This window comes from Salvelinus sp. IW2-2015, linkage group LG5, assembly GCF_002910315.2.
Source record: "Salvelinus sp. IW2-2015 linkage group LG5, ASM291031v2, whole genome shotgun sequence".
Taxonomy (NCBI): domain Eukaryota; kingdom Metazoa; phylum Chordata; class Actinopteri; order Salmoniformes; family Salmonidae; genus Salvelinus; species Salvelinus sp. IW2-2015.
Window position 1 is genome coordinate 2871916 of NC_036844.1, and position 72089 is coordinate 2944004.

Consider the following 72089-nt stretch of genomic DNA (forward strand, 5'->3'; position numbering starts at 1 on the left):
GAGCGCGTGCTACAGGTGGGTGCTGCTATGGTGACCAGCGAGCTGAGATAAGGGGGGACTTTACCTAGCAGGGTCTTGTAGATGACCTGGAGCCGGTGGGTTTGACAACGAGGACCAGCCAACGAGAGCGTACAGGTCGCAGTGGTGGGTAGTATATGGGGCTTTGGTGACAAAACGGATGGCACTGTGATAGACTGCATCCAWTTTATTGAGTAGGGTATTGGAGGCTATTTTGTAAATGACATCGCCGAAGTCGAGGATRGGTAGGATGGTCAGTTTTACGAGGGTATGTTTGGCAGRATGAGTGAAGGATGCTTTGTTGCGAAATAGGAAGCCAATTCTAGATTTAACTTTGGATTGGAGATGTTTGATGTGAGTCTGGAAGGAGAGTTTACAGTCTAACCAGACACCTAGGTATTTGTAGTTGTCCACATATTCTAAGTCAGAATCGTCCAGAGTAGTGATGCTGGACGGGCAGGCAGGTGCAGGCAGCGATCYGTTGAAGAACATGCATTTAGTTTTACTTGTATTTAAGAGCAGTTGATAGGTCTTTGGTGGTGTGGACACCGAGGAACTTGAAGCTCTTGGTCCACTTGACTACATTGAGTTGGTGCTGGAGGGAAAAGCAGCCGTTTTACGGGCTCCTGACCAATTGTGCTATTTTGTGTGTTTTTGTGCACTGATCTCAACTTTTCTTGTACATAATGTTTCCGCCACCATTTCCTATGACTGAAGAGAGCTTCTGGACATCAGAACAGCGATCACTAACCTCGATTTGAATGAGGATTTCTACTTTAATGAGTTGGAGGCGAATGGCATACTGATCATCCCGGACCAGGCCCAAATCCCCAACACTTGAAGAAGGAAGAGGCAGCTTATATAGAGACCAGCGTGCAGGATATCTGATGAGACTACGTCGGCGAGTGGATAAACTGCCTCTACCCTTTGTTCTATTGGAAAACGTGCAATCACTGGAGAATAAACTGGACAAGCTCCGTTAGAGACTATCCTATCAAATGTGACATGAAGAACTGTAATATCCTGTTTCTCCGTGTCGTGGCTGAACATGGACATGGAAAATATAAATCTAGCTGGTTTTTCTATACATCGGCAGGACAGAAAGGCAGCATCGGGTAAACTCAGGGGGGGGGGTGGTGGTGTGCGTCTCTTTGTAACAACAGCTGGCACGCAATCTCTAATATAAAGGAAGCCTTAAGGTTCTGCTCGCCTGAATTAGAATACCTAATGATAAACTGTAGATCATACTATTTACCAAGAAAGTTTTCTATATTTTTCTTAGATGTCTACTTACCACCACAAACCGATGCTGGCACTAAGATCGCACTCAACGAGCTGTATAGGGCGATAGGCAAACAAGAAAATGCTCACCCAAAGGACACGCTCCTGGTAGCCGGTTATTTTAATGCCGGAAAACTGAAATCCGTATGACCTCATTTCTACCAGCATGTCACTAGAGGGATACAAACTCTAGATTACCTTTACTCCACACACAGATATGCATACAAAATTCTCTCTCACCCTACATTTGGCAAATCTGACCATAACTCTATACTCCTAATTCCTGTTTACAAGCAAAAACTCAAACAGGAATTASSAGTGATGCGCTCAATACGGGAGTGGTCCAACGAAGCGACTGCTAAACTACAGGTCTGTTTCGCTAGCACAGACTGGAATAAGTTGCGGGATTCATCCGATGGCATTGAGAAGTGGCACCACATCAGTCACCGGCTTCATTAAAAAGTGCATTGATGACGTTGTCCCCACTGTGACCATACGTACATATCCCAAACAGAAGCCATGGATTACAGGCAACTTCGGCACTGAGCTAAAGGCTAGAGCTGCCGCTTTCAAGGAGCGGGACACTAATCCGGACGCTTAAGAAATCCCGCTACATCCTCTGACGAACCATCAAACAGGCAAAGTGTCAATACAGGACTAAGATTGAATCCTTCTACAGCGGATCTAACGCTCATCAGATGGAGCAGGGCTTGCAAACTATCACAGATTACAAAGGGAAACCCAGCCTCGAGCTGCCCAGTGGTGTGAGACTACCAGGAGAGCTAAATTCCTTCTATGCTCGCTTCAAGGCTAGAAACACTGAACTATGTACCACTCACATCTGTAGCCATGAAATGCTTTGAAAGGCTGGTCATGGCTCACGTCAACACCATCATCCCAGACACCCTGGACCCACTCCAATTCGCATACCGCCCCAACATCTCCATTGCACTCCACACTGCCCTTTCCGACCTGGACAGAGAGAACGCTGTTCCTTGACTACAACTCAGAGTTCAACAACATGGTCCCCTCCAAGCTCATCACTAAACTTAGGACCCTGGGACTGAACACCTTCCTCTGCAACTGGATCCTGGACTTCCTGACGGGCCACCCCCAGGTGGTGAGGGTAGGCAACAACACATCCACCGCGCTGAACCTCAACACCGGGGCCCCTCAGGGGTGCGTTCTTAGTCCGCTCCTGTACTCCCTGTTCTCTCACGACTGAAGTTTGCCAACAACATGACAGTGGAAGGCCTGATCATTGTTTTTTAAACTTTTAATCCTACTTTGATGTCAKAAAGAAGTATTTCTTTCGGACCTTTTCTTTTTAACCACAGACCATATTAACGTGCTGTTTTCATGTATGTAGACACTGGTTTGTGTCAGATTCGAATCCATGCAGACACTGGTAGGCATGTATGCTCTGGGTGATGGAACGGTCCGCCAGACCACCCCAGGCAACAATACATTTGTTTCTGAATGTTCTGTAACATTATGTCTCCCGAACGGCTGCCAAACTAAGCCTGATTCAGATGACCATCATACCCATGCTAGATTACGGAGACGTAATTAATAGCGGCGGGTAAGGGTGCTCTCGAGCGGCAAATGTTCTTTACCATTCGGCCATCAGATTTGCCACCAATGCTCCTTATAGGACACATCACTGCACTCTATACTCCTCTGTAAACTGGTCATCTCTGTATACCAGTCGCAAGACCCACTGGTTGATGCTTATTTATAAAACCCTCTTAGGCCTCACTCCCCCCTATCTGAGATATCTACTATAGCCCTCATCCTCCACATACAACACCCGTTCTGCCAGTCACATTCTGTTAAAGGTCCCCAAAGCACACACATCCCTGGGTCGCTCCTCTTTTCAGATCGCTGCAGCTAGTGACTGGGACGAGCTGCAACAAACACTCAAACTGGACAGTTTTATCTCAATCTCTTCATTCAAAGATTCAATCATGGACACTCTTACTGACAGTTGTGGCTGCTTTGTGTGATGTATTGTTGTCTCTACCTTCTTGCCCTTTGTGCTGTTGTCTGTGCCCAATAATGTTTGTACCCTGTTTTGTGCTGCTACCATGTTGTGCTGCTGCCATGTTGTGTTACTACCATGTTGTTGTCATGTTGTGTTGCTACCACGCTGTGTCGTCATGTGTTGCTGCCTTGCTACGTCGTTGTCTTAGGTCTCTCTTTATGTAGTGTTGTGTTGTCTCAAATCAAATCAAATCAAATTTTATTAGTCACATCTCTTGTTGTGATGTGTGTTTTCTATATATATATATATTTTAATCCCAGCCTCCTGACTTGCCTAGTTAAATAAAGGTTAAATCAAATCAAATAAATAAAAACAGGCCACATTGGGTTTTTCCACCTCAGTTACATCTCCTCTTGGAACTGGATTCCCTTCCAGTCATGTTGTCCAATATAACAGTACCACTTCATTTTGCTCTACAGACTATCATTAACATTTCAACTAACTATCTACTAATCCTAGCCCTAACCTTAATCCCTATCCTAACCCTAAACTTCACCCTCACCCTAAACCCAGCCCTAACTCTAACATTCACCCGTAATCTAAACCTTAGATCGGGCTTCACCGAAATCCGTCATCCTCACTCGGCTCATGAATGAACAGAGAGGATTTTCAACATAGAGATAGTTTCCTCCGGCTAAGGCTTCAATGTAATCCTTCACCTCAGCAACTGGGATTGTATTGCAGTACACCACACCCAGCAGACCATCATGCAGTGCATGCACCCCAAAAAGGAGACACACAGTCATCAGATTCACTTCAGTTCTTTACCAAATTGGTGGGATCACACACAGATACAAGTGATGACTGTACTTATGTTAACTGTACATGTGAGGTGGTGCAACTATATCAAATTCATCATCTGTTCACTCATTATCTCTCTGATTTGATCCTGCGGTATATACTTACACGCACTATGCAGGCCTGCTAATTGTTAGTAGAATTTCTAAGAAAATACCGGGAGGCAGAGCTATCTCCTATAGAGCTTAATTTGTGTAAGAGACATAGACTCAGTCTCAACCTTTAAGTCTTTACTGAAGACTCAACTCTTCAGTAGGCCCTATGATTGAGTGTAATCTGTCCCAGGGGTGCAAACTACCCTTGTTTTTGCCTTGCCATTCCCCTCTCTCCATTGGGATTCTCTGCCTCTGACCCTATAATAGGGGTTGAGTCACTGGCTTGCTAGTGTTCTCCCATGCCGTCCCTAGGAGGGGTGCATCATGTCTTGCCAGGCTTTTTCTGCTATACTTGACTTGAGTGAGTTGAGGCACTGACGTTATTTTCCAGTCTGGTCGTGCACCCCCTCAGGCTCGTGTGGTGGGGGAGATCTTCGTGGGCTATACTCCGTCCCCAGTATCTACGCTGCAATAGTATGTGTGCCGGGGGGCTGATGTCAGTCTGTCCTATCTGGTGTATTTCTCCTGTCTTATCTGGTGTCCTGTGTGATCTTAAGTATGCTCCCTCTAATTCTCCCATCTCTCAATCTCTCTCTCCCCTGCCAGAGGACCTGAGCCCTAGGATCATGCCTCAGGACTACCTGGCCTGACGACTCCTGGCTGTCACCATCCCACCTGGTCGTGCCGCTGCTCCAGTTTCTGCTGTTCGGCCTGCGACTATGGAACCCTGACCTGTTCACCAGATGTGCTACCTTGTCCCGGACCTGCTGTTTTCGACTCCCTTGCTCTACCGCACCTGCTGTCTCTAACTCTGAATGCTCGGCTTTGAAAAGTCAACTGACATTTACTCCTGGAGGTGCTGACCTGTTGCACCCTCTACAACCACTGTGATTATTATTATTATTATTTGACCCTGCTGGTCATCTAGGAACGCACATCTATGAACAACCCTGCTGGTGCACTGTTGCCCATGAAAGGAGGTTAGGCTAGCTAGTGAGCAAGCATCTATGCCAGGTAGCCTAGGACAACAAAAAACTAAAAAAGTGTACTGTATGAGTCATTAAAGAGAGGATGGCATTGGCGTTTCTCGACAAGTAGGGTGAGTCAACATGTTTTGCCTACTTGCACCCACACACAGAAATCAGTACCATGGCCAGCCACATCATAGTTAGCTTACGCTGATTGGACAAAATTGTTTTTGGTCTCTTAGTTGTCACTTTATCCAATCACCTATGCTTAGTCTAATAATGTTCCCGTTTTCTTTGCAACTCTCCGTTCCATAGCAGTAGTTGTTCAGTAATCTGAACATGTTGGAAACCTTAACTTACTTGACTATGCGGTAGGTTCATGTAACTGTTACATGCAATATGCTTTGTGGACGTCACCGGACAGACGAAGCTACCGCTTCTTACTCTCCTTTAGAGCTCACTTGTGTTCATCCAGTTTCACATGGTGCACAACCAGGTCAGAACCTTCACTCAATCACCATCACAGGTGGTGTCCCTCCTCAGTCCAGATACTATAGATGGGAAGTGAAGGATCTCCTCGGCAGTCCTACTCTGTTAATGTTCTCCCCAGAATAACAGGCTTGGTCCCTGTGGTGTCTCCAGCAGCAGCAACTACTCTACTATCATAGTAGTTATTAACTGCCCGAACTGTCACTACTGCCAGAGGCACTGCAGGATACAGCACGCAGAACAACAAATCCTGGTAGGATTGATGTGATGAGAGAGGGAGGGAAGAAACATTAACAAGGAAGGGAGGAGGGAGAGGGAAGGAGAAGGCTGTTTGCTGTGAAGCTGGAGCTACGTTCACCCCACACCCCCTGAGACATACCGGTACATGCATGCACACACACAGCACACAAACACACCAGATGCATGCACTCACGCAAGCAAGCAATAATTTATCTTTTCAAAATTATATATTTTGGGGGGGAAAATATTGAAATTTGTATTGGTCAAGTTGATCATTCTTGTTTTTACAGATATAAATTTACTTGAGTTTTATTTCAGAACGTGCCATAAGCTCACTTCACAGCTAGCTGATGGAGCCATCCAATCGCTACCTTTGGTGTGGTAAAATCAATGGACATGTTGTCAAGGAGGGGGGTCACGTGTGTTTGTGAAGCAGAGGATCACTGGTTCGGGGCAGTCGGACACTGGAGGAAGGTAAGCTGTTAGCAGCACACTGACCCCCGTTAGTGGTACTGTGACCCGGATTGGCAGTTGGGCTTATCTCAACGGCTGGGGTAGCTTAGAAGGGGTGAGTGTAACCGAGTTAAAAGGGACAGTTGACCCAACTTACACAATTACATTGGTTTCCTTACCCTGTAAGCAGTCTATGGACAAGGTATGACAGCAATCCATGCTTTGGTTTACTAACATTTTAGATGATTTGAACATGTGCAAAAAATGCTAATATCAGTCCCGTGACTTGAATGGGATTTGCGCCACAAATGGAGGACGGTCACTTGTGTTGCGAAGCAGAGGATCACTGGTTCGAGCCCAGTATGTGGCAGTTGGACAGTGTAGGAAGCAAAGGTGTTAGCAGCACACTGTCCCCGTTACATATACTGTACATCAAGAAATTCAAGAAAACAAAATAAATCAAGAAATGTAGCTAATCAAGAAAGTTCAGAAGTCTGATGGATGGGTCAAGTTCAAATCACTTTGGATGGTGAGTGGAGTAGAGAAAACATTGACTTTTACAGACAATATAACTTCCGATTTCTATACTTTTTTGACTGTTATTCTACTGTACATGGACATGTGAGAACTTCCAGAATGACTGTTGGTGTACTGTGCGGCAGTGAAAAAACTGGAATTAGAATTTCAGTTTACTTCCTGGATTTCCTGAATTAAAATGCAATCGACCCCAATGCTGATGGCTAGGCATGGTTCCGAAATCTCATCAATATACTAACTACATCACTCTACTGCACCCTAGTTGTGTATGTTCCCAATCTAGACAAGAGAGATGACAGTGGTGAAGGAGATGTTGTGGAATATATTGCCTCGGCTGACCAGCMTCGGGGCAAATCCATATATATTCAGTCAATCCAGACAAACTGATATTCCAATTTAAAAGTCTCTGCAGGTATGCCTTACTACTTGATGTAAGCATGTATAATAAATACGATATGCTGGTAATAAATGAACTCATTTATTACCAGCATATCGTATTTATTATACATGCTTACATCAAGTAGTAAGGCATACTTGCAGAGACTTTTAAATTGGAAAGATTTCAGGGTAAGATTTCATACTTATGTTAAACAATCACGAAGACATAAAATTACCACTTTTTTATACAGGTCTCCTTTATTTCAGTAAAAAATGTTTTGTTTACAGTCTTGTACTAGAGCAGAATGTTGCACTATAGGTGGGGCAGGGTCTCCCGATACAAGATAGAATTGGCCAATTTGCCTTTATAAAAAGAACAAAATAAACTAAAAACCCCAAAGCAAAATAAATACTGCAGAATGGTTGGGGTCATTTCCATTCCATTGTATAGCAGGGTCTGAGTCAATTCCATTTCTAGTCAGTCAATAAACTGAAATTCTAATTCCAATTCTCCTCAATGCTTTTCTATGGGGAAAAATTTGAATTTCAGTCTACTTCCTGATTCAACATAATTGAAATGGAATCTACCCCAACCCTGGCTGGAGTACAGTGACATGAGCTGAGCGGCCAGTCTGCTCCACAGCCACAGGCGAATAGGAGTCTGGCATCTAGAACACTGCACATTGACAATGACATACTTAAGACACAAAAGTGACTGCCGGCTGTATGCATGTACTGTCCCTGTCCTAAGAGGGGTTTTCATACAGAGATCGCTTGAAAGGTTAGCAGACTGCCTTATTTGTTGCTCACAGAGATGTGGAGAGGTGGTAGCAGGTTGCTAGGCAGGTGCTGACTGACAGGACAATGTTCATTAGGCACCAAATGGAACAAAACGGACTCAAACAAGGAGGGCGTTTTTTGGACGTGTCAATAAGGATTGCTCATTTTCAGTTGCAAAACATTTTAAACGTTTTCTGTTGCGTGCCCTAATGAACACAACCCTGGTGGTTTAGTTAAAATCAGCCCTGTTTCTACTAAATCAGGGCTCAACAATGTGCCTTAAAAATCCCTAAAGTAAAGTTATGCTGACTTTTCAATTTCAACAATCTCCCAGAAATGTGGTCCGCTYAGCCGGTAGCTTGTAGAGGTGGAGTTTGTTTGTGGAAGCATAATGTTCCACATAGGAATGAAAAGGACTAAGTAAGATAAATGATTTCGCTCTCTTCGCCAGGCTGTAATGCCCTTGTCACACTTCTGGTCAAATTAGCATGGGTAGCACCATTGAGGGCTTTTACCATTTTAAATGTAGTCAACTGGGTGCGACTTCCAACTTCATTGGCTGATCCTTCCTAGTGACCCTGTTGGAGTCATGTGCAACTGGGTCATCAGCCAATCGTGAAGAAGAGAAGTGACCTCTTCAAAATGGAGATGCTTCCAAAGCTGTCACAGACGCTATAATGGCACAGATACAAAGACGAGTCCTCTGTCTACAGTGAGCTCCAAAAGTCTTGGGACAGTGACACATTTTTTGTTGTTTTGGCTCTACGCCAGCACTTTGGATTTGAATGAGGTTAAAGTGCAGACCCTCACCTTTAAATTTGAGGGTATTGTCAACTATATCGGGTGAACCATTTAGAAATTACAGCACTTATTGTACCCCAATTTTAGGAGACCAAAAGTATTGGGAGAAGTATTTGGTCCCATATTCATAGCAAACAATGACTACATCAAGCTTGTGACTCTAAAAGCTTGTTGGATGCATTTGCTGTTTTTATTTTGTGCCCAATATAAATTTATGGTAAATAATCTATTGTCATTTTGGAGCCACTTTTACTGTAAATAAGAATATAATATGTTTCTAAACAATTCAACGTTATGTGGGTGCTACCATGATTACAGATAGTCCTGAATGAATCGTGAATAATGACTTGTGAGAAAGTTAGACGCACAAATATCCATTAATTTCTATTGAGCACAAAATAATCTCAAACACACAAAAAAGAGAAAATGCATCCAACAACTTTTTAGAGTCACAAGCTTGATGTAGTCATTGTGTGCTATGAATGAGAGACCAAATACTTCACTTTTTTTCTACTCTAATACACACAAGTGAATTTGTCCCAAAACTTTTGGTCTCCTAAAATTGAGGGACTACGTACAAAAAGTGTTGTAAATTCTAAACGGTTCTTCCGACATGGATGAAAATACCCTCAAGTTAAAGCTGACAGACTGCACGTAAAGCACAGTCATTGTGTCACTTCAAATCCAAATTGCTGAAGTACAGAGCCAGAACAACCAAAACTATTTCACTGTCCAATACTTTTGGAGCTCACTGCATCTCCATGGGCACAACGCTCAGATAGCTAGCTATGTCTATTGTACACAACACATTTCTAACTCTTGTTAGATATTTCATTTCACAAAATGCGCGAACGTGACCGTTATCGTGAATTAGATGGACGCATCATGGTGTTCTTTATTGTTGTGAAATTGAACAGCTGATTTCCCCCCGAAACGTTCTCTTTCTATGGCTCTGCAAACCGGCAGTTCAGGAGGTTCTCCGATCGCGACATTGAAATGTAAAAGCAGCCAATAGCAACTGACCCTGATTGGTTCACCTCCTTGTCTCACATTAGATGGCGCAACTCCATCTGCATTGAAGGACTGGTGTTGAGTTTGAGTGGCGCCACCTGTCGGAAGACAATGGGATTGTCCTGTATCGGGTAGAGTGTGGTGAGGTGCAGTACTCCTATGGTCATGAGTCATGACACATCTCCATGTCTTGTAGTGAAACAAATTTGCAAGGTGCAGACAGGAGCAGAGAGCACTATGTGGGACTAGTACATAAAGTGGCTGACGGGAGATAAAACAGTGACATAGTTTAATTGAACAAGAGTCCAGCAGTAACCCGATTACGAATCCTGTACACACCCTGCCTCACACCCTGCAGTACTTTGGAGTGGAGTGTGTACAAACAATAAGTTATTTAGGAACATATCCCTTCAACATATCCATTCATTTCAAATTAGTATTTTGGGGGGAATGCGACGTAAAATCACTGCAGCAGACTTGACATTGTTGATAGTTCAACGTAAGTAGGGATGGTGTATCAAAGCAATCTGCACACATACATACACAGACAAACATGCATACCTCGCTCACGCACGCGCACACACACACACTCATACACACACTATCCTTTCGCAATGAAGCTGATAGATTAAACACAGTAAATATCAAACAAGCTGCTAAGGCTGCTCATGCACACACACACACACACTGAAATACACTCCCTTAGCATACAGAGAAACAAAGAATCAAACTGGACACAAGGAACAAAAATACATCTTTGACAAAAGGCAGTTTTAAAGATGTGTATCTCATTTCAACTCTGTCAACTTCAGAATATGCCAATAACAACTACAACACACAGATAAGCAAGTGGTGATCGTCCCTACAACCGGAGTCACAGATAGTCCAGCACACTACAGGTCCCAGAGGGAGCTCTGCCGATCTTGTGGTTGGATGAACCAAGATGGGCGTCTAGGGGCATTGGCACTTTTTCTAAGTACCCTTTCCTACGTACTCAAAATGCTCGCCAACAATCTTTAAGAAATGGGATAACTAAAAGCAATATGTTGGCAAGGGTTATCAGTAGGCTTCGTCGCGCTTCCATCTGTCCAGTAGTAGAACATGGTAAATAGGAGGGGAGGCCATTTTAAAGTATTAAGATCCCACACCCCTGCTGGGGGATTCATTGTGATGTCACTGAAGCCAGTGCACTTTCTGTGATGCAACAGAAAAAGGAGAAGTGAGTCTATATGGCGCCATCTCAAATTTCACCCTATTTAAATGACACCCCATATAGGGAACTACTATTTACCAGAGCCACACATATACTGCATAGGGCCGGGACGAGACTGGCAAAAATGAAAACACGAAGCAGACCCCATCTCTTTGGTCCTTTGAAACCAATCTGTATGTACAATATTGTGTGCTATAGCTTGGAAAATAAAAACATTTCACTCTGGATAACATGATGTTTGTTTCCATCAGGGCTGTTTTCCCTAAAGAAGTTAAATCCGCTTTGTGTTTTGTTTCCTTTCCCCGATATTAACGATTATTGAAATACTGGTAGCATCCGGGCCCTAATAGTACATTTGTGTATACTATATAGGGAATATAGATGTCAATCGAGATGAAACCATATGCAACGTCCAAACACAGCGACGTTTCTGGATTTCCTGTGAGGTCACAAAGGCAGCTGAACCTCCATCATGGGATGTCAGAGTGAAGTTCCTGCACTTCCTGCGAGGTCACAGAGGGAGACGAGCACTTCCTGTGAGGTCATAGTGGTTTCAGGGAGATCCCTCAGTCGAAAGAGGGATCCGGTTTCAAATTGTAAACAGGGCACACAGCGAGGACAGCTATGACCCGGAAGCATAGAGAAAGGGGTGTGGACAGACATCCCCTAATGGCTCCTCCTCCCCGGCCCCCTACTAAGTGCAGCCAACACTAAATAAAACGTGTCTTTGTGCCCCACCGGTGTGGGAGACTGGGGCGTGGAAAAATAGGAAAAATACCATCCCCTAACACTGGAATTACACATACATCAGCAGACGACAACCTTTCTATCAACACGCCTCCCTCTCGCTAACCTGGAGTCTGTCCTGCTCTACTCACAAACCACTGGTAGTCCATCATTATGTACAAAGAATAAAATAGGAAAAAAGGTTCAATGCAGAGATCAACTCCTCCTCCTCTTGGTTCTCAATGCACTCCACAGACAGCGCCCCCCCTGTTGTTCTGCCAGGCCCTACCACACTGTGCAGCGGTGACCAGAGTTCATCGGGGAGCCAGCGGTGCACTGGAAGTGCTCTGCAAAGGCTGGCGAGTTGGAGAGGGTGCCGATGACGCGGTACTTTGGGGGGCTGTGGGGGTCTGTCATGAGTCCCTCGTGGGCACTCTCCGGGGTTCGCACGGAACACCACACCTGAGAGAAGAGAGGATCCCCAGATAAGTCAGACAGTAGCTAGTGTTCCTCTCTGTGTTTCCAACTGTTGTGTATAATTCATTCATTTGGACTCAGTTTGGTTGACACTTCTCTCAAACAGTAGTTGTAATAGTCCACTCTTACTACCACCCCAAAATACATTCACCCCCATGTCTTATTTCATGAAGCAGGGCCAGAAATTCATCCTGAGCAGGATCTGACTAGGAAAAACTTTTACAATGGCAAACATTGGCAGTAGAATGGCCTTACTGAAGAGCTCAGTGACTTTCAACGTCTGTCATAGGACGCCACCTTTCCAACAAGTCAGTTTGTGAAATTTCCACCCTGCTAGAGCTGCCCCGGTCAACTGTAAGTGCTGTTATTGTGAAGTGGAAACGTCTAGGAGGAACAACGGCTCCGCCGCGAAGAGGTAGGCCACACAAGCTCACAGGACGGGACCGCCGAGTGCTGAAGTGGGTACAAATAGTCTGTCTTTACCACAGAGTTCCAAACTGTATCTGGAACAATGTCAGCACAAGAACTGTTCGTCTGGAGCTTCATGAAATGGGTTTCAGTGGACGAGCAGCCACACACAAGTCTGAGATCACCATGCGCAATGCCAAGCGTCGGCTGGAGTGGTGTAAAGCTCGCTGCCATTGGACTCTGGAGCAGTGGAGACGTGTCCTCTGGAGTGATGAATCACGCTTCACCATCTGGCAATCTGACGGACGAATCTGGGTTTGGCGGGTGCCAAGAGAACTCTACATGCCCGAACGCATAGTGCCAACTGTAAAGTTTGGTGGAGGAATAATAATGGTCTGGGACTGTTTTTCATGGTTCGGGCTAGGCCCCTTCCAGTGAAGGGAAATCTTAATACTATAGCAGACAATGACATTCTAGACGATTATGTGCTTCCAACTTTGTTGCAACAGTTTGGGGAAGATCCTGTTTCAGCATGACAATGCTCCCATGCAAAGCGAGGTCCATACAGAAATGGTTTGTCGAGAACCACTTGACTAGCCTGCACAGAGGAAGAACTTGACTAGCCTGCACAGAGCCCTGACCTCAACCCCTTCGAACACCTTTGCGATGAATTGGAGCACCTACCGCAAGCAAAGCCTAATCGCCCAACATCAGTGGCCGGCCTCACTAATGGTCGTGGCTGAATGGAAGCAAGTCCCCGCAGGAATGTTCCAACATCTAGTGAAAAGCCTTCCCAGAAGAGTGGAGGCTGTTATAGCAGCAAAGGAGGGTCCAACGCCATATTAATGCCCATGATTTTGGAATGAGATGTTCGACGAACAGGTGTCCACATATTTTTGGTCATGTAGTGTATTTGACTTGAACTACATCAGGATGTGTGCAATGTATTCTGTTGACACTCCCATGACCCACCTGGGCGAATCCCACAAAGAACAGTTGGTCATTGGTCAGGTTGACCGCCGGCAGCCTCTTCTCCTCACCGTTCTCCTGCACCCATGCCTGGTACGCCTGAACACAACAGAAAACACCATTGCTATAGAAACATTAACTACCACACAGTATAGTATAATAAGTCCTGTGTGGTAACATCTTAGTAACATGTTACATAGCAGTAACTATGTAATTGCCTTAGAATTACATAGCAATGGATTTGGGCAATAACCACTCAAGCCCATCACAACAGTTCAGATTTACTACAGTGATTAGGGAGGTTACTAGACAGACATGTGAGCAGCTAAATCTAATGTGTTATCAAGTAGGGAGACCCACTCACATTATAGGCTGCCTTTAGGCCTCCGTTGTCAGCAATGTTCTCTTCCAGCGTCTGCTTGCCATTGATATGCGTCCCATTGATGGTAAACCCGTTGTACTGCTCTACCATGCATTCCGTGAGATTCTTAAATGCGTCCACAGAGGAATTTTGCCACCATGGCCGAAGGTTCCCGTCTTTGTCGTATTCCCTGCCTGATTAAGGAATACAAATATGTATTTTTTTTTTAAAGCACACCTAGCGATCATGTACAGTATATGTATACATGCCGCGCGGTGTGTGTTGGTCTGTGGGTGTGTTTATGAGTTCTGTGGAGTGTAAGTTAAAGGTGGACACTAACCCTGGACACCAAAGGCATGAGTGAGTTCGTGTCCCATCACCACTCCGATCCCCCCGAAGTTCAGTGCTCTGCAGAGAGTTCACATGGGGTCAGAAATGCAAGCACACACGCACACACTCATACGCACACACTCACTTGGGGTGATGCTGGGCGTAAAAGGGTGCCTGAAGGATTCCAGCTGGGAAGACAATTCCATTCTTGTTGGGCATGTAGTAGGCGTTGACTGTGGGAGGGGTCATACTCCATCTAGGGGGAGGTGGCGGAGACTAGTGTAAGAGAGCAAACCAGTTGAGGCTCATGAGAGACAGCTCATAGTCATTTCTGGAATGGAATGGATGGAGTTGTATAGTATGTGGGGTTTTGTTTTATATAGGGAATTGAGTGCTATTTGGATTTTCTCCATGAGATTATCAAACACATTTTTTTTTTTTTTAAGTAATCAGATTACAAATACTTTTGATAAACTGGATGATTACTTTTTTAATTACTTTTGCATTTAGAAAGGATGTTAGCGAGAGAGAGAAAATACATTAGGACACCTTTCAGTTCTCTCTAGGAAGGTTTAGTTTTTTGTGGTAGTAAAGTACATGTCGGATAAAAAATGACAGGCCTGATGGAGAAAGAAAATACACTAGACAAGGTGGGATCTTTATGTGTTGGTAAAATGGCCTCCCCTCCTAGCAAATATTGATATAATAACCATCATATCGAAGTAAACTTGGAGTCCTCCCACTACAACTCATCAGTAAAGCATGGAGTTTATTAGGTTACAGATTAAAGTAGCAATATGTACCTTTTTTGGCGATTTGACCAAAATTCACATAGAAATGGGAGTTATAGATCTATCATTCAACTTGAAAGCAAGTCTAAAATGCGATAGATCTGTTCTTGGGGGGCTATTTCTATGCTTCCCATTCTTAAATTTTGTTTTTGTGTCTTTTACTTTATGTTTTGTACACCAGCTTCAAAACAGCTGAAACATATAATTGGTTAAAGAAAATATATTTCACAGTGGTTTAGATGGTACAATGATTCTCTACACTATACTAGCTTATCTTGTCACAAACTGAAACTAGGCAAACTATTAGAGTTTTAGCAACCAGGAAATGGCGGAGCGATTCCTGCATAGTGCATCATTAAATGATGATGAACTTCACAGGGTGGTGAAAGTTCAAGATGAGCTTGATGCTCTTTTCCAATAAATATTGATGATCTTATTCTGGTGACATGATAATCTGTAACAACATAACAATAATCTCATCATGTAAACTATATGTGCGGTCTAGCCAGAGCTATTGGCTACAGTGCACGTGCCAATCCCAGAGTGTGCACACTCGCTATATAACGCAAAAATGTTTGTTAGAAAACCGTTCAGTAGAGTTAAAAATGCGATGGAAACCCATTTAACTTGTATTTTTTTTAAATTTGGGTTATGGGAATTTAAACTGCAAAAGTTATTTCATGTGCCCTACGTCATCTCGCACAGCCTTTTACCTGCAACAAGTCAATTTGATGGAAACATCTCCGGTGGGAAAATGTGCATATTGTTTTTATGTGGTTTTTAGAAAATTCACATGAAAATCTGTCTAATTGGATGGAAACCTAGCTACTGACATTCAATTCAGTATTGATAAAAGGCGCAAGTTTAAATTCGTTCCACCTTAGCAGGTCTGACCACAAGTCAGAGACCATTATGATGACACGGCAAATGCGTTTGATGGATCCTATTTGCCTTCTTCTAATGAAGTTTAAGGGGAAAGTAATCCAAAAGTAACAATACMGATTACAATTTGACGGGTAACTAGTAACTAACGGATTACATTGAGAAAGTAACCTACCCAATCCTGGTTGAGGTCAAGAATCAAGTTAATTTACAGTACAAATATGCACTGAGATATAGTGATGGTGGTGATCATGACTCACTGGTCGCTGTTGGGTGGCTTGCGGAGATGATCGGCCATCACCCTGGCGGAGAAGTTGTAGAAGTTGAGCGTGTTCTGGAAAAAGTTGTCTTCTGAGACGTCATACTGTGGACAGAGATGGATATACAGYCAAAGGAAGACAGAGAGAGAAAGAGAAATAATGACTCACTGATCTACAGGGCCCTTGTAATTTGACCGTCAACTCATCAATCATGACAACTGAACAAAAAAAGGCACCCACTCACCCAGTCATAAACATCATCCAGTTCTTTGGGGTCCAGGATAAAGTCAGGGAATCCAATCATGTTGTAGATGGTGTCCGCCTAAATATCAGGGGGACAAAGTGGATAAGAGAGAGGGCAAGATGGAGGAATAGGGCCGGAAAACCTCCTATTTCCATTATCTGGAGATCTAAACAAAGAGGGCTGTCTATTCAAACTACTGTATTATAACCTTTAACCCTATAATACTCCCTTCCCTGTCCTCTTACACACACGCAGGAACGCACACACACACGATACCCTGTGGCAACCATACATAGCCTATCCAATAGGTGACATCATCTCTGACCTTGTCTTTGGCTGCCATCCGCGTCTGTTTGTCCATCCACTCGATGTGATCCAGAGCATCTTTGAACGCAGCACGGATCTCATTGATCATCCCCTCGACCTGATAGCGGGGTGAGATTTGATTTGATTTGAGACATGCATTAAATGTAAGGAGGAAGAAAGATGGAATAGATCCTTCTTCTACAAATTAGACTCTGATGTGTAATGAAATACCCACGGCAATCCGAAACCAGCCCATCCCTCAAACATAAGGACATTTTTGATAGAAATACGTAACCACTAAAAAGATGAACAAATTGTGCGTGATAGTCTATAACCCCCTTGCCAGTTGCCTCACTGTGCCTCTCCGCTTCCATGTCTCCCTCTTCTACTTGCCCCTCTTTTCTCTACCCAATAACAACCTCTCCATTTAATAGTCCAATTTGTCTCTTCTTTATCACTCTATATATCTCCCTCCCCTCTACAGGACAGGGAACTATTACTAAATTAGTATTTCATTAATTGTAAACATTTATAAGAAATTAGCATAAGCGATCAGCATTATTAATGTTACAATTCATAAGCATTTATAACATTATACAAAGCATTTATAGGCATTCATAAACATTGATAAGAATTTCAAATAGCTTATTATAATAAAGTGCTAGCAAATAGGGTTATTTTATGATGGCTGAGTTTACAGTGAGACCCCATGACGTTTCACTACACATGGTAACCCCTAGGGGGCAGTCATACACTGTTCATGCGGTTAAAAAAAAAACACCACAGGCTTGAATAGACGTAAATGCAGTTGTGGCCTATCAAAACTCACAATCTTTTTGCTGTGTTTATCAAACGTCGCTTTAACAAAGAGCGCTCCCAGGGCGAAGCCGAGCGTGTCATCTGTGTTCCCAATGCAGGTCTGCCATCGAGGTGTGCGGGGCTGAGCGAACACACYCACACACASAGACAGACAGACAAGTCTCACACCAGCTGTTTACTCAATCATTTTGGATGTGAAATGTGTGTGTACTGCAAGTTTGTTGAGGTAGCACACATTGCTTGCTAGGAGCCCAAACAGTCTCACATACAAATTGCAAGTGCTGGTTTCCCAGACACAGATCAAGCCTTGTCCAGTACAAAAAAGCATGCTCGACAGAGGATCTCCATTGTAAATGGCTCTTTAGTCCAGGACWAGGCTTAARATGTGTCCGGGAAACCGGAACCTAACCAGGTATTTCACAAAGCAGGGTTAATCAATGACATAAGTAAGAATATGGTTGCCTCCCAAATGACACCCTATTCCCTAGTGCACTACTTTTAACCAGGRTRTAAGGGCCCTAGTCTAGGGTAGTGCACTACATATGGATTAGGGTGCCATTTAGGATTCAAACCTAAAAAACACACTTTCTTGGTTCCATACAGGCTCTCTAGCAGCTTGTCCTGMGCATTCTCAAAGCGCTGGTCCAGACTGGATGCTCCCTTCTGCACCAGGTTCCAGATCATGTAGTTGTTGAGCAGGCTGAGAGACAGGGAGAGACAGGGAGAGATGAGGAGGAAGAGGAAACACGAGGACAAGTGGGTGACAAGAATAAGCAAACAAATAACAATGGACAGTTAACATCCTGTTGGTTAGGGCAATCCAATGACTGTTTTCCCACAGTGCAAAACTGGTTGCAGGATGTTATTATGACGTTTTTCCATGACATTATGGTCAGGTTMTATATTGGTTGTACTGTGCCTTCAGAAAGTATCACACCCTTAAAAATGTGGTATAAAAAAAATGTGATTAAAATAGATTTGTCATTTTTGGTCAACAATCTACACAAAATACTCTGTTGAAGTGGAAGAAAATATCTAACATTTAATAAAAATGTATTAAAAATAAAACAATATCTTGTTAGATTCACCCCCCTTGAGAAAGTACATGTTAGAAACACCTTTGGCAGCGATTACAGCTGTGAGACTTTTTGGGTTAGTCCCTAAGAGCTTTCCACACCTGGACTGTACAATATTTGCCCATTATTCTTATTAACATTTTTCAAGCTCAGTCAAGTTGGTTGTTGATAATTGCTAGAAAGCCATTTTCAAGTCTTGGCAGAGATTTTCAAATAGATTTAAGTCAAAACTGTAACTCGGCCAACATCCAATGTCTCCTTGGTAAGCAACTCCAATTTATATGAACACTGGAGCTCTGTCAGAGTGACCATCAGGTTATTGGTCACCTCCTTGACCAAGGCCTTTCTCCCCAGGTGCTCAGTTTGGCCGGGCGGCCAGCTCTAGGAAGAGTCTTGGTGGTTCCAAACTTCTTCCATTTAAGAATGATGGAGGCCACTGTGTTCTTGGGGACCTTCAATGCTGCAGAAATGTTTTGGTACCCTTCCCCAGATCTGTGCCTCGACACAATTCTGTCTCAGAGCTCTACAGACAATCCCTTCGATCTCATGGCTTGGTTTTTGCTTTGACATGCACTGTCAACTGTGGGACCTTATATAAACAGGTGTGTGCCTTTCCAAATCATGTCCAATCAATTGAATTTACCACAGACTCCAATCAAGTTGTAGAAACATCTCAAGAACGATCAATGGAAGGACACACCTGAGCTCAATTTCGAGTCTTATAGGAATGGGTCTGAATAGTTATGTATTGTCATTTAAGGTGCATTGTGTGTAGATTTGATGAGAATATTTTTTAAATCACTTTTAAAATAAGCCTGTAATGTAACAGAATGTGGAAAAAGTCAACAGGTCTGAATACTTTCCCGAATGCCCTGTACAGGCTACTAAATAAACTTGCCAGTGGCACTGACTCACCCAATTATGAAACCTAGGACACTCACCAGTGATGGCCGATGCGCTAGTGACAATAGCCCATCTGKAGATYAGCTACTTTTAAAAACAGTGCTGTTTGTTCTGAATCGCTGAAAACTCAATTATTATTATTTTAGCTTCTACAGACAGATTAGTCATATCTCTTTTCAGCAGTAGGCATTTGCTTTCCCCCCCAAAACATTTTTTGCATTTTGAAATTTGCCAAAGACAAACTGACAGCCGCGACCAACCATATAAATACAACCAATAGATGGCAGTTCCCATTTCAAGTGACCGGCAGCCATTGATAGTGTACTCATGAGTTCAWCGGTCAAATTGCCAGGGTTAGAGGTTCCAAAATCCTTCTAGGGATTATATGTCTATGGCCACAAGGCAACAAGCTGTTTGGCCTGCATGCTGCCCAAATTGTGGCCTTCTACAGCTATTGATCCTCTGCGGCTAAAGTATGCTCGCTGGTGTAGTATTTTGAATTATTTTATTTCTGTCTGTTAGACAAGAGTTAAATAATTCTTTTAATATATATTTTTTATGTTTTTGGAGAAAAAAATTACTTATCAGGGGMTGCTGCAGCACCTCCAGCATCCCTATTTCCTGCAGCTATGGAAGGGCCTGTAGTACTTCATAACCACGTGACCTGTTACGGAACCTTTGGCTGTAGGGGGATAAGGACGATCAGGTTGGCTCCGGTCCAGGTCCTTACCTGCGATCAGTCTTGTTGATCAGGTCAGACACCTGCTGCAGGAACTCCTTGGCATAGAGCACCACGGGCTCCGTGTCATTCAGGTCCAGAGGGAACAGGACCAAGGACAGGTAGTCCAGCCAGTCCACCGCCGGAGCCAGCAGCTGATGGCGAGAGAGGTTAAAGGTCAGAGGTCACCTTTGTGAAAAGGAATGTTCACCACAAAAACGACCTTTTCAGAATCCAAACGTGGCCTCACGTCGAGTGTGTCCCACATAACTTCATGATTTCACACACAAKATTGTGTCAATTGATCCAATTCATGAGGCATATTGTTGGATCCGCACAACAGATGGCAGACACAGGACTTAGGAATTAGAATACTAGAATGGKCATTAACTTTAAGGTCAGCCATTTTGGTAAGGCAGTTGGTCAACCATGGTTTGCCAGTTCTGTGATAAGATTGTTTAAAACAATTCATTTGAAAATMAGCTGCACTGTATGTTTGTTAGCTAGCAAGCCAGCCAGCTTCAGAGAAATGATTCCATTCATTTATCAAATTAACTACCAATAGACCAATATTCCAGTCGAACAATGCAGTCAATCCATACATTTATGGCCTGTTTACATATTATRGTAGAGGCTATTTATACAGCAAATTGGTATACAAGATGCATAAACTGTATTTKTAATTATATGACCAGTGGCGACCCGTCATTCAGGGAAGGTGGGGCTGAGCCACAATCTTTGCTAAAAATATTAATACAATTTAAATAAAAAACATTGGGGGGGGGTGGCTTGCCTGTTTTGCATGTTTTTTTGGGCATTAATACGTGTCACATATCAGTTTGCAAACAATGTAAAACAATTAAATAATAAAAGAGTTAATAAAGTCTACAAACACGGTCTCTTTTTTGTTTCCTTGAGTAAGCCAGCTCCAAAACGCAGTGCAGGTGTTTCAGCCTAGCTCAGTGCTTTCTGTGGTGGTGGGGCAAGCCAGCAGAAAATCCAGAGCGTTGCGCRGTGATTGGCTCAGTGTTCTGTCACTCATGGGGACAGTACGTCGCCACAAAGTCTAAAAGGTAGAGCTCTAAAATTCAAGCCCCTTGGGTGCTGCCAWAGCATTACATTAGAAGTGCCCATCCAAGAAGGCTCAAGGTCATTGGCCACAGATAAAATTGTCAAATCACATTATATCTACAGTAGCTTTGATTGGACTGAGACTTTCAAAATCTTAGCTAGCAGTCGTCATCATGAATCAAGTCGACAATCTACTGGCAAATCCTTTTTAATCCTTGTATTATGAAGAGAATTAATGAGGAGAAATTACACATAAAACGTATTAGTGCTCATCGGCTATTGGACATAAACATTACACAATAAGATGGAAATCACAAATTCAACAACGAGTGGTTTCAAAGGAATTAGTGACAGTGGCTAACTGCAAGCATTGCAAAGCAATCAGACTGCTATTCAGTGGAGTGGCCCCAAGTCTAAGGGTCTCTTTTCCTAGTTTAAAATTATAAATATTCAACATTGGCCATGCTGTCAATGAAGCATGATCTGTGCCATCTGTGCTCATAACTTATCTCGCAACCGCGAAAACTGACTTTAGTCAGTTCAAAACTACTGAGAACACGGGGGAAAACGAGGTACGACTGGGAAAATACGTTTGAACTTTCATCCAACTCGAAATTGTAAATCCAGAACTCGGGTTCCCAGTTGTCTTGAAAGCACTATCAATCCAGAGAATGGCAGACTGATGACAGTTTCATGACTAAATTTGCCCACGAAGGACCGCCGCGCCACCTTCCTGTTCAAGTGAGCACAGCACAACAAGGTGAGTTCAAAAATGTTTTGTATGCTGCTGCATAAATGATGTAATATGCCAGGGAGATATGTATACTGTAACTAAGAAAGTAATACTAAGTGTATGTTGTATAGTAAGCTGTTAGTAGCCTAATGTGCCACACCCTAAAATGGTCTATTTTCACCTACTGTTCTGACTTGGTGGTGCACATGTAGCCTATAACCCGTTTTAAGAAATGTAATCGAATTTTGTAAGAGCTTTCATTGTCTACTTATATGGTCCCTTTATTCATCCTACCGTTCTGACTTGGTGTAGAGGGAGAATCCTGTAAGAACGGACCATGTTCTGAATTCTGTCGCTGTACATTTCAAAAGTGCTGAACAAATAGTTATATTGACTACGTCCATCCTAGCTTGCTCAATAATGTCTTAATCGAAATCATGGATTGCCTCTTATCCGTATGTTGTCCCCTTATGCCGTAGTTTGTACATCTCAGTTGTCAGTAGAAACCACATTTGTTTAATTTAGCAAGTCAGCCATATCAGCCATGTTTTTTTTAAAGGCAGTAAATGAGTCTGAATTAAATGTTTGACTGCCACACAAGGCTCCGCTGATTGCCAGGTGAAGCAGTGGTAAGGTGTTGGGACTCTGATGCGGGGACAGCTTTATGTAGGCACTAACAGTTTGTGGGCACTGTTTGTCACCGTTATAGTGCAATTCATGTATTGTTTAGTGTTGTGTAGTGGCTTTGCTGGCATGCATCCCACTTCTTTTTTTTTTTTTGGCCCACCAAGAATTACATTCTAAAAATCGGCACTGTATATGACAATGTTTTAGGTTGATATTAATTCTATTAAACAACTTATATATCACATGCCTTACTTTTATTTTCCTGCATAAGTAAAAACAGGAAATGTATCCCCTACTCCTCTACTGCCATTCAATTCCAATTAGACTGGTTTGGATTTCTCCCGGACACAATAGCTACCATTTTCTAACTTTGTGGGTTTCATGAGTAATTTAATATGTAATTTAATATGATTAGACAGCTCAACATTGCTTAAAAAAGTGTAGATTTTTGGGTTTGTTTTGGCAACATTCCGAATCCCTACCCTTGTCCCTTAACGTGCACGCTTTAATCCATGAGGGGAAGTGTAAAAGGAATGGACTGGTGTGAGGAATATGGTGGAAATTGCCTCCAGCCATGGTTGGATGACGGTAAATGGCCAGCCAAATGACCACGGTCACCGTAATAACTGTTCGAATAGCAAAAAAAAAAAAAAATGTAAACCAGAATAATCTTCTACTCCACTCCTGACTATGTGCTGCCATAGAAATATAATAAATAGAACAGGCATCCCCAAGTCAATGATGGCATAATGGATGGACTGGCGGCCATTGCAAGTGTACCCACAGAGCAAAGCAGGTAGTAAATMATGTGCTAAAATATGTGTTGTGATTTGTTGATTCAACTCAACTGACATTACAAAAAAGACATTCCATTGCATGAGCCACATCAGTTGACATCATTTGAATGAACATTCTACATTCCCATGGAAATTATTGCATCACGATACCAGGCAGGAATTGCTGAGTGTACCAGTCAAATTGCCAGGGTTAAAGGTTTTATGCCTCAAGTTGAGCAATATCGATTTTGTCGATTTGGGACACAATCACTTGAGCATTTGTTTTTCTAATGTGTGTATGTGACTATGTTCTGGGTGGATCTTAGGCTGGACTTGGGTAAAGGATTTGGTAAGGACATCCATCTGCAAGCTTGTGATGTTCTTTTTGTTTTTGATAGTCCAAGATTCTCCATTAACGAAAAGTATGTGATGAATTTGATTATAATTATTGCTAAATATCACATCTACATAACTATTTTAAAGYAAAAAACACCCTATTCAATATTTGTAAAGGTAGAATTAAATAACCAGTTTGCGCAATTGAATACTATGCTCTGTTAGAATAAGGTAATGAAATCAAACAATACTCGGATGTGTTTTAAATGGGGGTTTTTTAAACGATGCATTTCTGTTTTATGTAAAATTTTAAGGATGTATAGAGTATGGATGTATTGGTGTGTCCATCAAAGCTGTTGCCAGAGAATGTAATGTTCATTTCTCTACCATAAGCCGAGTAATGTAATTTTAGAGAATTTTCTAGTACGTCCAAATGGCCTCACAACCGCAGACCACGTGTAACAACACCAGCCCAGGACCTCCACATCCGGCTTAAATCACCTGCGGGATCATCTGAGACCAGCCACCCGGACAGCTGATGACACTGTGGGTTTGCACAGCTGAAGAATTTCTTTAAAAACGGTCAGAAACAGTCTCAGGGAAGCTCATCTGCGTGCTCGTCGTCTTGACCCGATTGTAGTTCGGTGTGGTGGTGGTGGGGTTATGGTATGGGCAGGCATAATCTACGGACAACAAACACAATTGCATTTTATAGATGGCAATGTGAATGCACAGAGATACCGTGACAAGATCCTGAGGCCCATTATCKTGCCATTCATCCACCACCATCACCTCATYTTTCAGCATGATKYTGCACAGCTCCATGTCGCAAGGATCTGTACACAATTCCTGGAAGCCGAAAATGTCCCAGTTCTTCCATGGCCTGCATACTCAGACATGTCCCTCAGTGAGCATGTTTGGAATGCTCGAGATGTGTCGCGCTGCATGAGGAAAATGGTGGTGACACCAGATACTGACTAGTGTTCTGATCCACGCCCCTACCTTTTTCTTAAGGTGTATGTGAAATGCATAGATTAGGACCAAATGAATTCATTTCAATTGACTGATTTCCTTATATGAACTGTAACTCAGTAAAATCTTTGAAATTGTTGCATGTTGCGTTTATACTTTTGTTCAGTGTATATTTCAACAAAGTATTGTTGCAGGAGTGCTAATCTTATCCGTTTCTAACAAACAATTTTCAGAACATTCTTCCTTGTGCTTTTTGAGGTGGAATGACACATAAAAATGTCAGTGGTATACACAATCTACCCATTACCACCCATTTGAATGATTCAACCCATCCTACAAATGCTGACTTTCAATTCCTGACTCTCAAACGGCCTGTCCATTCGTTCTGTCTGTTGACAAAGGATCCTCCTTTTCCTRCTACCCTTCACCATCTCTGTTGTCGTGTCTTTGCTATGCCGGATTAAGTGATATGACATGCTATTTTATAAAATCATTTCTCTGTAATTAATATTACCTGATTAAACTAATCATGTAAATGTAATTAACTAGAAAGTCGGGATACCACGGAATAATGTTTATAGAGCTGTTGTCTTCCGAATAAACTCTTAAAGACCTGGTAATCTTTTATATCAATAGCAGTCAATTATTAATCGTCACCTTATTCAGTCTTAACCAAGATTCTTACAACGTTCAGATATCTACACGAACCKTGGCTAACAAGTTGAATCAGCAATACAAAATTTGGTTTAATTATTTATTTACTAAATAATCACAGAATTACATATACACAGGATGGATCATACATTGATGACTAATTATGTCATACAAGAAAACATCCCTAGCGGACGGAACCGATATGATGGCTGGTTACACAAAGAAAGGGGGTTGGGTTTGAATGAAAGCGCGGGAAGACTGAGGAACAAAAGGATTTGGTCTCTATCGGACCTTATGAAGCTATGCTATCGTAAATACAGAATCGTATGCACTCTAAATAACTGTCCATTTGGAAATGGAAAATGCAAGAAATATTTACTGAGCTGTGCTTCGATAGATGGAAGGCTCTCTCTTGTTCTTTGAAGAATATGTCTTGTGGTAGAAAGTATATGTTGTAGTACCGTCGTTGTGTGGTAGAACGGATACGTTGTAGTACCCTGTCTTTCTGAAGAGATTGTCCGTCCTTTCCTAGCCCACGTTTACAGCTGCTTCTGCGTTTGCTGCTGCTAACTCAACGTCTAGGATGTATCACTTCTTTAGTGAATAAGAGTTCAAAGTTCATACCAAGTTGCCATACTATTAGCTCATGCTATATTCTGGCTGGTATAGTCGATCCTTCCAGCGTGTTGATCGTCACCTCGACATTGAAATTRGCCCTTCTAAACGTATGGACATCAGTCCTCACGTCACCGGGAACACAGTGTTAATTAGGTTGTAGTCATTCAACCAGTCGCAACCAGAGCTCACGCCGAGGTTGGCTTAGTTCTGTAGTTGATATTAGCCCTTTTAAACGTATGGACAGCAGTCCTCACGTCATCGGGAACACCAGGTTGATTTTCGTCAATGGGCTTTTGTAGTGGAGAGAAGGGCCTGTTTCATAGTTCACAACCAATGTCTGTTCACTTGGGCGGGAGTGAGCAGAGTTTACTTTATGAAAACAATTCTCTCATTTAGAAGCTAAAATTACATTTAATCTTTTCACAAATAGTTTCATATTTAAACATTTAAATTGCACAACAATTCCATGTGAAGACTTTCCAAGATACAGTTTATGTCATCCTATCATCAGTAATAATGTCTCAGACYACAACTGATCWGACYTCATATTCTTTAAGTACCAACGGATATTTTCAACTGGTTGGATTACCAAAATATGGTTCCGTTCCCAACCTTTTGATGTTACCAGACTCTCTCTATGTTAACAAAGGGCTTTCCAAGAGTCAAATCTGTAGACTTGAGAGAGAAAATAGGGGACAGGTATTTATGAGGATCATAAACCTCCCCAACAGGGCAACGTCATGACAATGTGCAGTTCTGCTGCGGCCGTGGAGATAGAAAGGTCTAGCAACAGCTCTTGGCAAGAGGCACCTTGGCGACCAGGACAGTGTTCATAAACAAAGAAGAGGACCGCAGGAGAAGCAGAGGAGAATAGTCCTCAGAGGAGGACGAAAACAGACAAAGGTGTGAAGAGGCCACAGGTTTCAGATGGTGGTGGTGATTTCGTGGGGGATGGGATGTGTGAAAAACCCATGCATTTTTTMACAAATAAAGACAGGAGGAAAAGTGATAAGATTATAATTGAAGAGTAAAMGTTTTCCAGCCTGATCCAATGGCATGTGTCCACTCAAATCCACCTCACTTTATGTACCTTCTTCTCGCTCTCCCACACACATGGAAGCTCACATGTTCTCTCCCTCTCTCTCTCTCTCTGTGTAACCCCCACCTGACAGATGCACACACACCTGCAGCTCGGCGATGGTGATCTTGTGGTAGATCTTCTCCTTGTCGCAGCATTTGTCCTGCGATATGGTGATGTTGGCGAGCSTTGTCTCAAAGTCCAGGATCTGCTGCATCTGGCTCTGTGTGGAGTTCTTATCCCCTCCCAACAGCAGGCCCAGCTCCACCATGTAATCCAGATATGCCTTCAACACATGGGAGGGGATATAATCCAAGTTTTTCCTCATACAAGTAGAAACAAGTGTCATTAACCACCCACGGACTGGTTCATAATAATGGACTATTCCACCCTGACAGCATTTGTGTGCATTGTGTCACGCGATATGATTGATCACGTTTGCAATCTGATTTGTTACAGTATCTAATTTTGACAGCCATGGATAGGCAAAGACCCCACCCGTACTGGCCACCACCCACCTCTCTAGCCACCCAAACTTTACTCACCTTTTCATTGGCTGTGTTGCCGTCATAGTCCCGCGGGGGGAGGAACAACCCTGATTGGTCCACCTGGCCGAAATACATCAACAGYTGAGCAAACGCACTAATCATYAGGGAGAATGAATTGAAGTGTGCAGAGTCCATTCACTTTCACATTTGGCACCTYCTAAAATCCATTGGATATTTATTCTCAAACAAATGAATCCCGACCTCAGYGGAAACATAACACCTTATTAAAAAAATACTCCTGCACATACCTCTGAASTGCTGATTTGGTTGACGTTACGGTCAATATATGGTTTTGTTCTTACATAAGGAACTGGCTTCATTAAAGTGTTACCAGACTGTTACTCCCAGCACCACAAAGTGACAGTGTGTTGTGCGAGCGTGCATGTGTCCGTCTCTGTGCACTCTTGCAAAGGCTACATTATACCTAAATGTAGGCCTACAACGTTTAATATGCATTTTTATAATCATCTTCTTCGTCACATATGCGTTATTTGACTCGAGGACCAGCAGTGGGGCATTTTTTTCCACAAAGAAAAGCTTTGCCCCGAGTGGGATTCAAACTCACAGTTCTTGTACCTCGTCATCTCCAGGCTTACCGCCTTAGTGGATCACACCACCAGTCAGTTATAGCAGTAAGGGGTAAATTACAGCTATTTGAATTTTCAAATATAAACTTCTCGTTGCATAATCCTCCTACATCTTTATTCCTGTGAAAGCACAWGGATGTGTCTGAAACGGATAGGCAAAAACCATGAATTTGGTCATATGAGAAAATGCATCTTTTGAATTTTGTGTAACGCTAGTAGGCTAGGCAACTCAAGGATGCATCATGCAATATACAGGTAACGTCCAAAATAGAGGAAACCCCAACAAAGTGTCTTAAATGGGGCATTGGGTTTTAGCGCTTTTTGAGGTCAGTTCGGTTATAAAAAAAATTAGTTTTTCAATTTCGGTTTTGAGAATTATTTTAGACATTGAAAGGTAGTATGCATTTTTTGGGTTCCCAGCACCACAAAATGACACTGTTGTGCGTGAGAGTGAGCATACATGCGTCTATCTCTGTGCACTACTGCATAGGCTATATTATAACTAAATGTAGGCCTACAACAAAATGTGAAAAAAGTCAAGGGCTGTGAATACTTTGAAGGCACTGCATTATTTAATTCCATGTCATCATCTCATCTCTATAGAGCTGCTGCCTATGCTGTCTGACAAAATCCCTATTTTAGTAGTTCTTCAAAGAGAATGAGGCATACTTTTATGAATGTCAACCATCAATCACTTAGTGCCTTCAGAAAGTATTCATACCCCTTGACTTATTCCACACTTTGTTGTGTTACAAAGTAGGATTCAAATTGATTTGTCATTTTTGGTCAACGATCTTCATAAAATATTCTGTCAATGTGGAAGAAAAATTCAAACATTCATGAAAAATAAAACAAATAGAAGCGTCCCTTTTTCAGGACCCTGTCTTTCAAAGATAATTCGTAAAAATCCAAATAACTTCACAGAACTTCATTGTAAAGGGTTTAAACACTGTTTCCCATGCTTGTTCAATGAACCATAAACAATTAAATGAACATGTACCTGTGGAAACGTCGTTAAGACACTAACAGCTTACAGATGGTAGGCAATTAAGGTCACAGTTATGAAAACTTAGGACACTAGAGGCTTTTACTGACTCTGAAAAACACCAAAAGAAAGATACCCAGGGTCCCTGCTGCTCATCTGCGTGAACGTGCCTTAGGCATGCTGCAAGGAGGCATGAGGACTGCAGATGTGGCCAGGGCAATAAATTGCAATGTCCGTACTGTGAGATGCCTAAGACAGCGTTACAGGGAGACAGGACGGACAGCTGATCGTCCTCGCAGTGGCAGACCATGTGTAACACCTGCACAGGATCGGTACATCTGAACATCACACCTGCGGGACAGGTACAGGATGGCAACAACTGCCCGAGTTACACCAAGAACGCACACTCCCTCCATCAGTGCTCAGACTGTCTGCAATAGGCTGAGAGAGGCTGGACTGAGGGCTTGAAGGCCTGTTGTAAGGCAAGTCCTCACCAGACATCACTGGCAACAACGTCGCCTAAAGGCAGAAACCCATCGTCGCTGGACCAGATAGGACTGGCAAAAAGGACTTCTCTGACGAGTCGCGGTTTTGTCTCACCAGGGGTGATGGTCGGATTTGCATTTATCATCGAAGGAATGAGCATTACCCGGAGGCCTGTACTCTGGAGGGGGATCGATTTGGAGGTGGATGGTCCGTCATGGTCTGGGGCGGTGTGTCACAGCATCATCAGACTYYGCTTGTTGTCATTGCAGGCAATCGCAACGCTGTGCCTTACAGGGAAGACATCCTCCTAACTCATGTGTTACCCTTCCTGCAGGCTCATCCTGACATGACAATGCCACCAGCCATACTGCTCGTTCTGTGCGCGATTTCCTGCAAGACAGGAATGTCAGTGTTCTGCCATGGCCAGCGAAGAGCCCAGATCTCAATCCCATTGAGCACGTCTGGGAGCTGTTGGATCGGAGGGGGGAGGGCTAGGGCCATTCCCCCCCCAGAAATGTCCAGGAACTTGCAGGTGCCTTGGTGGAAGATTGGGGTAACATCTCACAGCAAGAACTGGCAAATCTGATGCAGTCCATGAGGAGGAGATGCACTGCAGTACTTAATGCAACTGGTGGCCACACCAGATACTGACTGTTACTTTTGATTTTTGACCCCCCCCCCCCCTTTGTTCAGGGACAAATTATTAAATTTCTGTTAGTTGTTAAGTTTGGCTGAAAATAAACACAGTTGACAGTGAGAGGACGTTTCTTTTTTTGCGGAGTTTGGATAAGTATTCCTCTAGGGTTTTGTTTGTGCTTAGCTCCATTCCATTTATTTTTTATCCTTATCCCAGTCCTTAAACGATTACAAGCAAACCATAACATGGATGTAGCCACCACTATATTTGAGAATATGCAGAGTGTGTATTCAGTAGAGGTCGACCGATTATGATTTTTCAAACGCCGATACCGATTTTGGATTGGAGGACACAAAAACCGCGATAAAGGCCGATTTTAAAATTTAAAGCCGATTTTTTAACAATATGTAATTTGTAATAATGAAATTAAAATACTGAATGAACATTATTTTAATTTAATAATAATTCAATAAATCAATTTAGCCTATAAATAATTAACATTGTCAATTTTGGTTTAATAATGCAAAACACAAGTGTTGGAGAAGAAAGTGCAATATGTGCCATGTAAGAAAGCTAACGTTTAAGTTCTTGCTCAGAACATGAGAACATATGAAAGCTGGTGGTTCCTTTTAACATGAGTCTTCAATATTCGCAGGTAAGAAGTTTTAGGTTGTAGTTATTATAGGAATTATAGGACTATTTCTCTCCATAGCATTACCATTGTGTATTTCATTAATCTTTGGACTATTGGATGTTCTTATAGGCACTTTTAGTATTGCCAGTGTTAACAGTATACGTTCCATCCTCTCTCCTCGCTCTACCATCGGGCTCGAACCAAGGAACACACACGACAACATGCCACCCCTTCGAGGAGACCCAGCAGGCAGGGGAAAACGTAAAGTCTCATGCGCAATGGTGAACTTCTAAGTCGAGCGTACTGTGAACGCACTATTTAGCGCGCACCCTCGCTAATGTAGTAGCCATTTGCCTCTCGGTGTAGCACCGGGCCATAAATCTCGGGAGGACTGATAAGAGCGTTGGAAGCACGAGCGTGAAGACCTTCTGGCAAAATACGCCAGGAAGTGCGTGTGCTTCTGACCATGAATCGCTTCAACGAGCCTGCTGCTGTTTCTGGCCATGCCTACCACACGCGCTCAGTCAGACTGCTCTATCAAATCATAGAACTTAGTTATAACATAATAAACCCAGAAATACGAGCCTTTGGTCATTAAAATGGTCGAATCCGTAAACTCATCTTGAAAACAAGAATGTTTATTTCTATCAGTGAAATACGGAACCGTTCCGTTATTTTATCTAACGGGTGGCATCCATAATGCTAATATATTCCTGTTACATTGCACAACCTTCAATGTTATGTCATAATTATTAAAATTCTATCAAATTAGTTCGCAATGGCCAGGCGGCCCAAACTGTTGCATATACCCTGACTTGCGTGCAATGAACGCAAGAAGTGACACAATTTCACCTGGTTAATTAGCCTGCTAACCTGGATTTCTTTTAGCTACATATGCAGGTTTAAAAATATATACTTCTGTGTATTGATTTTAAGAAAGGCATTGATGTTTATGGTTAGGTACACATTGGAGCAACGATACGCACCGCATCGATTATATGCAACGCAGGACACGCTAGATAAACTAGTAATATCATCAACCATGTGTAGMTAACTAGTGATTATGATTGATTGATTGTTTTTTTATAAGATAAGTTTAATGCTAGCTAGCAACTTACCTTGGCGTCTACTGCATTCGCGTAACAGGCAGGCTCCTGGTGGAGTGCAATGTAATCAGGTGGTTAAGAGCGTTGGACTAGTTAACTGTAAGGTTGCAAGATTGAATCCCCCGAGCTGACAAGGTAAAAATCTGTCGTTCTGCCCTTGAACGAGGCAGTTAGCCCACCGTTCCTAGGCCATCATTGAAAATAAGAATGTGTTCTTAACTGACTTGCRTAGTTAAATAAAGATTAAATAAAAAGGTGTAAAAAAAATATTATAATAATAATAATAATATTTTTTCAAATCGGACAAATCGGTGTCCAAAAATACAGATTCTGAAAACTTGAAATCGGCCCTAATTAATCAGCCATTCCGATTAAAATCAGTCGACCTCTAGTATTCAGTAGTGTGTTGTATTGGATTTGCCCCAAACATAACTTTGTATTCAGGACATTTTTTAAAAGTATTACTTTAGTGCCTTGTTGCAAACAGGATGCATGTTTTGTACAGGCTTCCTTCTTTTCACTCTCAATTAGGTTAGTATTGTGGAGTAACTACAATGTTGTTGATCCATCTAGAGTTCTCCATTTTAAAGTCACCATTGGCCTCATGGTGAAATCCCTGAGCCGTTTCCTTCCTCACCGGCAACCGAGTTAGGAGGAATGCCTGTATCTTTGTAGTGACTGAGTGTATTGATACACCATGCCAAAAGTGTAATTAATAACTTAACCATGCTCAAATGGATATTCAATGTCTGCTTTTTTTTTACCCATCTACTAATAGGTGCCCTTGTTTGCGAGGCATTGGAAAACCTCCCTGGTCTTTGTGGTTGAATCTATGTTTGAAATGTACTGCTCGGCTGAGGGACCTTACAGATAATTCTATGTTTGGGGTACAGAGATGAGTCCATGCAACTTATGTGACTGGTTAAGTAAATTTAAGTTATGGAAACGTATTTAGGCTTGCCATAACGAAGGGCTTAACACTTGACTCAAGACAGTTCAGCTTTACATTTTMTATTAATTTGTCAACATTTCAAAAAACATAATTCCACTTTGACATTCTAGGGTATTGTGTGTAGGCCACTGACAAAAAAWTTAAATGTTATCAATTTTCAATTCAGGCTGTAACAACAAAATGTGGAAAAAGTCAAGGGGTGTGAATACTTTCTGAAGGCACTGTAGATCATGGGTTTTCAGGTAGAGACCTTGCAAAGCAACTGCTATTTATCCCTCTTGATCGTGCATTCTCTTCTCTCCGTCTCCGGACAATTAGGCGCGCAATGGATTATGGTCATTGTTGTTAATTACCACATTTTCTGCACTAAACTATGTAGAATATTGGCCTGTTGGAAACTACAAATCCCTACTACATCGCACAGTTCAGGCTTAACCTGATTTATCTATGGAGAAACTACAGRGAGAAAATGCGCATTGAGCTCACAGAAGAAAAAGGAATGAAATGGAATTKAAATCATTTAAACAGATGTCGGTCAATTAGTTGTTTAAAGACCGAACAATAACCAAAATGTTGGTTAATCGCTCAGCACTAGCATTTGGCCACCACGAGCTGCCAGAACAGCTTCAATGCGCCTTGGTATATGCGCCTTGGTCTGGAACTCGACACCATTCTTACAAGAGAAATTCCATAACTTCTTGTTTTSTTTTGTTGATGGTGGTGTAGAACACTGTCTCAGGCACCTCTCAAGAATCTCCCATAAGTGTTCAATTGGGTTAAGATCTGGTGACACACACACACCCTTTAAACKCRCTATGCTCCTTTTAGACCCCTTTTTCAAAGTCACAGATCTTTTCTTCTAGCCATAATAATGAGCAACTGGGCATTTTTATACATGACCCTAAACATGGGATGTTTTAATAGCTTAATTAACTCAGGAACCACACCTGTGTGGAAGCACCAGCTTTCAAAATACTTTGCATCCTTCATTTACTCAAGTGAGCCTTCTCTGGTCTCTCCTCCTCCCGTCACGGGGTCTGAGACGCCGAAGCCTCCCACCATTAGCTCTGACAAATTGAAAACCCTAGTCATTGGCGACTCCATTACCCGCAGTATTAGACTTAAAACGAATCATCCAGCGATCATACACTGTTTACCAGGGGGCAGGGCTACCGACGTTAAGGCTAATCTGAAGATGGTGCTGGCTAAAACTGGCGAGTGTAGAGAGTATAGGGATATTGTTATCCACGCCATGCTTTTGTTACTTCTAGGTTAGACTACTGCAATGCTCTACTTTCCGGCTACCCGGATAAAGCACTAAATAAACTTCAGTTAGTGCTAAATACGGCTACTAGAATCCTGACTAGAACCCCAAAATTTGATCATATTACTCCAGTGCTAGCCTCCCTACACTGCTCCTTTAGCAAGGGGCTATTTCAAGGTTTTATTGCTAACCTACAAAGCGTTACATGGGCTTGCTCCTACCTATCTTTCTGAGTTGGTCCTGCCGTACATACCTACACTTACGCTACGGTCACAAGACGCAGGCCTCCTAATTGTCCCTAGAATTTCTAAGCAAACAGCTGGAGGCAGGGCTTTCTCCTATAGATCTCAATTTTTATGGAATGGTCTGCCTACCCATGTGAGAGACGCAGACTCGGTCTCAACTTTTAAGTCTTTACTGAAGACTCATCTCTTCAGTGGGTCATATGATTGAGTGTAGTCTGGCCCAGGAGTGTGAAGGTGAACGGAAAGGCTCTGGAGCAACGAACCGCCCTTGCTGTCTCTGCCTGGCCAGTTCCCCTCTCTCCACTGGGATTCTCTGCCTCTAACCCTATTACAGGGGCTGAGTCACTGGCTTACTGGTGCTCTTTCATGCTGTCCCTAGGAGGGGTGCGTCACTTGAGTGGTTTGAGTCACTGACGTGACCTTCCTGTCTGGGTTGGCGCCCCCCTTGGTGTGCCGTGCGGGAGATCTTGTGGGCTATACTCTGCCTTGTCTCAGGATGGTAAGTTGGTGGTTGAAGATATCCTCTAGTGTGTGGGGGCTGTGCTTTGGCAAAGTGGGTGGGGTTATATCCTTCCTGTTTGGCGCTGTCCGGGGTATCATCGGATGGGGCCACGTGTCTCCTGACCCCTCCTGTCTCAGCTCCAGTATTTAAGCTGCAGTAGTCTATGTGTGGGGGGCTAGGGTCAGTTTGTTATATCTAGAGTACTGTCTTATCCGGTGTCCTGTGTGAATTTAAGTATGCTCTCTCTAATTCTCTCTTTCTTCTCTCTCTCGGAGGACCTGAGCCCTAGGACCATGCCTCAGGACGACCTGGCATGATGACTACTTGCTGTCCCCAGTCCACCTGGCCGTGCTGCTGCTCCAGTTTCAACTGTTCTGCCTGCGGCTATGGAACCCTGATCTGTTCACCGGACGTGCTACCTGTCCCAGACCTGCTGTTTTCAACTCTCTAGAGACCGCAGGAGCGGTAGTACTCTAATGATCGTCTATGAAAAGCCAACTGACATTTACTCCTGAGGTGCTGACTTGCTGCACCCTCAATAACTACTGTGATTATTATTTTGACCATGCTGGTCATTATGAACATTTGAACATCTTGGCCATGTTCTGTTATAATTCCAGCACAGCCAGAAGAGGACTGGCCACCCCTCATAGCCTGGTTCTCTCTAGGTTTCTTCCTAGGTTTTGGCCTTTGTGGGAGTTTTTCCTAGCCACCGTGCTTCTACACCTGCATTGCTTGCTGTTTGGGGTTTTAGGCTGGGTTTCTGTACAGCACTTTGAGATATCAGCTGATGTAAGAAGGGCTTTATAAAAACAAAATGATTTACTTTATTTGGCAGTTACATGTATATTGGCACACTTACCCTCTTGTTACAGACCAAGGGTAACAAAGTCAACTTGAAGTTGGCCAAGTTGACCTGTTACATGTGATTGGATGGTGGCTCTACTGTTTAAGATCTCCGATAGGTTGATTTGTTATTTTGTTACTGGACATACAAATGACTCGTGGTAGCAGGGTGGCTATTTGTGCCAGGTATGCCTATGAGAAAAGCTAGGAGCTAGCCACTTTAGACCAAAGGTCTAAACCTCCGGTCTAAGCACAAGTTTGCAAGTATGGACCCACACTGTATAGCCTTGAAACAAGTGCCACACCCGCAAGCCCAGAGAGTAAATCAAGTACACATACATATAGGCTTACAGGTGGCCAATTGGATAGCTCAGATAACCGTGTCTGCAGCCGGTGATTGTCAAGCAAATAACTGCCGGTCTCAAGGTAATTGACCATTAATGAACAAACTGGCTTCCACACACAGCCTACAAGTCACTAATGCGGGACTTTGGAACATCTACATTTCAAAGTCTCATAAATCTACACTGCTCAAAAAAATAAAGGGAACACTTAAACAACACAATGTAACTCCAAGTCAATCACACTTCTGTGAAATCAAACTGTCCACTTAGGAAGCAACACTGATTGACAATACATTTCACATGCTGTTGTGCAAATGGAATAGACAAAAGGTGGAAATTATAGGCAATTAGCAAGACACCCCCAATAAAGGAGTGGTTCTGCAGGTGGTGACCACAGACCACATTCTCAGTTCCTATGCTTCCTGGCTGATGTTTTTGTCACTTTTGAATGCTGCCGGTGCTTTCACTCGTGGTAGCATGAGACGGAGTCTACAACCCACACAAGTGGCTCAGGTAGTGCAGCTCATCCAGGATGGCACATCAATGCGAGCTGTGGCAAGAAGGTTTGCTGTGTCTGTCAGCGTAGTGTCCAGAGCATGGAGGCGCTACCAGGAGACAGGCCAGTACATCAGGAGACTGGAGGAGGCCGTAGGAGTGCAACAACCCAGCAGCAGGACCGGTACCTCCGCCTTTGTGCAAGGAGGAGCACTCCAGAGCCCTGCAAAATGACCTCCAGCAGGCCACAAATGTGCATGTGTCTGCTCAAACGGTCAGAAAACAGACTCCATGAGGGTGGTATGAGGGCCCGACGTCCACAGGTGGGGGTTGTGCTTACAGCCCAACACCGTGCAGGACGTTTGGCATTTGCCAGAGAACACCAAGATTGGCAAATTCGCCACTGGCGCCCTGTGCTCTTCACAGATGAAAGCAGGTTCACACTGAGCACATGAGCACATGTGACAGACGTGACAGAGTCTGGAGACGCCGTGGAGAACGTTCTGCTGCCTGCAACATCCTCCAGCATGACCGGTTTGGCGGTGGGTCAGTCATGGTGTGGGGTGGCATTTTTTGTGGGGCCGCACACCCTCCATGTGCTCGCCAGAGGTAGCCTGACTGCCATTAGGTACCGAGATGAGATCCTCAGACCCCTTGTGAGACCATATGCTGACACATGCACATTTGTGGCCTGCTGGAGGTCATTTGCAGGGCTCTGGCAGTGCTCCTCCTTGCACAAAGGCGGAGGTACCGGTCCTGCTGCTGGGTTGTTGCCCTCCTACGGCCTCCTCCACGTCTCCTGATGTACTGGCCTTTCTCCTGGTAGCGCCTCCATGCTCTGGACACTACGCTGACAGACACAGCAAACCTTCTTGCCACAAGCTCGCATTGATGTGCCATCCTGGATGAGCTGCACTACCTGAGCCACTTGTGTGGGTTGTAGACTCCGTCTCATGCTACCACTAGAGTGAAAGCACCGCCAGCATTCAAAAGTGACCAAAACATCAGCCAGGAAGCATAGGAACTGAGAAGTGGTCTGTGGTCACCACCTGCAGAACCACTCCTTTATTGGGGTGTCTTGCTAATTGCCTATAATTTCCACCTTTTGTCTATTCCATTTGCACAACAGCATGTGAAATTTATTCAATCAGTGTTGCTTCCTAAGTGGACAGTTTGATTTCACAGAAGTGTGATTGACTTGGAGTTACATTGTGTTGTTTAAGTGTTCCCTTTATTTTTTGAGCAGTGTATATAATCACAATATTAGCCCATTCTTGATTTAATCTTTTCTTTTACATATACTAAATAATATTATTATTCTGAAATTTGTTTTGATTTAGAATAGACCATTATCATGCACCTGTCTTGAAACATGGAGAGGGGAAACAAATACATGTCTTCTATACACTTAAATGGATGCTTTTCCCGGGGTTCATTTTCATGCCAGCCAGGTAGGCTACACTCCTGTTGTAAAGATAAGCAATGTGCTTAATATTAGAAAAGTTTAGAAATAAATATAGTAGGCCTAGTCTATAGACAGCTGATGGGATCCTCCTTTTAAGAGGCCATCACTGTTTTCTCACCAATTGCATAGCCGATAAAAATGTTGAGTAACATGAGCTCATCAAGTGATTGATTAGATTTGCGATTACATTTCCATTGATGTCGGACTGATTAGAGCGACAATAGAATGCTGAGGACCAGGCAGTTAGCAAGTTTGGTAAGCTACTAATGACCACCAGCAGCATCAGAACTTGGAGAAGCCTAATTACCGTGACTAAATGGTCACATGGAATTTGACTGCCGTTATGACGTGTGACTGCCGGTGTGGTAGTAATATGGTCATTGTAACAGCCCTATGCATGCATGCATGCCTGCCTGCCTATGTGTTTGTGTGTGTGTGCTAACCCATGTCTTTTCATTTAAAATAGACCCAAAGCCAGAGCAACTGACCTGGATGACGTTGCTATTGGAATTATTGGGGTCCACGCTGACTCTGACTGTGAAGAAGGGCTGGGCGCGGTAAGGACCTGACACAGTCTTTAGCACCTCCATGAAGTTGTCCTTCTCCCAGGGCCCAGTGATGCTCCAGCCCCCTGTCTGAACACACACACAGACCAAACAGAGGGACAACAAATTCAGAGGCACAGTTAAATGTATTACCTTTGGTCAGTTTTGCATTTTCCCCCACTAAGGCGAGGGGAAATGATTCCTAGATCTGTACCAGTGGAGGCTGGTGGGAGGAGCTATAGGAGGATGGGCGGTGAGTAATATGAGAAATAAGGCTACATTTTTCTGAGACACATCTTAGTAGAGTGCAATTATGGCAGTGTAGTTGGGTAGAATATTTCCATTTACAAAGATGGCAGGTTAATCTTGCCTAGGGCTGTGGTGGTCACAAAATGTTGTCAGCCAGTGATTGTCAAGTAAATAACTGTCGGCCTCACGGTAATTGACCGTTAATTAACAAACACATTTAGCATCTCCTGGCTTCCACACACCTACATGCCACTGATGCAGACCGTTGGAACATTTACAGCCTAATAAATCCATGTACTATAGCCTACGCCTTCACAAAAATYCCATTATTTTAGACAGGTCAAAAGAAACATGATATGAAGAAAATTTGGTATTTTTCAGAAGAACAGAATAGCATACTGAGTTGTGCTTATGTTAGGTCCCGATCTGGCTATGTTAAATGGCTGTGGGCTACACTAATTCATTTAGCAGACAAGATTTGCTTAGAATTCCATGGCATTTTATAGTATGAAGAATACATTAGGAAGGATATTTTCTCCAAACGATTTGAGGGAGTACATGCAGTTATTCTGTATTGAGCGATTAACAAAGAAATAGGTAGTCCTYTATGCTTCATTTAGAATTATTAATGTAACTTTAGTTGTGATACAAACGAGGAGCTAAATGTTTTGATTGTTAATACATTATAAGGCTGCATGATCAGACTAATGATGATTGAAAAAAAGTTGCTTGAAAGGCATGAGCTCTGCTTTTTTTTGCGCAGGCTGTACACACTACATCAGTCTCTCATTCACAATTTGACAAGCACTTGATAATGCCTAGATTCTAGGTCTATGGGCTAGGCTACATGAGGTGTGAAACTATAATATAAAAACGTCCCCCCCCCCCCAAAAAAAGGCATTGTTTCTTATGCTGGGCATCATTCACAGGTGATAATATATCATTCACAAGTGATAGGCTAATATTGTCACCCATCAGACTAATCTTGATTTAATCTTGTCTTTACATATACTAAATAATATATGTGTGAAATTTGTTCTGATTTAGAATGGACTATTATCATGCACCTGTATCAAAACAGGGGAAGCGGCGAAAAATACATGTCATCTATGCACTTAAATTGAAAATGGAGTAAACTTTCCCGTGGTTCATTTGTGTAGGCTATACTCCTGTTGTAAATATAAGCAATGTGCTTAACCCTTTGGCGCATACGATCACGTATTTGTGATCATTGAAGAGTGGTTCCTGCAGACTACGATCACGTATGATGCAACAAACGCGTCGGAAAAGCATCTTTTGTACTGATGGGGAAAAAGTTATTCAAATGTATTCCTCAAATTCACCTTTATTTAAAAAGAAATGGGAAAATATCATCCAAACAACACAGAACACATCCACAGCTAAACTCATTCCATAAACCAGTCTAAATAACAGGTTACACTGACAAAACATAAAAGTTAGCGACCTAACAGCTAGACTTGTTTACAATGTACCACATCTCTGGTGAGCACAAGAGAGAAATGTAATATTGTTTCGAAAAGAGACGCGTGTCAGCTAAGCTAATAGGAGCTAAATTCTTTATGGTGGCAGSCATGTTTGACGAGCGTAAACTCCCTACTAAAAGGACACCAATAAGAAGAGACTTGCTTGGGCCAAGAAACACGAGCAATGGACATTAGACCGGTGGAAATCTGTCCTTTGGTCTGATGAGTCCAAATTTGAGATTTTTGGTTCCAACCGCCGTGTCTTTATGAGACGCAGAGTAGGTGAACGTCTGACGTTTGCATGTATGGCTCCCGCCATGAAGCAAGAGGTGTGAAGGGGTTGGGGTGCTTTGCTGGTGACACTGTCAGTGATTTATTTAGAATTCAAGGCACACAACCAGCATGGCTACCACAGCATTCTGCAGAGATACGCCATCCCATCTGGTTTGCGCTTAGTGGGACTACCATTTGTTTTTCAACAGGACAATGACACAACACACCTCCAGGCTGTATAAGGGCTTTTGACCAAGAAGGACAGTGATGGAGTGCTGACCTCAACCCAATTGAGATGGTTATTTATAAACTTATTTATTTTAACTAGGGAAGTCAGTTAAGAACAAACTCTTATTTACAATGACAGCCTACCCCTAYTGACGCTGGGCCAATTGTGCACCACCCTATGGGACTSCCAATCACGGCCGGTTGTGATACAGCCAGGAATCGAACCAGGGTCTGTAGTGACGCCTCCAGCGCTGAGATGCAGTGCCTTAGACCGCTGCGCCACTCGGGAGCCCCATTTTCTCGTTCTTTTTTCAAACTAGTTTTTAAGACACTATTAAAGAGAAAGGACAGTATAGKTCATGGGTGGGCAACTCCAGTCCTCGAGGGCCTGATTGGTGGCACACTTTTTCTCCATCCGTAGCAAACACAGCTGATTAATCAAATGGCATTCTAAACTGAAGATCATGATTAGGGGATTATTGGAGTCAGGTGTGTTAGCTGGGGCTGGGTCAAAACTGTGACACCAATCAGACCCTGGAGGACTGGAATTGCCCACCCCTGGTATAGAAGGGATGCGATAAGAAGGTTTGCGACAAAGTAGGAGGGGCTCCTAGATTCAAACCCATGTGGTCACGAGCATATTGTGTTAATGACATTGAATCATGGAGTGCGTGGTTGTGTCCCAAGAATATCTCCTTTCTCATGAAGWGTGCACTCGTTCATTACTTCCCACAAATGTAAAAGCACTGGATTGGTGTAGGCATAAAAGAGGGAGTTTCTTTTTACTATTTCCTTTCAAATCCGTAAGGGTACACACTTTGGCAGAAAGCGGAGATTAGGACGTAACCTGAGTGTATTTGCGTGCATGCGTGAAGGGGGCGGGGTCTGAAGCAAAACTGACCTTTGTGATGAGGTCAATAAGGGGCGTGGCTCCCAGCTCCTCAATGTGCTGCTCATTGAGACAGGACAGGTAGTAGAACTGAGTCTTCCTCTCCGCCTCGCTGCTGGAGTTGAAAGTGACGTTTTCTGAAGGAGGAGAGAAAAGAGGGGTAGGGATGAGGAGGAAGAGATGGATGAGGAGAACAGAGGCTAATGTGATTGTGTGAGGCGGAGACAAGAAGACCTGTCATTTCCTTCTATATAACTTAATTACATGACAAGAGATTTGGACAGGCTTGAAGCAAATAACAGTATGTCATGGACAGTTGACCTGCGGACTGTTCTGACAGTAGGGAGATGTGGGATTGAACGGTTGGGACACACGGACACACACACCGTGGGGCCAATACAAAAGCACCTTGGGTGAGGGGGGGCTCAGACTAGGGTTGAATATTTCTCTGGTATTCAAAAGCATATACTGTAAATAGGCCTGTGTCTGGATTTGATTAGGAMCGTTGACCGAAAATTCAAGACTGATGCTACCCGAGCCTGATGAGAATTATCTGCAGAATTATCCTACAGAAGTTATAACTGATGCAGCTAAAGGGGACGAACAGGATCACAATAACCTCTGGTACAGTGGAAGGAGGCTGGCAGCCCAGTAGAGATTAGTTTTAATTCAACAGTRGATGGAGCGTAAAGTTCTGCATGCACCGGAGGCAACAAGGTATTCATCAGGACAGCACCGTGAGTGGCACTCAGCCTCAGTCCCAATGGCACCCTCAGGTGGTGAAGGTAGGAAACAACACCTCCACTACGCTGATCCTCAACACACAACGGTGCGTACTCAGCCCAATCCTGTACTCCCTGTTCACCCATGACTGCGTGGCCATGCACGCCTCCAACACAATCATCAAGTTTGCAGACAAAAGCAGGAGAAATGGTATACGACAAGTGTCTATGTTTACAGTATGTTGACAGTATACATGTCAGTGTGTACGCGTGTGTGTGCGTGCATGTTTCGAGAGTTTCAAGTTCCTTGGTGTCCACATCGACAAACTATCACYGGCCAAACACACCAAGAAAGTCGTGAAGAGGGCACGACAACGCCTTTTCCCCCTCAGGAGAGTGAAAAGATWTGGCACGGATCCTCAGATCCTCAACTGTTCTGCAGCTGCAATATCGAGAGCATCCTGACCAGTTGCATCACCGCCTGGTATGGAATCTCCTCGGCATCCGACCGTAAGGCGCTACAGAGGGTAGTGCGTACAGCCCAGTACATCACTGGGGCCAAGCTTCCTGCCATCCAGGACCTATATACTAGGTGGTGTCAGAGGAAGGCCCCAAAAAATTGTCAAAAGACTCCAGTCACCCAAGTCAGACTGTTTTCTCTGCTACCGCACAGCAATCGGTACCGGAACGCCAAGTCTGGGTSCAAAACGCTCCAGCTTCTACCCTCAAGCCATAAAACTGCTGTAAGAATATTTATTTATTAAATACACAATGCAGAGGATGAGAGGTCAATAGAGAACTAATGATCAATGGAAATAGTGTTTTTTCTGTAATATCAATGGGTCAGAGAATTTCAGTCCAGGACCCATAGCTACATGGCAAGTTCTCATTGGTCCAAATTGTTTATACATTGAACCTGAAATAGGATACTTGTTATTTGGCCATTGGCCCAGTTTTATTTGAAGGAATTCTAAATTGCTCAACCACAGGTTAGGGCTGGGTTCTAAAACTACATCCTGTACCTTTGTTCCGTGGAGAGAATCACTGAGGACAGGGGAGCATAAACATCTACTATCTACCTCCCCTCGTGATTTGTTCTCTATGAATAAACCTATTTCCTCCCCCTGATTTGCTTTGTGGTCTGTGTTAACATCAACTGCTAACACTGAAAAATGTATCAAATGGCCACCCGGACTATTTGAATTGAAACCCCCAGCCCAATAGTAAAAAAGAGAGTTTTACTTCAGTATATTTAGTAAATATTTTCTTAAAACTGCATTGTTGGTTAAGGGCTTGTAAGTGAACATTTCATGGTAAGGTCTACACATTCGGCAAATAACATTTGATGTGTATGCTTGCGTGTGTGTGTGTGTGTATTGTGTACATGTCTTTGGTTCCAACTCACCCAGCAGGTTTTTGAGGACAGCCTGGTTCTGGTTCCAGACGCTGTTGAAGGTGCTCCAACGGGGGCGTCCGTCGGGGAGAGGGTTCTTGCGGACCCAGCCCCCGCAGGCGTACTGGTAGAAGTCCTGGCAGGGGTCAGCGCTGCGGTCCAGGGCCTGCACGATCTTACTGGCCACCGTGAAACAGGCCTTGGTCAGACACAGGCCCTGTGCTTGGTCTTGTGTGAAGTTAGAAAAAAAACATTTGGTAAAGCTCTACTTAAAGCCTGCGCATATAATGCTTAATGATGTGGTTATAATGCATTGTCACAAGAATTTTGTATGATCCCATTATATTTTGATTTTGTTTAACCTTTATTTAACCAGGAAAAAGCCCATTGAGAGCCAGAGTCTCTTTTTCAAGGGAGACCTGGCCAAGCCAACAACAATCAATACATCACATAATCAAAAACACACAACAATACAACATGATCTAGCCTAAAAAAATAATTTACACTCCTCTGTAACAGTCTCCAATCAATATTTTAAATGAATTCAGTGGCACTAACATATCGAGATGAAGCATGGATTGTAGACTATTCCATGCGTCTGGTGCACAAGAATAGAAGGCAGTCTTGCCTAATACTCAAATCAAATACTGTAATACTGTGAATGTCCTGCGGACTTTAAGTAGCAACCACCTAGCAGATCGGGTATGGTAACTGCTGGTGGTGAAGGAGACCAGACTACAGAGGTCAAGAGGGAGTTTACCCCAAAGGGCTTTGAAGATGAACACATACAAATGTATCTTTCTGCGCATATAAAGTGAGCTCCAACCTACCATTTGGTACAATGTGCAATTGTGGGTGAGAGACTTGGRATTTGTAATAAAGCGCAGGGATGCATGATTAACAGAAACCAGTCTCTGTAAGACGGCGGCGGTTGCATTGATATACAACAAGTCACCATAATCAATTACAGAGAGAAGTGTCTGAACAAGCTTTTTTTCTAGCCATAAGCAGAAAGCCTCATTACGAAAATAAAAACCCAATTTCAATTTAAGCTATGTCACAAGATTAACCACATGACCTTTAAAAGGACAACTTGTCATCCAACCAAATACATAGGTATTTGCAGGATGACACTTTTTCAATGGATAAGCCACCAGATATGACAATGCTAACGTTCTCTGGCAGAGTTCTAGCTCTGTTAAAAGGTCATGAATTTAGTTATGTACATTCCAAGACCAGTTTGAGACCATAAAGGGAGGCCTGCAGTGACTGAAAAGCAGTCTGGAGCTCTTCAACAGCCTGAACCAGAGAAGGAGCACATGAATATATGACTGTATCATCTGCATATAGATGTAACTTTGCTGGTTGCATCCCATTTCCCAAATCATTAATAAGAATTGAGAACAACACAGGAGCTAAAATAGAACCCTGGGGCACACCTATATTAATCTCAAGAAAGCTAGACTTGTGATTGTCAGTATATACACATTGTGTTCTGTCAGAAAGATAGTTCCTAAACCAATMTATTGCCCCTTCACTGAGACCAATGTTATGAGTCTAGCTAGCAACAATTCATGGTCAACTGAATCAAAGGCCTTTGCTAAATCCACAAACAGAGCAGCACAATGTTGCTTTTTATCAAGTGCATTAATGATGTCATTTGCTGAGAGATCTCCACCCTTTAGCATTGGGAGGACATAAGCTGATTTCCAAATGCTGGGTATGGAATTGGTTAAGAGTCTCAAGTTGAAATGTGAGCCACAGGTTAAGTACTAATACTATACATCTTAATAATCATTCGTAATGATACTGCTTAACACCAACCAGTTGGAATGTTGATACATAGACATCACATATTATCAGCCTTATTATAAGGGCTCATACATGCTTTTGACAAATGTGTGTATGCATGCATGCGTGTGTAACCACAGGCCTCTCACCTTTGTTGTGGCGCATGCCTAGAGTGACGGTACATCCGAACAGGCCGAGGACAGATGAAAGCAGCACGCCAGCCAGCACCATCCTCTTGCCCGGGGAACTGAGAAGCTGGATGCCACCCTTCCGGAAGCGAACCTGTGGAAACACGAGTCAGAGAAAGAATAGTGGATGGGATGACATCACAAATGCCACAGAAACAGTTAAGAGGGCCTCCATTCGTGCAGAGCCGTGGTGGATTTTAACATTTATGGCACGTCACATATACAGATCTCCCCATCGGAGACCAGGGTTCAATCCCTGCGTCCACTCATCCCACTGGTTCTCCTACCGGCCTGTATCCCCTTCTGAAATATATACAGGTATGCAGTGCATTCAGAAAGTATTCACATCCCTTGACTTTTTACACATTTTGTTGTGTTACACCCTCGATTTAAAATTGATTAAATTGAGATTTGTCYTCACTGGCCTACACACAATAACCCATAATGTTAAAGTGGGATTATGTTTTTAGCCATTTTTACTAATTAATAAAACATTTAAAGCTGAAATGTCTTGAGTKAATAACTCCTTTGTTACGGCAAGCCTAAATAAGTTCAGGAGTAAAAATGTGCTTAACAAGTCAGATACAGTAATAAGCTGCTTGGACTGTGTGCAATAAGTGTATAACATGATTTTTTTAATGACTACCTCATCTCTGTACCCCACACATACAAATAATTGTAAGGTCCAGTGGTGGAAAAAGTAAAGATACCTTAACAGAAAATGACTAAAGTAAAAGCGAAAGTCACCCAGTAAAATGCTACCTAAGTAAAAGTCTTAAGTATTTGGTTTTAAATATAAAATCAGCAAAATAAGAAACGTCCTCTCACTGTCAACTGCGTTAATTATTAATGGAATAARTAATGGAATAATGGTCAAAATCTAAAGTAACAGTCTGGTGTGGCCACCAGCTGCATTAAGTACTGCAGTGAATCTCCTCATGGACTGCACCAMATTTGCCCGTTCTTGCTGTGAGATGTTATCCCACTCTTCCACCAAGGCACCTGCAAGTTCCCGGACATTTCTGGGGGGAATGGCCCTAGCCCTCACCCTCCGATCCAACAAGTCCCAGATGTGCTCAATGGGATTGAGATCCGGTCTCTTCGCTGGCCATGGCAGAACACTGACATTCCTGTCTTGCAGGAAATCACACACAGAACGAGCAGTATGGCTGGTAGCATTGTCATGCTGGAGGGTCATGTCAGGATGAGCCTGCAGGAAGGGTACCTCATGAGGGAGGATGTCGTCCCTGTAACGCACAGCGTTGAYATTGAGCTTGTTGTCATTGCAGTCAGTCTTATGATGCTGTGACACACTGCCCCAGACCATGACGGACCCTCCACCTCCAAAAATCAATGCGGCTCCAGAGTACAGGCCTCGGTGTAACGCTCATTCCTTCGACGATAAACGCGAATCCGACCATCACCCCTGGTGAGACAAAACCGTGACTTGTCAGTGAAGAGTACTTTTTGCCAGTCCTGTCTGGTCCAGCGACGGTGGGTTTGTGCCCATAGGCGACGTTGTTGCCGGTGATGTCTGGTGAGGACCTGCCTTACAACAGGCCTACAAGCCCTCAGTCCAGCCTCTCTCATCCTATTGCGGACAGTCGGAGCACTGATGGAGGGATTGTGCGTTCTTGGTGTAACTCGGGCAGTTGTTGTTGCCATCCTGTACCTGTCCCACAGGTGTGATGTTCAGATGTACCGATCCTGTGCAGGTGTTGTTACACGTGGTCTGCCACTGCGAGGACGATCAGCTGTCCGTCCTGTAGCGCTGCYTTAGGCTTCTCACAGTATGGACATTGCAATTTATTGCCCTGGCCACATCTGCAGTCCTCATGCCTCTTTGCAGAATGCCTAAGGCACATTCACGCAGATGAGCAGGGACCCTGGGCATCTTTCTTTGAAAAATACCTAGAGTCAGTAAAAAGGCCTCTTTAGTGTCCTTAAAACTTCTTATGGCTGCAATCCCGTTAACGGGATGATATGACAACAGCCAGTGAAGGTGCAGGGCGCCAAATTCAAACAGAATTAAAATTAAAATTCCTCAAACATACATGTATCTTATACCATTTTAAAGGTAATCTTGTTGTTAATCCCACCAAAGTGTCCGACTTCAAATAGGCTTTACAGCGAAAGCACCACAAACGAAGTGACTCCATGACCATATCCACATGTAAGGCAGCCTCCTCCTCCGAACGGGCCACATAAGCCACAGGCTTCCACATACCTTGATGCTCAGGAAGCAGCACTGCTCCAATGCCATCTTTGGAGGCGTCCGTGGACACCTTAGTAGGCCTGTCAGGTTCGAAAAACGTTAGCACTGGCTCTTCAGCCAAAATGTTGTGGGACAATGTTTCCATTGTCCCACTCTCATGTTCTATGTTCCATGAGAACTCTGTCTTGTCCTGAAGGAGTGTTATTAAGTTCACTGTTTTAGCTGACAGATTTGGAACAAAATTCCCCAAATAATTGACCATATGCAAAACCCGCCGAAATGCCTTTCCTATGTGTGGGATTAGCCATCTCCCTCACTGCTTTGACCTTGGCATGATCAGGCTGCACACCCTACGAGGATAGCCTATCCAAGAAATGTGATTTCCTTCACACAGAACTGACATTTAGCCCGATTTAGCTTCAACCCATGCTTCTGAACCATCTGCAGTCTTTTCCAACCGCTCATTGTGTTCCTGAAGTGGACCCACAGACCACAAAATCATCCACATACACTCAAACACCCTCTAACCCCCCAATGGACGCTTTCCATGGCCTTGTGAAAGAGCTCAGGGGCAGAACTTATGCCAAATGGTAACCTCTTAAAGGAATATCTTCCAAAGGAGGTATGGACTGTACAAAGCTTGGTGCTGGCTGCATCCAACACCACCTGCCAGAATCCATTTGAAGCATCCAACTTGGAGAAATAATGTGCGCCAGCCATTTCACACACTATCTCCTCCCTCTTAGGAATCTGAACAGGCTCCCTTTTGATACATTTAAGGTCCTTGGGGGTCCATACAGACTCTCAGATCTCCATTCCTTTTCTGAACACACCCCATGGAATTGACCCAGTCTGTTGGCTCCTCTGTTTTCACGAGCACATAGAGTTTTACCATTCTTCCCAACTCTTTAGATCCTTCCGTAGTGGCACCGGAACTCTGCGTGGTGCATAAATCACTGGCTTGGCGTTCTCTGTGAGGGAAATAGAGTGAATGAGAAGCAATGCTCCAAAAAACACATCCGAATATCTTTGAGCAATCTCCTCACCCTTTTTAGAACMTGTCACCCGTTGAACACTGTGCAGCCAGTCAAAGTCATTAAATGGTGTACATTTAATCGCTTAACCAGTCCCAACGACTCACATGCTGTATCCCCCAAAAGAGAATCATGTCCCTCTCGTACAATCACAAGTGTGTGGCTTCTTGTTTTACCCTTATCAGTTAGCCGACACAAACCTTTAGTCTCAATTGCTTGGCCATTGTACGCTTTGAGAGCCACAGCCTTTTGCATGATGACTGGTTTGTGCTTTAACTTATGAACATCCCTCATATTATTAGGTTTAGCTCCTGTATCAAGCTTTAAGGTAAAAAAAAATTGTACCATTGACCACTTGTGGTACAACCCAGTGTTCACTAGCTACAGTATGGACCTGTGATGGTTCTTGCCCGTCCTCCATGCAAACCACAGTGCCCACAAACAATTCACTTTGTTCATTCTCCTCCATTTCAATGGTGTGAACATTTTGTCTCCCATACTTGTCCWTTGCAAAAWCACATTTTTCCCCTTGCACTTGTAGCAAAATTTCCCAGACAGGACATTTCCTTGTCTGGTGCCACACCTGTTACAATCATATTGCTTGTAAATCCTTTGCTCATAGCGCCCCCTTGTGTCCTTATGTACAAAATCCACTGCTGCACATTCCACCTCCATAGCAGTGCTTGCTGGTGTGGAGCTAAAGGTTTTAATATGCAATTGTGCCAGCTCATTCACCTGACATTATTTCTACTGCAGTGTCCAAATGTAACTCACTTTCCCACAGCAATCTTTCTCTAACTCTGGAGTCATTTATACCAAACACAATCTGATCTCGAAGCATAGATGAGGTTAGGTCTACAAAATTACACGTCTGTGCTTTTAATTTCAAAATCAGTAAGAAAGACGTCAAACTTTTCACCTTGRTGTTGTATACGACAGCGAAACACAACGTTCATATGTCTCGTTCTTCTTAGGTGAACAACGTGCATCAAACTGATCCAGTACCTCCGCAAACTCGTCTTTATCCTCCATATTTGCAGACATGAAGGTATTGAATATATCGATTGTCTGTGGTCCCGCTATAGTAAGAAAGAGAGCAACTTTACATTCATCCGGCTCCTTTGTAACTCCAATGGCAGACATATACAACAGAAACCTCTGCCGAAATGTTTTCCCAATTCACGTCCACATTCCCATCCAGGCTCAAAGCCTCTGGTGGCTTGATTACATCCATTGCACTTCCATAAACTCCAARATTCACAGAAAAAAAAKACAATTTCCACTCCTGGAACCATGTAGTACTTTGTTAGTTACAGCGAGCAAGGACAACCCGCACCATCGATCACAGTTGAACGAGTTTTATTGTTATTCCGCCATTGCCACACATACACCACAGGTGTTGTAAAAGAGTGTCGTAAACCATCACTCAGAACCCCATCAATACGGGGACTAAACACCTCCCTCTGCAACTGGATCCTGGACTTCCTGACGGGCCACCACCAGGTGGTAAGGGTAGGTAACAACACATCCGCCACAATGATCCTCAACACAAGGGCCCCTCAGGGATGTGTGCTCAGTCCCCTCCTGTACTCCCTGTTCAATCATGACTGCATGGCGAGGCACAACTCCAACACAATGATCAAGTCAGTAGTAGGCCTGATCACCAAGAACGATGAGACAGCCTATAGGGAGGTGGTCAGAGACAAGGCCATGGGGTGCCAGGACAACAACCTCTCCCTCAACGTGATCAAAACAAAGGAGATGATTGTTGACTACAGGAAAAGGAGGACCGAGCACGCCCCCATTCTCATCGACGAGGCTGTAGTGGAGCAGGTTGAGAGCTTCAAGTTCCTTGGTGTCCACATCACGAACACACAATCATGGTCTAAAAACACTAAAACAGTCGTGAAGAGGGCACAACAAAACCTATTCCCCTTCAGGAGACTGAAAAGATTCAGCATGGGTCCTCAGATCCTCAAAAGATTATTCAGCTGCACCGTCGAGAGCATCCTGACTGGTTGRATCACTGCCTGGTATGGCAACTGCTCGGCCTCCGACCACAAGGCACTACAGAGGGTAGTGCGTACGGCCCAGGACATCACCGGGACCAAGCTTCCTGCAATCCAGGACCTCTACACCAGGCGGTGTCAGAGGAAGGCCCTAAAAATTGTCAAAGACTCCAGCCACCTTTGTCACCCTAGTTCTCTCTGCTACCGCACGGCAAGTCTAGGTCCAAAAGGCTTCTTAACAGCTTCTACCCCCAAGCCATAAGACTCCCGAACAGCTAATCAAAGGGCTACCCAGACCCCTCTTTTACAATGCTGCTACTCTGTTTATTTTCTATGCATAGTCAATTTAACTCTACCTACATGTAGAGGGGGTGGCAGGTCGCCTAGTGGTTAGAGCGTTGGGCCAGTTACCGAAAGGTTGCTGGATCAAATCCCCAAGCTGACAAGGTAAAAATCTGTTGTTCTGCCCCTGAACAAGGTTAACAGCCACTGTTCCTAGGCCGTCGTTGTAAATAATAATTTGATTTGTTCTTAACTGTCTTGCCTAGTTAAATAAAGGTTAAACAAAAAATACAAACAAATGTACATATTACCTCGACTAACCCACAAATTGACTCTGTACCAGTACCCCCTGTATATAACCTGCTATTGTTATTTTACTGCTGCTGTTTAATTATTTGTTACTTTTATTTTTACTTAACACTTATTTTTTCTCAAAACGTCTTAAAGCATTGTTGGTTAAGGGCTTGTAAGTAAGCCTTTCACTTAAAGTCTACACCTGTTGTATTTGGCTCATGTGACAAATAAAATGTGATTTGACATGAATCTACTGAGTTCAGAGAGGACATTATTCTATGTTTTCGGGAAAATATTCTATATGTCTGCGGAAAAGCACTCTGTAGTAGTCTGATTAATCAGGCTGTACACAATTCATTGATATAGGTGACAATCTGAAACGTATGCCTGCAAAAATGGTGTAAGTGTTCCTTCCAAGTAAGAATTTAAAATAAAATTACATCTAAGTTTACCGTTTGTCCTTTAGCTGCTTAGTTTTATATTGATTCGCTCTGAGAATTACTTTTTGGACCTGAATGACAAAACATTCAAGAGATGAAGGTGCTCTAAATTTACCCATTTTGCATGAGACATTGTGACGATGCGATTGCGAGCTCTCATCTACTGTTCTAACGAACACTTCAAACTACCGTTCTCAAATCCTCACATGCGTCAAGTACAAACATGTCCATTTCTACAACTCCATTACTGCTGTTGCATTAAATTCAGGTGTACACCATTCGTTTGTGCTATTAGCGGCAATACGGACTCAATTACGATTTCGGTTTATAAGAGTGCCTTACTTGTTTGTAATACCTGCTTGCTTGAGAGCTCCGTCGATGTCGGGCGTGCAGTGTAGCTATCGCGTGCACCCGCCACACCTCTCTATAGGCTATTCGGGTGTTCTCAAAGTGGGGTCAGAGGTAKTGCAGGGGATCTGCGAACAGATCTTAAAATAATTTGGACCAAGAGATCCATGGAATAAATTTAGAGTGTAATACAATACATTGTCATATTATTTATCTACAGTTTATGTTCTTAGCCCTGGGCAACATGGGACTGGGAGGCTCACAGGGATATTGGTATCCACAGTACTGCACCAATTTTTTTTMTTTTWWATCAACTCAATACTGTTTGATTTACATAAGTGCAGCTTTTTTTCTCTGCTGGGTAATTAACCTACTAGTTTTATCAAACCGAGTATTTTATCTTTTAAAAAATCACATCAGCGTAACACACATTACCGTTGTTGATGAAGCCGCCTGTGTCATTAGGGCAAAAAATGAATCAAGCTAATTCTAGGTCGTCACTAGTTACCAAACCCACAAAGTCATAAAGCCCACCTATTTCTACAATTTCTTTTCTTAAAATGATATTTTAAACCTAACCCTAAACTTAACTACACTGCTAACCGTGTACCTTAAATGAATACCAAAAAGCTCATTTTTGTTTTCATACATTTTTATGATAAAGCCAATCTTGATTTTGTGGTTATGGTAACTAGTGGAAACCCTAATTCTATGCTTTCCTGACTGTAGCTCCAGATTGGATTAGATTCAGGCCGGTTACGGTGTTTCTAATAGTTCACTGTATTAGTCAGACTCAGACATGAGTTAGCTACCACGATAGCTGCGTCCATTATTTAGTTTTYCCCTAGGCAATACAGACTACACTTGTATGAGCGTCGAACTAACTTGCAAATTCGACTTGTAGGCTAATGTTAGCTAGCTATCCTATAGCTGCTAGCATTATCAAATGATAACGTTACTTAACCAGCAGTATTTAAACAATACAAAATCAACTTGTATGAGCTACGACCTAACTAAAATTGTAATGAGGTAGATAGCAAGCTAAAACGTTAGCTAAAATGCTAGCTAGTCTGCGTCACTGACACTAGCTAACATTAGCTAGCCTGCCTAGTTTTATCAAAATACAGCTACCTACTTGAAGAGATATAACGTTACAGTGCCTACCGAAAGTATTCATACCGATTGACTTGTTCCACATTTTGTTGTGCTAGAGCCTGAATTCAAAATGGAATAAATCTATTTTTTTCAGCACCCATCGACACATAATACTCCACATTTTCCCATTATTCTTTTCAAAATTCTTCAAGCTCTGTCAAATTTGTTGTTGATCATTGCTAGACAACCATTTTCAGGTCTTGCCATAGATTTTCAAGTGGATTCAAGTCAAAATTGTAACTGGTCCAATTTCACGGGTCTTCTTGACAAGCAACTCCAGTGTAGATTTGGCCTTGTGTTTTAGGTTAAATCAAATCAAATCAAATGTTTTGTCACTAACATGGTTAGCAGATGTTAATTCAAGTGTAGCGAAATGCTTGTGCTTCAGTTCCGACAGTGCAGTAATATCTAACAAGTAATCTGACTATTCCACAACAATTACCTGATACACACAAATCTAAAGGGATGGAATAAGAATATGTACATATAAATATATGGATGAGCAATGACCAATTAGGCATAGGCAAGATGCAATAGATTGTATAAGATACAGTATATACAGTTGAAGTCGAAAGTTTACATGCACTTCGGTTGGAGTCATTAAAACTAGTTTTTCAACCACTCACAAATTTCTTGTTAACAAACTATAGTTTTGAAACTCGGTTAGGACATCTACTTTGTGCATGACACAAGTACATTTTCCAACAATTGTTTACAGACAGATTATTTCACTTTAATTCACTGTATCACAATTCCAGGGGTCAGAAGTTTACATACACTAAGTTGACTGTGCCTTTAAACAGCTTGGAAAATTCCAGAAAATTATGTCATGGCTTTAGAAGCTTCTGATAGGCTAATTGACATCATTTGCGTCAATTGGAGGTGTATCTGTGGATGTATTTCAAGGCCTACCTTCAAACTCAGTGCCTTTTTGCTTGATATCATGGGAAAATCCAAATAAATCAGCCAAGACCTCAGAAAAGAATTGTAGACCTCCACAAGTCTGGTTCATCTTTGGGAGCAATTTCCAAATGCCACGTTCATCTGTACAAACAATAGTACGCAAGTATAAACACCCTGGGACCACGCAGCCGTCATACCGCTCAGGAAGGAGACGCGTTCTGTCTCCTAGAGATGAATGTACTTTGGTGCGAAAAGTACAAATCAATCCCAGAACAACAGCAAAAGACCTTGTGAAGATGRTGGAGGAAACAGGTACAAAAGTATCTACAGTAAAACGAGTCCTATATCGACATAACCTGAAAGGCCGCTCAGCAACTGCTCCTAAACCACCATAAAAATTCCAGACTACGGTTTGCAACTGCACATGGGGACAAAGATTGTACTTTTTCGAACGCTCTAACCCTGTATCTTATAGGGCTCCTGAGTGGTACGGTGGTCTAAGGCACTGCATCTCAGACCCTGATTCGAATCCAGGCTGTATCACATCCAGCCGTGATTGGGAGTGCCACACCCTTTGCATTGATGACAGCTTTGCACACTCTTGGCATTCTCTCAACCAGCTTCACCTGGGATGCTTTTCCAACAGTCTTGAAGGAGTTCCCACATATGCTGAGCACATGTTGGCTGCTTTTCCTTCACTCTGCGGTCCAGCACATCCCAAACCATCTCAATTGGGGTGTTACGCAATTAAGGGGCCTCCGGAGGCATGTAGAGGCCAAATTGAGCTCCGTACCGCATTGCAGTGCGCCTCCGAATTTTGTAACAATGTGGAGGGCTCTGTATAGRTCCGCATTGACATAATTGGTTGACGGTAGGTAGGGCGGGAGGTCCTGTATAAATACAAACTCACTTCCTTTGCAACTTCCTTCACAGCAGCTCTGCTCAACAGCTCTGCGCTGCATCGCGAGGCGCAAGAAGCATGAATGCCCTGACTTCTGCAGAGGCCATATCACCGTGAATGCTGCACGACCGATGTAGACATCAGATTGACCATACAGAGGCTTTTTCAAGCATACATAATGATGCTGTCACCACTGTTTTTGAAAATATGTAGAGTGGTACTCTGTAATGTGTTGTATTGGTGCTCTGTAATGTGTTGTATTGGATTTGCCCAATCATAACACTTTGTATAGAGAACAAAAGTGAATTGCTTTGCCACATTTTTTTGCATAATTACTTTAGTGCCTTGTTACAGGAAGTATGTTTTGGAATATTTATATTCTGTACATGCTTCCTTCTTTTCACTCTGTCAGTTAGGTTAGTATTGTGAAGTAACTACAATGTTGTTGATCCATCCTCAGTTTTCTCCTATCACAGCCATTCAACTCTGTAACTGTTTTAAAGTCCCCATTGGCCTCATGGTGAAATCCCTGAGTGGTTTCCTTTCTCTTCGGCAACTGAGTTAGGAAGGAAGTCGGAATCTTTGTAGTGACTTGATGTATTATTACAACATCCACATTGTAATTCATAACTTAACCATGCTCAAAGGGATATTAAATGTCAGTTTTTTTTTTTTTTTACCCATCTACCAATGGGTGCCCTTCTTTGCAAATCATTGGAAAAACCTACCTGGTCTTTGTGGTTGAATCTGTGTCTGAAATGTACTGCTCGACTGAGGGACCTTACACATAATTCTATGTGTGTGGTACAGAGATGAGGTAATCTTTATAAACGTATTTGGCTTGCGATAACAAAGGGCTTGACTACTTAATGACTCAAGAGATTTCAGCATTTCTACGTTTTGTAGAAAAAATATATTAAGTTCCAAAATTCTACCGGATGAGATCATCAAAAGTTTAAACATTTAAAAAACAGTGATTTTCAAACACTATGAGATTCGCGGTGGGGATCAAGAGAATACCCTCCCTCTGGCTAGAAACCTGTTGCAGGTTTTGAAAATTACTGATTTCTTACTTTTAATCCTACCCTGTCACAGAGAAGGATTTTTTTGAACCCTCCTTATCTTTTTAACCACAAATCATAGAAACACGCCGTTTTCACATATGTAGAGACTGGTATTCTGCTGGAGARAATGGCGGAATTGCCCTTGAAGAAGAATCTGATAAACCCAAACACCTCCAGGCTGTGTAAGGGCTATTTTACCAAGAAGGAGAGTGATGAGTGCTGCATCAGATGACCTGGCCTCCACAATCCCCTGACCTCAACCAAATTGAGATGGTTTGGGATGAGTTGGGCCGCAGAGTGAAGGAAAAGCAGCCAACAAATGCTCCTTCAAGACTGTTATAAAAGCATTACAGGTGAAGCTGGTTGAAAGAATGCCAAGAGTGTGCAAAGCTGTCATCAWGGCAAAGGGTGGCTATTTGAAGAATCTCAAATCTCAAATATATTTTGATTTGTTTAACACTTTTTTGGTTACTACATAATTCCATGAGTGTTATTTTATAGTTTTGATGTCTTCACTATTATTCTACAATGTAGAAAATAGTACAAATTAAGAAAAACCCTTGAATGAGTAGGTGTTCTAAAACTTTTGACCAGTAGTGTATATACAGTATCTACTTTCTTAGACTGCTGAACCACCAAAAATAAATATGACACAAATTTACCCAAGATACAAAACCGACTGACATACAAGTGAATATTCTGTAAAAAAAACCTCTTAGCACAGGGGTCAAATAACTGAAATCTCCTTACTCTTTGCAACCCTACCTAATATGCAACCCTACCTAATATCTATAACATCTATAATGTCTAATGTTCACACAACCACCACCTCTTCCTATAGGATTTTAAAGGTTTATTGGAAACACAGGGTAATTTGTCAAATTTAACGTGTGTGTGTGTGTGTGTGCGTGTGTGCGTGTGTGCGTGTGTGCGTGTGTGTGCGTGTGTGCGTGTGTGTGTGTGTGTGTGTGTGTGCGTGTGTGTGTGTGTGTGTGTGAGGTGTCTGTGAGTGTGTGCGTGCGTGTGTGTGTTCACAGGCATTCCAGCACCTCTTCCTAACAGCCTCATTAACTTCTAAATGCCGGTTTAACTTCAAAGGCAGCGTCACCGCTCACACCTCTGTTACACCCCCCTCTCTCTCTCTCTCTCTCACACACACACACACACACACACACACACACACACACACACACACACACACACACACACACACACACACACGTATATATATAAACACCTCACCTCAGACTTCTCTGTCACACCAACTCAACGGGACAGGGTGAACAGAGTGAAAGACCCCTAGGCTATATCCTTCCTAAAGGCGTTTCTGACAGTTTGTCAAACTAGTTATCCTGAATACATTTTAAAATAATAAATTATTTAGATAAGCATGTAAAGGGGTTTGTTAATCTCAGAATGTGTGTGTGTGTTCCTGTGTGCGCGCGTGTGTGTGTGTGTGTGTGTGAGAGAGAGAGTCTTTACTCTTTTGGAACTTTTGTGAGTGTAATGTTTACTGTTAATTTGTATGGTTTATTTCACTTTTGTTTATTATTTACTTCACTTGCCTTTGCAATGTTAACATATGTTTCCCATGCCAATAAAGCCCTTAAATTGAATTGAAATTGAAATTGAATTGAGAGACGGAGCACCAGTTTTCCACCACGACACCTGCTCCCCATTGGCACGTCACCTGTTCCCACGCCAGTGACACCACGTGTGAAACAAAAGTTAATGACTGGGGAGGGAGGGGAACACAGCAACAACACCTTCCTGTTCTTAGGGGAGCAGCGGTGACTGGAGGTTTATGGGACTGGGTCGTGTTCATCAGAGCATACTGTAGCGAAACCTAGAATTCTTCCCTTTTGTTGCCTACTAAACACATGTCTACTTGTGTGTGGGTTCATGTACGCATGTACTTGTGCGTGTGTGTGTAAGAGAAAGTGTATGTCTCCAATGCCTCACCTCTACAGATACGGTAAAGGAGACTGCCTGTCTCTGGGGCCAGACAGGGGCCTACCTACTGTAGATAACAATGGTTTCGTAAGGGGGGGGATTTCACAACCAAAGGCTTGCTCCCCCACCCTCCTTCTCCTCCTCCTCTTCCTCCTTCTCCTCGCTGCCTCTCCTTCTCCATTCGATCATGGGAGCCGCGGTGCCTGCTTATCCTCCACGACCAGTTCATCAACGCCCCAAGAGGCTTTGAAGGATCTGATAGGGATCACTAAGACAAGGAGAAGAGGTCTGACTGTCTGACTGCCTGACTGACTGTCATAGACCAGACGGGGCGGGACACTAGTGGACAACAGGAGCCAAACAGTTGGAGTAATCATTACATCACAGACAAACTAACATTAACAAATGGGGCARGACTAACAGATTCACTGATGTAAAACTTCAATCAGAGGGTTTATATCAGCAGTGTTTCCTTTCTTCATCTGATTGGTCTGTTTGGTTTTTGAAATATTGAAATTAAAAGCACCACTGTATGTGAGATATTTTGACCTACACTACCGTTCAAAAGTTTGGGGTCACTTAGAAATGTCCTTGTTTTCCATGAAAACATACATGAAATGAGTTGCAAAATGAATAGGAAATACAGTCAAGARGTTGACAAGGTTATGAATAATGATTTTTAATTGAAATAATAATTGTGTCCTTTCGTCAAAGAATCCTCAATTTGCAGCAATTACAGCCTTGCAGACCTTTGGCATTCTAGTTGTCAATTTGTTGAGGTAATCTGAAGAGATTTCACCCCATGCTTCCTGAAGCACCTCCCACAAATTGGATTGGCTTGATGGGCACTTCTTACGTACCGTACCATACGGTTAATCTGCTCCCACAACAGCTCAATAGGGTTGCAATCCGGTGACTGTGCTGGCCACTCCATTATAGACAGAAAAGCAGCTGACTGCTTCTTCCCTAAATAGTTCTTGCATAGTTTAGAGCTGTGCTTTGGGTCATTGTCCTGTTGTAGGAGGAAATTGGCTCCAATTAAGCAGCATCCACAGGGTATGGCATGGCGTTGCAAAATGGAGTGATAGCCTTCCTTCTTCAAGATCCCTTTTACTCTGTGCAAATCTCCCARTTTAACACCAACAAAGCACCCCAGACCATCACATTGCCTCCACCATGCTTGACAGATGGCGTCAAGCACTCCTCCAGCATCTTTTCATTTTTTCTGCGTCTCACGAATGTTCTTCTTTGTGATCAGAACACCTCAAACTTAGATTCGTCTGTTCATAACACTTTTTTCCAATCTTCCTCTGTCCAGTGTATGTGTTCATTTGCCCATCTTAATCTTTTCTTTTTATTGGCCAGTCTGAGATATGGCTTTTTCTTTGCAACTCTGCCTAGAAGGCCAGCATCCCGGAGTCGCCTCTTCACTGTTGACGTTGAGACTGGTGTTTCGCGGGTACTATTTTATGAAGCTGCCAGTTGAGAACTTGTGAGYRGTCTGTTTCTCAAACTAGACACTCTAATATACTTGTCCTCTTGCTCAGTTGTGCACCGGGGCCTCCCACTCCTCTTTCTATCCTCCTTTGGCCGCCTTTCCTTCCAGTTCTCTGCTGCCAATGACCAGAACGAATTGAAAAAATCACTGAAGCTGGAGATCTCCCTCACTAACTTTAAGCATCAGCTGTCAGAGCAGCTCACAGATCATTGCACCTGTACTTAGCCCATCTGTAAATACCCCATCCAACTACCTCATCCCCATATTGTTTTTTTCTTTTTTCTCCTTTGCACCCCAGTATCTCTACTTGCACATTCATCTTCTGCACATCTATCACTCCAGTGTTTAATTGCTAAATTGTAATTACTTCGCCACTACGGCCTATTTATTGCCTTACCTCCCTAATCTTACCTCATTTGCGCACACTGTATATAGATTTTTTCTATTGTGTTATTGACTGTACGTTTGTTTATTCCATGTGTAACTCTGTGTTGTTGTTTGTGTCACACTGCTTTGCTTTATCTTGGCCAAGTGGCAGTAGTAAATGTCCTACCTGGTTAAATAAAGGTGATTTTGGTTTTTTAAATTTTTAAATAAAAAAATCTGGTTATAGCCAGTTTGTGCTGTTCTGTGAAGGGAGTAGTACACAGCATTGTATGAGATCTTCAGTTTCTTGGCAATTTCTCGCATGAAATAGCCTTAATAGAATAGACTGACGAGTTTCAGAAGAAAGTTCTTTGTTTCTTGCCATTTTGAGCCTGTAATCGAACCCACAAATGTTGATTCTCCAGATACTCAATTATTCTAAAGAAAGACAGTTTTATTGCTTCTTTAATCAGGACAACAGTTTTCAGCTGTGATAATATAATTGCAAAATGGTTTTCTAATGATCAATTCGCCTTTTAAAATGATAAACTTGGATTAGCTAACACAACGTGCCATTGGAACACAGGAGTGATGGTTGCTCAAAATGTAGATATTCCKAAAAAATCTGCTGTTTCCGGCTACAATAGTAATTTACAACATTAACAATGTCTACACTGTATTTCTGGTCCTAGGCTGTCATTGAAAATAAGAATTTGTTCCTAACTGACTTGTTTAGTTAAATAAAGTATATATATATTTTTTAATGTATGTTATTTTAATGGACAAAAAACTGCTCCCCTAGATCCCCACTGGGCATAGATCTCGGATCAGCTTAACAGCCCCAAACCCAAACATAACCATTTGGGGGTGAAAATGCTAAACTGGTCTTCCCAAAATATTCGATCAATAAAAATGTTTAAATGATAAAATAATTTATCTTTCGTCTCTCTCTATTTTTTAAAATCATTTTCTGTCAATTCGGAAGTGTTCGAATCTTACCGTAGGAATCATCCGAGCAAGGTAAACAGCGTACCTCAGTATGTGTAGCCCATTTATCTGATGCTGTCAAGACCAAAAGAGTATAACATGTTGCCGTCGTAACATTTGATTTGATTGATGCCAGCAAGCATTTGGCCTACCTTGATAAAAAATATATATAAAAGGATTAGCCAATCAGCGTTTGGATTTGGCTTCACACCAATCAAATCACTTCCCAAGCAAAATGTTTCTGTTTCTGGTCTGCTTGGGTTGATGTCCTGGTGTAGCTAGCTTGCTAAATCATCCCTTTCCTAAGCCATGGATGGAGATAGGGATTTGGACTTGTGGTTTCAACTTAATTTTCTGTAAAGGCCAATGATTATGACAGCGATTCTGATATAACCATAATATAATATGTTGTGGCACTGGCRTGAGACGATTGACGTTCAATATGAGGCCTAATAGGCTCATGATAACTAGCTAGCTAACTTAGCTGGTTCATTGTTGCCCATGCGAGGAAGTTAGGCTAGAAAGATCTTTAGCTAGGAAGCCTATGTCAACAAATACTAAAAGTGTACTGTATGTCAGAGCCATAGACTGTTTAGCCAACGTGAAAGAGTGGAGAATAGCATTGGTGTTCAACTAGTTTACAAGTAGGGCCAGTCCAAAAAAAACTTTTACTTGCGCGCACACAGACACCCACACAGAAATGATGGACAGCCACATGTTTTTGGTTTCTTTGTTTGTTTTCAGTGCATTATACTAAGCATATATAGCCTTGTTGATTTGATGGTGTTTCAAATGTTTAAGTTGACATGGTGCTGGAGAAGTGGAGGTAGTGCTCCTCTTGTCTCTGTGCTGACATGCGGTTTTAAATCAGTAGTTGTTTAGTGAACTTTCAAAAACATTAACTTGCTTGACCGTGCTGCAGGTGATATAACTATTTGTTACATGCAATTTTTGCTTCGTGGACTTCACCAGACAGATGTTGTTCTCCGGTTTCAAATCAAATCAAATTTTATTGGTCACATACACGTGTTTAGCAGATGTTATTGCGGCTGTCGCGAAATGCTTGTGATTCTAGTTCCGACAGTGCAGCAATATCTAACAAGTAATATCTAACAATTTCACAACAAATACCTAATACACACAGTTAAGGAATGGAATTAAGGATATTTCAATATATGGATGAGCAATATATTTATATAGTATTAATTCCTTTACTTAGATTAACTGTGTATTACTGCGTATTAGGTATTTGTTGTAAAATTGTTAGATATTACTTGTTAGATATTGCTGCACTGTAGGAACTAGAAGCACAAGCATTTCACTACACCCGCAATAACATCTGCTAAACACAGGTTTTGTGATGAAACAAATGTATGTGTTGTTGAATTTATTCCGCCTCTGTGTGACTATTGCCTTTTTGTTGTCACGGCCTAACTGTATATCACGGTGGCAAATGAATGAATGGGTTATAGAGCAAACAATGCAATAATCACAACATAGGTTGTAGTATGACTTTTTAACTAGCTTGGCTTGCCTTCCTCAGTGATTTTACCCACCCACCGCCACTGGATCAGTGACTAGTAGCAACTTCTGTTTGTGTGTGTGTGTGTGTGTGTGTGTGTGTGTGTGTGTGTGTGTGTGTGTGTGTGTGTGTGTGTGTGTGTGTGTGTGTGTGGTGTGTGTGTGTGTGTTGTGTGTGTGTGTGTGTGTGTGTTGTGTGTGTGTGTGTGCAGCGTGTGTTTCATCCACGGCTGTGGGTGCGTGTGTATGTGCGTGCACCTCTGCATACTTGTGTGTGTCCTTAGGGGGGCACGGGCAGTGTTTGTGTCCATAACAGAGTAGCAAACAGGGCTATTAGAGTTGAAAGGCTGTGAATTGAGCCAATCAAAGAGGGGCACGGCTGGAGACCGTCAGCCCACAGACAGACTGGCCTGGCCTGGGGCCGATGGGATGACCTCGTCTCCTCTTCATGGATCACTCACACACACACACACAAACTATGTGAGCTAATACAGTTGAAGACACACACACACACACACACACACACACATACAGCAGAGTGTTGGTCGATTTAATTTTGTCAAGAGTGGAGACAAAGGGGTAAATCTCAAATTGGAAGTTAAATTTAACACGAAGGTACAATAGGGCCTAGTTATGGGCCCAACAGACACATACACACAAACTAACACACATTGTAGTAGGGTTTGACCCAGTTCGAAACAGTGTGGTTCATAAATAACTGTAATGGCAGAGCAAACAAAATATGTGAGCTAGCTAATACAGTTGAAGACACACACTACAAAATACCAATCAGTGACTAAACTAACAGAGTCCTAATGGAATGGGCCTTTAAACAAGGCAATCAGGCCAAAAACAAACAATCATGAGAACCAGGAAGATGCCTTAACACTTTTATGAGTGGTGTTGGATTGACTAACTCAATTCAATGTGCTATCATCACATACAAGATTTTTATGACTCTGGAAGTAGGGCGTCGTCATGAATAAAATGTCATAATTTGTTTTGTAGATTAGAATGTTCTGAGAGCTTCCATCAATAGAATAAGACCTAATTCTTAAGTTCCATCTTGCACAGACAGCAGTGGTTCCCAAAAGCACCCTCCCTCCATACTCTGCACAAGGACTGTAATTCAATAAATTAAGTAAATAAAATAAAGTACATTAAGATTAGAAGTAGTAGTGCAGAGACACATTCCTAGGATTAATTTCCTCAAGTGATCTGTCATCCACACACACACTGAGGAATTTACCCACAGACTCATTGATTACAGTTATGACTTCAAAAGATCCTGATCTTTTTGTTTACTTTCTCCTTCCATATCTCCATCCCTATCTCTTTCTCTCTCGCTCTCTCCCTCTCTTTCACTGCTCGATCCTCAGTCTCTCCAGAGCGGGATGGGTATCAGCCTAGCCCACCTGTCTGTCTCCCCTCTCTCATCCTGATCAGTGATAGTGGGCTGGGTGCTGTGCTTTGATGTCGACCTGTTGAGCGAGAAAGAGAGGGGGAGGGGGGTAGAGGGAGAAAGATAGGGAAAAGAGAGAGACAGGAGTTTTAGACAGGCGGGAGATGTACTGCAGCAGACAGAACGGCCATCTCCCATATCCCTGCCCACAGATACCATCAAAGACCCTGATTGCAACATTCTCTGTGTGTGCGTGCGTGTGTACGTGTGTGTTTATGTGAATGTGTGTGTAGCCATGTTAATCAAGCTATCAGTCATGCCAATCAAGCTCCCTAGACTGCACATACAATCCTTCTACATATGTTTCTGCAATACAATATTGAACAGTGTTGAACCAAAAATAATACAGTCTAGAATCTACAGTATCCAATGTCCTTTACGCCAGGGGATCCCATGCTTTATCCTTTTTAATTACCAAAGAGTGACTATAGACACGTATTGCTTGCATTAATAAAGACAATTTTTGAACAGCAATGCAGCTCCTACACTATATAAAAGTATGTGGACACCCCTGTGCCCAAGAAAGCGAAGGTAACCTGCCTAAAATGACTACCGCTTTGTAGCACTCATGTCGGTAGCCATGAAGTGCTTTGAAAGGCTMGTCATGGCTCACATCKACACCATCATCCCGGAAACCTTAGACCCACTCCAATTCGCATACCGCCCCAACAGATCCACAAATTATGCAATGTCAATCGCACTCCACACTGCCCTTTCCCACCTGAACAAATGGAACACCAACGTGAGAATGCTGTTCATTGACTACAGCTCAGCGTTCAACACCATAGTGCCCACAAAGCTAATCACTAAGCTAAGGACCCTGGGACTAAACACTTCCCTCTTCAAATTGATCCTGGACTTCCTGTCGGGCTGCCCCCAGGTGGTAAGGGTAGGCAACAACACATCTGACATGCTAATCCTCAACACTTGGGCCCCTCAGGGGTACGTGCTTAGTCCCCTCCTGTACTCCCTGTTCACCCATGACTGCGTGGCCAAGCATGACTCCAACACCATCATTAAGTTTGCTTGGCGACACAGCAGATGTAGGCCTGATCACCGACAACGATGAGACAGCCTATAGGGAGGTCCGAGACCTGCCAGTGTGGTGCCAGGACAACCACCTCTCCACCAACCATTTGACTCTGGAGCAGGGACAAATCCCGATTCACCATCTGGCAGTCGGACGGACAAATCTGGGTTTGGCGGATGCCAGGAGAATATACCTGTCCCAATGCATAGTGCCAACTGTAAAGTTTGGTGGAGGAGGAATAATGGTCTGGGGCTGTTTTTCATGGTTCGGGCTAGGCCTCTTAGTTCCAGTYAAGGGAAATCTTAATGCTACAGCAGACAATGACATTCTAGACGATTCTGTGCTTCCAACTTTTGGCAACAGTTTGTGGAAGGCCCTTTCCTGTTTCGGCGATGTGGAAGAACTTGACTGGCCTGCACAGAGCCTTGACCTCAACRCCATTGAACGCCTTTGGGATGAATTGTAACGCTGACTGCGAGCCAGGCCAAATCGTCCAAGATCAGTGCCTGACCTCACTAATGCTGAATGGAAGCAAGTCCCCGCAGCAATGTTCCAACATCTAGGGGAAAGCCTTCCAGAAGAGTGGAGACTGTTATAGCAGCAAATGGGGGGGGGGGACCAACTCCATATTAATGCCCTTGATTTTGGAATGAGATGTTCGAGAATGTTCATGTGGTGTATGTGGTGAACAAGCCTATAGTGGCCTAGCCTGCCTATGGATAGGCCTACTGGCCACCTATCCATTTAAAGCAGTCAAATATCTGATACCATTTAATTAGAAAACGATGTATTTAAAATGTAAGAACCAGTATATATTCCAAACCTATTTTTCAACAGTATTAGGTTACTTTACAAAACTCCCACTTTCTGCCAGGCAGGGAGCGAACTTGGCCAAATGCGCACTATGCAGTGTAGATGGGTTTGGAGGCAGGAGCGGTGACGCGCTGCTGTGGATTCGTGCTTCAGCTGGGTTTCTTCCAGCCTCATTCAGCCCATTGTCTCTCTTTCAGTGTTAAAATAAGGATCAGGGGATCAAGTCAATCGGTCGCCTTTATGGCCGATAACAGACTAAACGGTCCTGTCTTTTCTGAAAGACCAAAGCTGTGAAGTAGGCTAGCCTATCTCCTCCACTGCGTCTTGGAAGACAGGGGTGGGGGAGGGAGTGGGTGGCATGTGGTATAATATGCAGAGTGACTGAGTGAGTGATACATTGTGTTAGGGATTAATCCGCTCAATCACAAACCGAACCATTGATAAGATAATGACTTACTGTTATTTCGACCGGTGGGTGGAATGGATCCGGGGGCTGCTGCGCTCTATCTCTCCACTTCTCCACCGCCAGACGGCTGTCTCCGCGCGCCATGGCTCTCGGTGTAGTCTTGCTAATTGGTCATTAACGTAGACTGGTCACTTCAGAGGGCCGCGGTTCTTTGATACTCACATTCCCGATTGACAGGGAAGTCTCGAGGCGACCGTCGAGACAGAAATCGCGTTTAGTAGCCTCTCACAACTCCATAATGGGACACTATTAAACGGGAAATAGTTTCTATAATGTAAAACAGTGATGTGGTTGATTGAAGGACAGTTTTATAATTCAAGGTTTTTAGCGATACCACCGTTCAGTAGCCTAATATTTGTGACTGTAATTTACATTTTAACACTAGGCCAATAGAAGCCTACACTACAGGTCAAAAGTTTTAGACACCTACTCATTCAAGGGTTTTTCTTAATTTTACTATTTTCTACATTGTAMAATAATAGTGAAGACATCAAAACTATGAATTAACACATATGGAATCATGTAGTAACCAAAAAAGTGTTAAACAAATCAAATCAAAATATATTTTATATTTGAGAGCCACCCTTTGGCTTGATGACAGCTTTGCACACTCTTGGCATTCTCTAAACTAGCTTCATGAGGTAGTCATCTTGTCACGCCCTGACCTTAGAGAGCCTTTTTATGTCTCTATTTTGGTTTGGTCAGGGTGTGATTTGGGGTGGGCATTCTATGGTTTTTTTTCTTCTATGATTTTGTATTTCTATGTTTTGGCCGGGTATGTTTCTCAATCAGGGACAGCTGTCTATCGTTGTCTCTGATTGGGAACCATACTTAGGTAGCCCTTTTCCCTCCTTTCTTTGTGGGAAGTTAACTTTGTTTGTGGCACATAGCCCTTAACCTCCACGGTTGTGTTGTATTGTTTATTGTTTTTGTCGGCGTCATCCTAATAAAAAAGGAATATGTACGCTCACCACACTGCGCTTTGGTCCTCTTCATTCGACGGCCGTGACATAAATTCCCACCACCAATGGACCAAGCAGCGTGGCCAGGAGTATGAGACAACCTGGGAGGAGGTAGAGAGGTGGTCGGTCGACCCAGGGAGAGTGCCAGAGCCCGCCTGGGATTCAATTGAGCAGTGCGAAGAGGGATACCGGAGAATGGAGTCGGCGAGACGTACACGGTTAGCGAGGAAGCACGAGAGGCAGCCCCTAAACTTTTTTTTGGGGTGGCACACGAGGAGATTGGCTGAGTCAGGTTGGAGACCTGAGCCAACTCCTCGTGCTTACCGTGGCGAGCGTCGTACTGGTCAGGCACCGTGTTATGCGGTGGAGCGCACAATGTCTCCGGTGCACGTTCACAGCCCGGTGCGCTACATCCCAGCTCCCCGCATCTGCCGGGCTAGGGTGAGCATCCAGCCAGGACGGGTTGTGCCAGCCCTGCTCTCCAGACCTCCAGMGCGCCTCCTCGGCCCAGTATATCCTGCGCCGGCTCTACGCACAGTGTCTCCGGTGCGTCTGCACAGCCCAGTGCGTCCTGTGCCAGCGCCCCGCATGTGCAGAGAGAAGATAACCATCCAGCCAGGACGGGTTGTGCAGGCTCTAAGCTCGAGACCTCCAGTGCGCCTCCACGGCCCAGTGTATCCGGTGCCTCTGCCAAGGACAAAGCCTGGTGAGTCCTGTGCCTGCGCCCAGAACTAAGCCTCCTGTATGTCTCCCCAGCCTGGTGAGTCCTGTGGCAGCTCCACGTACCAGACTGCCCATACGTCTCCTCACTCCAGAGCCCCCAGCGACGTTCTCCAGTCCGGAGCCCCCAGCGACGGTCCCCAGTCCGGGGCCCCCAGCCTCCTGTATGTCTCCCCAGCCTGGTGAGTCCTGTGGCAGCTCCACGTACCAGACTGCCCATACGTCTCCTCACTCCAGTGATGATCCATGGCACGAAGCCTCCAGCGATAATCCATGGCAAGAAGCCTCCAGTGATGATCCATGGCAAGAAGCCTCCAGTGATGAACAATGGCAAGAAGCCTCCAGTGATGATCCATGGCAAGAAGCCTCCAGTGATGATCCATGGCACGAAGCCTCCAGCGAGGAGTCATGGCACGAAGCCTCCAGCGACGGCCTCCAGTCCGGAGCCTCCAACGACGGCCTCCAGTCCGGAGCCCCCAGCGACGGCCTCCAGTCCGGAGCCCCCAGCGACGTTCCCCAGTCCGGAGCCCCCAGCGACGGTCCCCAGTCCGGGGCCCGCAACGACGGTCCCCAGTCCGGGGCCCGCAGCGCGGGTGCCCAGTCCGGGGCCCGCAACGAGGGTCCCCGCACCAGAGGTGCCACCAAAGTGGGGTGAGCCAGTGGTGGAGCGGGGTCTGCGTCTGAGCTGCCACCGCGGATAGATGCCCACCCAGACCCTCCCCTATAGGTTCAGGTTTTGCGGCCGGAGTCCGCACCTTTGGGGGGGGTACTGTCACGCCCTGACCTTAGAGAGCCTTTTTATGTCTCTGTTTCTGTTTGGTCAGGGTGTGATTTGGGGTGGGCATTCTATGTTTTGTTTTTCTATGATTTTGTATTTCCATGTTTTGGCCGGGTATGGTTCTCAATCAGGGACAGCTGTCTATCGTTGTCTCTGATTGGTAACCATACTTAGGTAGCCCTTTTCCCTCCTTTCTTTGTGGGAAGTTAACTTTGTTTGTGGCACWTAGCCCTTAAGCTTCACGGTTGTTTTGTATTYTTTATTGTTTGTCGGCATCYTCCTAATAAAAAGGAATATGTACGCTGACAACGCTGCGCTTTGGTCCTCTTCATTCGACYGCCGTGACACATCTGTAATGCATTTCAATGAACAGGTGTGCTTTGTTAAAAGTTAATTTGTGGAATTACTTTCCTTCTTAATYTGTTTGAGCCTATCAGTTGTGTTGTGACAAGGTAGAGGGGGTATACAGAAGATAGCCCTATTTGGTAAAATACCAAGTCCATATTATGGCAAGAACAGCTCATATAAGCAAAGAGAAACGACAGTCCATCATAAAGAAAGACCCTTGAATGAGTAGGTGTTCTAAAACTTTTGACCGGTAGTGTATATCGTAGACCAAGGGGATCAACACATTTTTGCGCAAACAAATCAACAAAAACCCAATCATCAGAGCTGTCAATCCTCTCTCTCTCATCAGTAGAGATAGATCAAATGAGAATGAGAATTATTAGACAACAATCATCAGGCAGATCAGCCATCATTGCATTATGTTAAACCAATCAAGCCTGGTCACCATCCAACTGGTTAAAGGCATATCTATCTTCAATGGTTGAATGACTTACAGTAGGCCTATACCCACATAAAAAATACTACAGTTTACTATAGAATACTACAGTACTTACTATAGAATTAAGTAGTATACTGTAGAATACTATAATGCACGCTGTAGTAGGCTATCATGTTGATCATGTGTAGTGCTTAGTATATAATTTTGTAGTACACTCTGAAAATTAGGGGTTCAACAAGGGTTCTTCTAAGATCCTCAAAGGTCTTTGAAGAACCTTAGGGTTCTTGGCACTGAAAATGGCCCCCAAAAGGTTCTTCCAAGAACCCCATAYGAGGTGGGGTTCATCAAGGAACCTCCTTACTTGGTGGGGGTTCTTGCAGGAACCTAACTGCCCAACTGAAACATTTGGATTTGAATTTGAAAGGACAGCAGTTGAAGGAATTTAACTGAAAAATMTAAGTTTGTCCCTTGTATGATCTAAATTGACATTGTTTTATGATGATACCATKTTTTTTATTTMTATTTTTTATTTAACCTTTCATTAACTAGGCAAGTCAGTTAAGAACAAATTCTTATTTACAATGACAGCCTAKACCGGCCCAACCCGGACGARGCTGGGCCAATTGTGCGCTGCCCTATGGGACTCCCAATCACCGCCGGATGTGATACAGCCTGGATCTATCTTTTCATATTTGTGCAAGTCTTTCTAAAACAGATTCAATGGATATTAATCAAAATAGAGGTAAGAATATGTAGGCTATAAGAATATGTTGAAGGCTAYCTGTATTGGGTGTAGATGACTGAACAGCTAGCTCACTTTTGTGTCTGTGTCTGAAGGTATACAGACAAGGAGGCATACAAAGCTATGTCAATTGCTATTGGTATGTTATGCAGATCACATTTACTATCCTCCTCCCTTACCTCTTCAATGAATATCAAATAAACCTCTACATTATGGACAGGATATGTGTATGAAAACCATTATAAAAACATATTTTTTCATTCACATTCACCACAAAAACCAAGGTATGAATACTGTCATGTGTTTGTTAATCCTCTGTATAATTAAATTTTTTGGGATTCACAGACTTCACCCTCCCTACACCTCTGATGAATATAACAGGATACCTGCTCGATCACCATACACTGTAAAATCATTCTGTCTATGGATACAGAGAACATGAACACAATAACATCAACACACCAGAGGATATATCCATTGGACTTGGGGCTTTGTTGGGAGTTTACCTCATATTTGGATTTCTAAATTCTGCTTTACCACTAAAATCATAATAAACACTGAGAACTAAAATAGMGTTATTGTTGTTATTGTTATGCATATTATTATCATTAATAATAATAACTTAGTTCAAAAATAAACCCCGAAAGGTTCTTCAAAAGGTTCTTTGAGGATCCATTAAAAGYGGTTCTTTGAAGAACTTATATGGCTTCCCCCACAGTTTTAATTTGAATAACCCCTCAAGGATACTCCAGGAACCTTTTCTTTTTAGAGTGTATACCATAGAATACTTTAGTATATATTACAGTATTATCCACAAAAAAACAAACATATTTTTGGGGGGATAACTATAGTAAATACTACAGTATTTAATTTGCATACAATACCAGTGAAACGTTTGGATACACCTACTCATTCAAGGGTTTTTCTTTATTTTCACTATTTTCTACATTGTAGAATAATAGTGAAGACATCAAAACTATGAAATAACACATGTGGAATCAAGTAGTAACCCAAAAAGTGTTAAACAAATCAAAATATATTTGATATTTGATATTCTTCAAGTAGCCACCCTTTGCTCTGCACACTCTTGGCATTCTCTCAACCTGGAAMSCATTTCAATTAACAGGTGTGCCTTGTTAAAAGTTCATTTGTGGAATTTCTTTCCTTCGTAATGCATTTGAGCCAATCAATTGAGTTGTGACAAGGTAGGGGTGGTATACAGAAGATAGGCCTATTTGGTAAAAAGTCCAGATTTACCTC

At 43.1% G+C, this 72089-nt stretch overlaps 1 protein-coding gene across 4 annotated transcripts; it reads right to left on the minus strand.

Moving 5' to 3' along the window:
- Positions 1-7545: 7545 nt before the first annotated feature.
- LOC111963796 (endothelin-converting enzyme 2-like) lies at positions 7546-52861 on the minus strand. Of its 4 annotated transcripts, none has more exons than XM_023987321.2 (18): positions 52729-52861; positions 46061-46193; positions 44133-44348; positions 42018-42142; positions 38826-38972; positions 27787-27849; positions 27348-27527; positions 20389-20531; positions 18265-18379; positions 17690-17800; positions 16880-16978; positions 16555-16632; positions 16311-16414; positions 14523-14633; positions 14388-14455; positions 14051-14241; positions 13690-13785; positions 7546-12294 (listed from the first exon to the last, which is right to left on the minus strand). In XM_023987321.2, exons 2-18 carry the CDS (start codon positions 46140-46142, stop codon positions 12118-12120), a joined length of 2106 nt encoding a protein of 701 aa, XP_023843089.1. In that variant the 5' UTR covers positions 46143-46193; positions 52729-52861; the 3' UTR covers positions 7546-12117. The 4 variants fall into 4 exon arrangements, with proteins under 4 accessions (XP_023843089.1, XP_023843088.1, XP_023843087.1 ...); XM_023987320.2 differs by having other exon boundaries at positions 52716-52855; XM_023987319.2 differs by lacking the exon at positions 52729-52861 and adding an exon at positions 49207-49282.
- Between the last annotated feature and the right edge of the window lie 19228 nt (positions 52862-72089).